Genomic DNA, 69,027 nt, shown 5'->3' with positions numbered 1-69,027 from the left:
GGCAAGGCCCTTCCCTTCCGAGCCCCTTTCATCTCAGTAAAGGTGACCACACAGCTCCTCTGCGGGTTGTGGGATTTCCTGAGGGGACGTGCAGAAGGGCTTTGGAGAAAGGGCTGAAGAACAGGAGTTTGGTTGCTTGTTTACTGTTCCTGGGGCTTGACCTGCTGAGAAAGGCTCTAGAAAGAGAACCTTCAGGGGAACTTTACATCCCCCGTGGTAGTAGGGATTAAACCCAGGGCTGTTCTACCTCTGAGCTATACCCCTATCCCTATTTTATTTTTTGTTTTGAAATGGTCTCACTGAGTTTCAGCTGAGGGCCTTACTAAATTGTTGAAGCTGGCCTCGAACCTGTGGTCCTCCTGTCTCAGCCTCCCAAGCACTAGGATTACAGGCATGCATCGCCAGGTCTGGCTCCTGCCCTTTTTATTTTTTGTTTTCCGACAGGGTCTTGCTGAGTTTCCCAGGCTGGCCCCAAACTTGAGATGCCCCTGCCTCCGCCTCCTAATTGCCTGGGATCACGGGCGTGCGCCAAGTTCCTGGCTCAGTTCAGGGATTGAACCTAGGGGGGCTTTACCGCTGAGCTACACCCAAGCCCTTTTTGTTTCATGTGGAGACAGTGTCTCCCTAAGCTGCCCAGGCTGGCCTCAGCCCTGTGGTCCCCAGCCTCCTGAGCGGCTGTGATTACAGGTGTGCAGCACCGCCCTCTGCTCTCTGACGGTTCTCACCGCAGCTGTGAGGCCCACTTCTGCCTAGACCCAGGCTGCAGTCTGCCGAGTTGAGCTTGCCTCCAGCCTGCTTCCTGAACACACACCACGCTTCTTGGAGCTGGGAGCTGCAACGTCCTCAGGACGTTACATGGTCAGCTTGTCATCTGTATCTGCTCAAATGCCACCTCCTCAGAGGGACTCTCCTGACCACCCATCTGAGACAGCACACAGTAGGGGCTTGATAGTTCATTGTCTTCTGTTTGCTTGGTTGCTTGCTGTTGTGGTACTAGCAATGGAACCCAGGGGCATTCTGCCTCGGAGCTATACCCTCAGCCCTTCTTATTTTTAGTTTTTTTTCCTTTTTCTGTGTGTGTGTGTGTGTGTGTGTGTGTGTATTACTAGGAATTGAACCCAGGGGCATTCTATCTCTAAGCTATACCCCTAGCTCTATTATTTATTTATTTATTTATTTATTTATTTATTTATTTATTTTGCGGTACTGGGGATGTAACCCAGGCACATTCTACCTCCAAGCTACACCCCCAGCCCTATGTTTTATTTTTTATTTTGAAACAGGGTCTCACTGAGTTGCAAAGGGCCTCACTACATAGCTGAAGCTGTCCTCGAACTGTGATCCTCCTGTCTCAGCCTCCCGAATGCTGGGATTACAAGCATGTGCCACCACGCCCGGCTTATTCTTTATTTGAAACGGTCTCACTAGGTTGTGGGAGGCTAAGTAGCTGAGGCGGGCCAACCTGTGATCCTCCCGTCTCAGCCTCTCAGGTACTGGGATTGCAAGCATGTGCCAGCACACTCGGGTTATTCTTTATTTTTGAAACAGGGTCTCACTAAATTGCGAAGGGGCCTCACTAAGTAGCTGAGGCTGACCACAAACCTGAGATTCTTCTGTCTCAGCCTCCCAAGTACTGGGATTGTGTGTACCACCACGCTGGTCTTTCTTTCTTTCTTCCTTTCTTTCTTTCTCTCTTTTGTGGTACTGGGGGTGGAACCAAGGGCTTTTCTACCTCCGGGCTACACTCCCAGACCTATTTTATACTTTATTTGGAAACAGGGTCTCAGTAAGTTGCTGAGAGCCTCATTAAGTAGCTGAGGCTGGCTTCGAAACTGTGCGATCCTCCTGTCTCAGTCTCCCAAACGCTGGAATTACAAGCACGCGCATTATTCTTTATTTTGAAACAGGGTCTTACTGAGTTGCAGAGAGCCTCACTAAGTAGCTGAGGCTGGCTTCACACCAGCAATCCTCCTGTCTCAGCCTCCCCAGTACTGTGATTACAAGCATGCACCACCATGCCCGGCTTTTTTATCTTTTGAAACAGGACCTCACTAAATTGCTGAGGCTAGCCTGGAACTTGTGGTACTGGGATTATAGGTGTGTGCCACTCCACTATGCCTGGCTGTTACCTCATTTTTGAAGAAATGGATGTCAATCCCTGTGCTGGTGTTCTAAAATATAGACTTCATTTGGTCCTCACACTAACCCTTGAGCTGGGTGTGGTCACACACACTTGTAATCCCAGTACCACAGGTTCCAGGCTAGCCTCAGCAACTTAGTGAGGTTAAGACAGGAGAATTCCAGGTTTGTGGCCAGCCTCAGCAATTTAGCAAGGTCCTCAGCAACTTAATTAGACCCTGTTTCAAAATAAAATAGAGGTGGGGGTCTAACTCAGGTAGAAAGCCCCTGGGCTCAATACCTAGTAGCACATACACGTACCGTACACACATGCACGCACTCACACACACGTCACTCCTGACTGTAGGATCCACTTCTTCGAGTTCAGGCAGTCTCCTGGGATCACAGCTGGCCGTCAGGGAGCCCATCCTGGGACACGGTTCTTGCGCTCTCCCCAGTAGTTCAGGGAAAGCCCACTTTGCCCTCTGCCTGATAAAGTGGTCTGAGGGTGTAGCGCAGTGGTAGGGCACTTGCTTAGCATGCGCAGTGAGGCTCTGGTTTTGCTCCTCAACACTAAAAGAGAAAAAATGGTCCCTGAGGGTAGAGCAGTGCCTGGGCCCATGGGCTCCAAAGGCAGGCAGTCCCTGAGAGCTCGCTTCCTTGCTTAGCCTTCCACCCTGCTGGCTCTGTTGGATGGGAGAGCAGCACACCTGCTTCACAGCAGGGCCATAGGAGGCTTGGTAAAGGGCAGTGGCGGCTGGGTGTGGTCTCTCATGCTTATAATCCCAGTACTTGGGAAACTGAGGCAAGAAGATCACAGGTTTGAGGCCGGTGCACAGTAATTTAGTGAGACACGTTCAAAAACAAAAAATAAAGCCGGTATGATGGCATACACTTGGAATCCCAGCATTTGAGAGGCTGAGACAGGAGGATCGCGGTTTATGGGCAGCCTCAGCTACTTAGTGAGGGACTTTGCAACTCAGTGAGACCCTGTTTCAAAGTAAAGAATAAAAAATAGGAGCCGGGCGTGGTGGCGCATGCTTGTAATCCCAGCGCTTGAGAGGCTGAGACAGGAGGATCACACAGGTTCGAAGCCAGCCTCAGCTACTTAGTGAGGCTCTCAGCAACTTAGTGAGACCCTGTTTCCAAATAAAGTATAAAACAGGTCTGGGAGTATAGCCCAGAGGTAGAAAAACCCTTGGGTTCCACCCTCAGTACCACACAGACAGACAGACAGACAGACACACACACACACACATAATAATAATAATAATAATAATAATAATAATAATAATAATAAGTGTATGGGACTGGGGTTTAAAAAAATTTTTTAGGACGGGCGTGGTAGCACACGCTTGTAATCGCTTGGGAGGTGGAGATAGGAGGATCGCGCAAGTTTGAAGCCAGCCACGCTGGCTTAAGAGACCCTGTTTCCAAATAAAAAATATATAAAAAATAGGTCTGGGAGTGTAGCCCGGAGGTAGAGGGGCTTCCAGGAGCCCCAGTAACACACACACACACACACACACACACACAAACAAAAAAAAAAAATTTAAATAATGCCCCTTGGTTCCATCCCCTGTACTGGGAAAAAAAAAAAAAAGTGTACTGGTACACACCTGTGATCCCTGTACTTGGAATGCTGAGACAGGATCCCAGGTTCAAGACCAGCCTCAGCAACTTAGTGAGAGTCTTGGCAACCTGGTCAGACCCTGTTTCAGTACAAAAAAATAAAAAGGGCTGGGGTATAACTTGGAGGTAGAATACCCCTGGGTTCAAGTCCCAGTACCACAAATAAGTAAATTAAAAATAAGCCAGGCATAATGGCACATGCCTGCAATACCAGTACTTGGGAAGCTAAGGCAGGAGGATCGCAGGTTCAAGGCTAGTGGGCTGTAACCTATACCCTAATAGGGTATATTAAAATAAAAAATAAAGCCAGGCGTGGTAGTGCACGCTTGTAATTCCAGCATTTGGGAGGCTGAAACAGAAGGATCATGGTTCATGAACAGCCTCCGCTATTTATTGAGCCCTTTTGCAACTCAGGAAGACCCTGTTTCAAAATAAAGAAGAAAAAATAGGGCTGGAGTTGTGGCTTGGAGGTAGAATGCCCCTGGGTTCCATCCCCAGTACCACAAAAAAAAAAAAAAAAAAGTATAAAACAATAAGGTCAGGTGTGTAATTCCAGTACTTAGGAGGCTGAGACAGAAGGATCACAGGTTCAAGGACAGCCTCAGCAATTTTGTGAGGCTCTCAGTAACCTAACAAGATCATTTCTCTAAATAAAAATAAATAAATAGGGCTAGGGGTATAGCTTAGAGGTAGAATGCCTCTGGGTTCAACCTCCAGTACCAAAAAATTAAAACTAAGAGCCGGTCATGGTGGCACACACCTGTAATCCCAGTACTTGAGAGGTTGAGACAGGAAGATTGGAGGTTCAAGGCCTGTTTCAAAAATTAAAAAATAAAAAGAACTTGGGGGAGGGGAAACTCAGAAGTAGACCCCCTCAGGGAGGTTTGATCCCCAGTACCAAGAATAAAAATGAAATAATAAAAATGGGTTGGGGATATAGCTCAGTGGTAAAATGCCCTTGGGTTTAATCACCAGTACCACAAAACAAAAAGTAATAACAGTAATGATAAGTAAAATAAAATGGTACATGGTTAGTGCTTACTAGTGCGCTGTGAAAATTTAAGAGAAGGAAGTTGGTATCTGCCAGGAAGGCCCGGAGACCTCTAGAATCACCATGGACAGAGTCAAGGCAGAGCTCTTATTTCGTACACACCCAGAGTGGGAGGATTTCTACGCTCACAGCTCCTCAGGCCAATGGAGCAGAAGTTGTAGGGCGTAAATACCTGTGTTCCACAGGCCAAGCCCCCAGAGCCCCAGGGAGCCCGGGCTTCTCCAGGAGGTCTGCTGGCTGCGGCAGTGTGGGGAAGGAGCGCCTAAGCCGGCAGGCCACAGGCCACAGCACCAGTCCCTGTCCTTTTCTCGTGTATGTGTGTGTGGGGGGGGTGAGTGGGACTGGGGATTGGACCCAGGGGTGTTCTACCTCTCAGCTACACCTCCAGCCCTAAATTGCTAAGAGACTGGCCTCAAACCATCAATCCTCCTGTCTAACCTCCTAAATATTGAGATTACAGGTATTTGCCACCACCACATCCGGCCATTCCAGCGGGTTTGTTTGTTTGTTTGTTTGTTTTGTGTGTGTGTGTGTGTGATGCAGGTAATTGAATCTGGGGGCATTCTACCTTGAACTACACCTCTAGCCAGATTTTATTTCTTATTTGGAAACGGGGTCTCACTAGGTTGCTGAGAGCCTCACTAAATTGCTGAGGCTGGCTTCGACCCTGCGATCCTCCTGTCTCAGCCCCTCGAGTACTGGGATTATAGGTGTGTGCCAGCACGCCCAGCTTTCCATCCCACTGTTGTCTAACTCACAAGCTCACCAGCCTCCTCCAGGCCAGTGGCCTCCCAGACCTCCTCAGGGTGTGTGTCAAGGCACCTGCCGAATTCGGCAGCAGGTGGCTGGGCGCCAGGCCTCCCTCAGTCTCCTGCCTGCCCCCTTCGCAGGTGACCTCAGCAGTCAGTGTGCAAATGAGTATGTTTATACCCATAGGTCCTGTGTGGAGAGGCCACAGCCTCCTACCCATCCATTCAGCAAACACTTGCTGTGCTGGAATTCACTAAGCCCTGTGGATACAGACCTGAACTTTTGACTAGATTTCCATCTTGTATGTACTCTATAGTCAAGGAAACTATAATTAAGTTACAATTATAAATATGTCCAGTCTGCTTTAGATGCCCCGCACGCCAACCCTGTGAGGTCAGCACACTTAGCACATTCTCCTTTTTACTTTTTTATTTTTTTGTGGGACTGAGGATTGAATTCAGGGGCTTTCTACCTCTGAGCTAGACCGCCAGCCTATTTATTTTTATTTTGAAACAGGATCTCACTGGGCTGAGATTCTCATGCTGAGGCTGTCCTCAAACATGAACTCCTCCTGTCTCAGCCTCCAAAGTACTGGAGTTACAAGTGTACGCCACCATGCCTGGCTCTGGCTTCATTTTTATTATTTATTTATTTATTTTTGGTACTGGGAATGGAATCCAGGGGAATTATACCTCTGAACTACACCCCGAGCCCTATTTTATTCTTTATTTGGAGACAGAGTCTCACTGACTTGTGGAGGGCCTCACAAGTACCTGAGGCTGGCCACAAACCTGCAATCCTATCTCAGCCTGCTGAGTACTGGGATTACAAGCATGTGCCACCATGCCCAGTTTCTCTCTCTCTCTCTCTCCTCCTCTCTCTCTCTCTCCCTCTCTCTCTCTCTCTCCCATTCATTTCTTTCTGTGGTGCTGGGGATTGAACCCAGGGGGATTCTACCTCTGAGGTACACCCCCAGCCCGATTTTTTATTCTTTATTTGGAAACAGGGTCTCACTAAGTTGCAGAAGTCCTCACTAAGTAGCTGAGGTTGGTTCACCATAATCCTGTCTCAGCCTCCCAAGTACTGGGATTATAAGGGTGCATCACCACACCCAGCTTCCGGTTTCTTTTTTTCTTTTCTTTTCTTTTTTTTTTTTTTTTTTTCCTGTACTGGGGATGGAACCCAAGGGTGTTCTACACCTCAGCCCTATTTTTATTCTTTATTTTATACTTTTTGGTGGTACAGTGGGTGAAATCCAGGGGCTTTTCTACCTTCAGGATATACTCCCAGACCTATTTTACACTTTATTTGGAAACAGCGTTTCACTGAGTTGCAAAGGGCCTCACTAAGTAGCTAAGTCTGTCCATGAACTGCTATCCTCCTATCTCAGCCTCCCAAATGCTGAGATTACAAGCCTGTGCCACCACACCCAGCCTCCATTTCATTTTCTTTCTTTTTTATTTTTTTCTTTGCGGGTCTGGGGATGGAACCCAGAGGCATTTGCCCTCCGAGCTACACCCCCTGCCCAATATTTTATTCTTTATTTTGAAACTGGGTCTCACTGAGTAGCAGAGGGCCTCACTAAGTAGCTGAGGCTGTCCGAGAACTGTGATCCTCCTGTCTCAGACTCCCAAATGCTGGGATTACAAGTGTGCCCCACCGCGCCCGACTTCCATTTCTTTTTTTTTTTTTTTTTTTTTAGTGTTACTGGGGGTGGAACCCAGAGGCTTTCTACCTCCGGGCTATACTCCCAGACCCATTTTATATTTTATTTGGAAACAGGGTCTCACTAAGTTGCTGAGAGCTTCACTCAGTAGCTGAGGCTGGCTTCGAACCTGTGCGATCCTCCTGTCTCCGCCTCCCAAGCGCGGGGATTACAAGCGTGCGCCACCACGCCCAGCTCCATTTCATTTTTAATATACAAGAAACAGTGCCCAGTACAGTGGCATATCTATAAATCCCAGCAACCCGGGAGGCTGAGATGGGAGGATCTCTAGATCCACCCCCGTATAGATAATTTAGCAAGATCCTGTCTCGACAACAACGAAACAGATTTTGGATCCGGATCAAAAAGTTTAGTAAGGGCCTCTGAATCCATGCCATGGGATGTTCACAAGTTCTTGTGGATCAGAAAGAATGCACAATAACCCCTAAATAAAGCCGAGTAGGGTGCCCTCCCTCCAGTCTGCAGAAGCTAGTTTTTTTTTGCTGTTTTTTGCATTATTGGGGATGGAACCCAGGGGCATTCTACCTCTGAGCTACATCCCCAGCCCTAGTTTTTTATTCTTTATTTTGAAACAGGGTCTCACTGAGTTGCAAAGGGCCTCAGTAAGTGGCTGAGGCTGTCCGTGAACCGGAATTCTCCCATCTTCCCTGACTCCCAAATGCTGGAATGACAAGTGTGTGCTACCACCCCTGGCTAGGAGCTGGGGTTTGTTTTTGTACTGGAGATTGAGTTGCAGGGCATACTACCTCTGAGCTAGACCTCCCTAGCCCTTTTTACTCTTTGGTGGTACTCAAGATTGAACCCAGGGGCGCTTGAGCCTAGCCCTGTCTTTTTTGAAATAGGGTCTCAAGTTGTTGAGGCTTCATTTGAACCTGAGAACCTCCTATCTCAGCCTCCCACGTACTGAGATTATAGTTACTGAAGGCTGTAAAATGGTTGAGTGGAAGGAAGGGGCTGTCAAAACTTGACTCTGGTGGAACTCAAACCCATAACCGTTTTGTGTGTGTGGGTGTGGTACCGGGGACGGAACCCAAGTGAGTTCTACCTTTGAGCCACACCCCAATCCTCTTTTATTTTTTAGTTTTAACAGGGTTTCACAAGGTCGCGGAGAGTCTCGCTACATGGTCGAAGCTGTCCTCGAGTCTTCGATCTTCCTTCCTCAGCCTCCCAAGTACTGGGATTGCAAGCATGCGCCACCACACCCCAGTGCGGCACGGGGCTGGCTCTTCTATCTGAACGTACCCTTTTGGCGTCCCTCTAGGTGTGGCTCTGCGCCCTTGTTAAATTCCCGGGGCCTGGCCTCGGCCTTGGGATTTTCGGCCAATTGTGGGTCGGGGGACTGCACGCACCTGGGGACTAGGGGAGGAGAACGGCAGGCGCTCTCTCGGGTTTTCTGGGGCGGGGCACTGGGTGGGATGGGGTGGTCTCGGCGGCGCGGACTACAACTCCCAGCGTGCCGCGCGGCAGCGGGCTCGCGGCTGCGCCGGGCTGCGCTATGTGGACTACAACACCCAGCGGGCTCCGCGGCGGTGCCGCCCCCGGCCGTGGCGTGCGCTGGGCCGAGCGGACCGGGAGGCGCCGGGCGCCTGGCGCTGGGCTGGGCTGCGCTGGGCTGGGCTGCGCTGGGCTGGGCTGGGTTGGACTGAGCAGGGAGCTGCGGGCGGGCTCAGAGGCTCGCCGGCCTCCGGGACTGCGCGGGAGGCGGTGCTGCGGCCGGCGCAGCCCGTTCTGGTTGTGGGAGGCGGGCGGGCCCTGCCAGGCGACGAGCCGGCGGAGCGCGGCTGAGTCTCGGCTGTGTGCGCCCAGGGGCGGCCGATGCCCCCCGCGCTCCACGCTCCGCTGCCGCAACCGGGCCGCATCTGGACGGGGCACCGCGCGGCGGGGCCGACGCCGGGTGAGCTCAGGCGGGGCTGGTGGGCTCCCGGGGGGAGCGCGGCGGTGGGTAAGGAGACTGCGGTGCGGGCCTGGGGTGAGGGGCGCGCCCTGCTGCTCCGGCTCCCGCCGGCCGCTCTGCCGCCCGCCTGTCGAGGGGTGAGGTCGTCCCGAGGACCCGGGACGGGGCCCAGGGGAGTGGGCACCCCCTCCCCTCCTTGTCTCAGCTCCCAGCTTTACTGGAAAGATTCCTAGCCTCTGCACCAGAGGGTCTTGGAAGACCGGGGTTCTGAGGACCTTGGAGAACCCGTCATCGGGGTTGGGGGCGTTGGTTTTGTTCCCCTGCCCCCACCTCTGGGTTCTGCTTTTCTTCGGAAGAGGAGGTGTTTAAGGGCTCCTGTGCTCCAGGCCATGCCCCCAGCCTAGCGCGGAGGGTCTCAGGCTTTCGCACACTTGACCTTCAGCTCCTCCTAAGAAGAGGAAACCCCTAAGAAGAACCGAGCCCCTTCAGTAGTCCCTTTGAGCAAGTCCACAAAGAGCCAGGTATAGTCCCAGAATCCTAATTTCAGCCCAGCCCTTGCCGCACAGTCAGCCATTCCCCCATCCTAAGCCCGTGTCTTCAAAAATTCATCAGATCGTGTAAGGGTGAGTGGTTGGGGGGGACTTCTAGACCCTCTTCCTCTCCCCACCTGGGCGGTCACCTCTTGGGCACCTCAGGGGTTCTAACCTGTTTGCTGGGTCGCCCTCTACCGACCAGTCGAGGTAGGATGCTTCGTGAAGCACACAGGCAGGGACTGAGGGCTCCATTCCTAGGAAGCTGTTTCGGGTGTTGCGGCTTGGCCTGGTCATGGCCAGAATCGCCCTGGGTCTCAGGGTGGGGAGTTGAGCTGCAGGTGCTTAATGCCCCAAGGCATATGGGATGTACCGCAGTGGACTGCCCTGTTTGGGCTGGAAAAGTTCTGAGAACAGATTTCACAATCCCATTGCATAGAGCTGGAGGCTGAGGCCTGAAGTGGGAAAGGGACTTGCCCAAGGTCACTTGGACAGTGGTTATCCAAAATAGGACTAGAGACTAGAATGGCCTCCTGCTTCTTAACTTCAAGAACTCTCGCCGGGCGTGGTGGCGCACGCTTGTAATCCCCGCGCTTGGGAGGCAGAGACAGGAGGATGGCGCAGGTTCGAAGCCAGCCATGCTGGCTTAAGAGACCCTGTTTCCAAATAAAGTATAAAATAGGTCTGGGAGTGTAGCCCGGAGGTAGAAGGGTTTCCAGGAACCCCAGTACCACCAAAAGAGAGAGAGAAAAAAGAACTCAGCCTGGTGTGGTGGCGCGCAACGCGCTTGGGAGGTGGAGACAAGAGGATCGCGCAGGTTCGAAGCCAGACGAGCTGGCTTAAGTGACCCTATTCCCAAATTTAAAAAAATATATAAAATAGGTCTGGGAGTGTAGCCCGGAGGTAGAAGGGCTTCCAGGAACCCCAGAACCACCAAAAAAAAAAAAAAAAGAAAAGAAAAAGAACTCTCCTCCAAGGCCCTTCCAGCCTACCATAGGACCTGAGCTTCAAAAGGGCCCTGCCCTCAGCCACCCCACTTAGGGTAGCTAGCCTCACCACAGGTTGGCCTTTGGGATAACAGTGGAGTGGCTGCTGGAAGATGGGGGCCTGGGGGCATAGATGTTTGGGTCCCCTGACCACCTTGTGCCTGCAGGCCACAATGCTGCTCGGGGCAAGTCTGGTGGGGCTGCTGCTATTCTCCAAGCTGGTGCTGAAACTGCCCTGGACTCAGGTGGGGTTCTCCCTGCTCCTGCTCTACTTGGGGTCTGGCGGCTGGCGCTTCGTCCGGATCTTTGTCAAGACCATCAGGCGCGATATCTTGTGAGTACCTGATCCAGTCCTTCCTGGGGTCTCAGCCATGTTGGACTCCTGGTCCCCAGACTTCCCAGATCAGACCCCATAGTCCCTACCAGCACAGGACACCTGGGCCCCAAGGAGCCTCTCTCCTCCACCCCCTTCACCTGACAGGAGTACCTGGTACTTCCATCTCCGAGGTCAAAGTCTTTTCCAAGTGAGGCTCCTTGACCTTTGACACACACTGACCCCAGGTATGTTGAGGAGACATCTGCAAGCTGTCCTGAGGACACTGGTTTACTTGAAGTGAAGAGGGCCCCAGTGGGAAAGGACCTGTCCTCGGGTTGGCACGAGCCTGAGAGGGTACAAAGGGCACTGAGTTCTGGAGCAGGGCTCCGAGGTAGACATCTGGGAGAACCTGCTCCCCGTTGCTCCATGCCAGGTCCTGGGCTGGCTCTGAGGCCCAGAGAGAAACAAAGCAGATCTAGCCTGCCAAGCTTAGGTTCCTTAAACTGGCAGCGCCTTGTGGGCAGAGACCCTGGCAGTCTTGCTTACTCCTGTGGCCCAGCACAGTGAGCCCCGCCTAGAACAGACGGCTCAGCATTTGTCAGTCTGGGCTGATTCTAAACGGAGCTGTGGAGTGGCCTGCAGGAAGGGTGGCAGCTGGAGCTGTGGGAGTGCCGAGGAGGACAGATGGCCTCGGCCAGGGGCTCGGGGAACCCAGAGGCCCCTGCAGGAAAGGAGCTGTACTCAGAGGTGCCTTGAAGCTGGTGGAAGGGGGGAGACCAACCCCCAGGCACAGAATCAGCAAAGGCACGGGGGCTGGAGAGTTTCTTTGGCACGATGGTGCATGCTTATAATCCTAGTACTTAGGAGATTGAGACAGGAGGATTGTGGGCCTGAGCAATTTAGCAAGAACCTCAACAACTGAACAAGCTCCTGTTTCAAATAAAAAAGGGCAGCCGGGCCTGGTGGCGCACGCTTGTAATCCCAGCATTTGGGAGGCTGAGACCGGAGGATCGCGGTTTGTGGACAGCCTCAGCTACTTAGTGAGGCCCTCTACAACTCAGTAAGACCCGGTTTCAAAATAAAGGATAAAAAATAGGGCAGGGGGTGTAGCTCGGAGGTCGAATGCCCCTGGGTTCCATCCCCAGACCCGCACACACACAAAAAGGCAGCTGGGCTTGGTAATGCATGCTTGTAATCCCAGTACTTGGGAGGCTGTGAGAGGAGGATTGCAGGTTGGATGACATCTTCGGCAAGTACTGAGACTCTCATCAATCTAGTGAGACCCTGTTTCAAAATAAAATAGGGCTGAGAGTACAGCTTGGAGGTAGAATGTCCCTGGGTTCAGTTCCCAGTACCAAAAAAAAATTTTTTTTAATAAAAAATGCTGGGTGTTGCTGGGCATGGTGGCGCACACTTGTAATCCCCATGCTTGGGAGGCAGAGGCAGGTTTGAAGCCAGCTTTGCTGGCTTAAGAGACCCTGTTTCCAAATTTTAAAAAAATATATAAAATAGGTCTGGGAGTGTATCCCAGAGGTAGAAGGGTTCCATCTCCAAACACACACACACACACACACACACACACACACACAAAGATACTGGGTGTAGTGGCACATGCTTGTAATCCCAATACTTGGGAGACTGAGACAGGAGGATTACAGATTCGCAGCCAGCCTCAGCTACTTTGTTAGGTCCTCTGCAGTTTAATGAGATCCTGCTTCAAAATAAAGAATAAAAAATTGGGCCGGGTGTGGTGGGACTTGCTTGTAACCCCAGCATTTGGGAGGCTGAGACAGGAGGATCACGGTTGGAGGACAGCCTCGGCTACCTAGTGAGGTCCTTTGCAACTCAGTGATACCCTGTTTTGAAATAAAGAATAAAAAAAAGAGCTGGGGGTATAGCTCAGAGGTGGAATATTCTGTGTTTAATTCCTAGTACCACACACACACACACACACACACACACACATACACACAAATAAGTAAAAAGGGCTGGGGGTGTAGCTCAGAGGTGGAATACTCTGTGTTTAATTCCTAGTACCACACACACACACACACACACACACACACACACACACACAAATAAGTAAAAAGGGCTGGGGGTGTAGCTCAGAGGTGGAATACTCTGTGTTTAATTCCTAGTACCACACACACACACACACACACACACACACACACAAGTAAAAAGGGTTGGGGGTGTAGCTCAGAGGTGGAATACTCTGTGTTTAATTCCTAGTAAAACACACACACACACACACACACACACACACACACACACACACACACACACAAAGTAAAAAGGGCTGGGGGTGTAGCTCAAAGGTAGAGCTTTTCCAGATTAGATCCTGAGTACTCTCCCACACACAAAACAAAGGCTGGAGTACTCAGAGGATTCAAGGGTCAGAGGGTGGGGAGGGGAGGCAGGAAGGGGAGTGGGTAGGTGATTCCACAGTACTAAACTCCCTAGTGCTCAGCAGACCTGGGGGATGAGGTGGTGAACAAGACAGCCTTCCCCCTTTGACTCACCTGTTTCCTGAGCCCAGGTGGCATTGGCGGTGGGGCAGTGCATATGGGCTTTGGGAGGCCCTGGAGGGAGAGTCTGGACCACTAGCTGGGGCCCTGGAAGCCTTCGGGCAGAGCGGCAGGCTCGGAGGGGAGCAGGAGTTGAACTGCACCCAGAAAGGCCTGCGGTTAGGCCACACTCCACCTTTTGTTTGTTTTGTGTGTGGTACTGGGAATGGAACCCAGGGACATTCTACCCCTGAGCCACACACCCCCCCAGCCCAATTTTATTTTTTATTTTGAAACAGGATCTTGCTAAGTTGCTGAGAGCCTTGCTACGTTGTTGCCGAGTCCTCTAACCTGTAATCCTCCTGTCTCAGCTTCCTTTTCCTGGAATTACTGGTGCAGAGATTCTTTTTGTTTTTTGTTTGTGTTCATGGTGCTGGAGATTGAACCCCAGGGTCATTCTGTCCCTGAGCTACACCCTCAGCCCTTTTTACTTTTCTATTTTGAAATAGCATCTCACTAAGTTGCTGAGATTGGCCCGGAGCCCATGATCTTTCGCTCTCGGCACCCGAGTGCTGGGGCTGCAGCTGTGCACTCACACTCCGCCTTCGAAGCCCTCTGTAAACTGCGGCGGTATGAGAGGCTCCGCTTCTTCCTCCTCTGTCAGGAAAGAGTGTCGCTGTGAGGCTGTCGTGAGAGGGTGTGGCTGATGGCCCCGGGCACCCAGGAGGAACTGGCACGTGAAGCTGGGCTTGTGGGCAGCAGCCTGGGCTGGGGTATTTCCCAGCCCTGCCAGCCCTCCTCGCGCAGGCTCACGGTGCTCTGGCTTGCTTCCCACAGTGGCGGCCTGGTGCTCCTGAGGGTGAAGGCGAAGGTTCGGCGGTACCTGCGGGAGCGGCGGACGGTGCCTGTGCTGTTTGCCTCTACGGTGCAGCGCCACCCCAACAAGACGGCCCTGATCTTCGAGGGCACAGACACCCACTGGACCTTCCGCCAGCTGGATGACTACTCCAGCAGCGTGGCCAACTTCCTGCAGGCCCGGGGCCTGGCCTCAGGCGACGTGGCCGCCCTCTTCATGGAAAACCGAAATGAGTTTGTGGGCCTGTGGCTGGGCATGGCCAAGCTGGGCGTGGAGGCGGCGCTCATCAACACCAACCTCCGGCGCGACGCCCTGCGCCACTGCCTCTCCACCTCCAAGGCCCGCGCCCTCATCTTTGGTAGCGAGATGGCCCCAGGTGAGCTCCGGGGGCTCCACAGACCGCTCCCTTCCAGCTCTGGGGGAGGTGGCAGTGTGGGTCCGTGCTTAAGGGCATGGCCCCTGCCAGGGAAGCTGGAGATTTGGAGTGATTGGCAGCTTCTCTGAGCCCCGGTTTCCCCACCGGTGGCACCTGCCTACTGCTGATCTTAAGCACTGCTGATCCTGAAACACTAGCTAAGTGGCGGGTGCTGCTGGCCCCGGGCATGATGGCAGCCTCCTTGTGACTAATTGGGTCTCACGTGCCTCGCTCCTACGGTAGGGGCAGGACTCCACTTCCCGCTCTCCTTGGGGCGATCGCCTTTTATTTGCTGCCGTGGTGGGTGCCAAGCATGCTGAACTTGGTGTTCACAAGAGCGGCTCTGATCTTCACAGACCAGGGAGGGAGGGCTCGGCATCTTGGCATATGGATGAGAAGACAAACTCGGAGGGAGGAAGTGGGGAGCTCACTCAAGGTGGCAGTTGTAAGTGGCAGGGCTGTTTTTTTGGTTTTTTGGGGGTGTGTATGTGTGTGTACCCCAAGAGGATCAAACCCAGAGCCTTCAGCATGCGAGGCAAGTGCCGTGACACTAACCACACAGAGCGCCTGCTGGGCTCTGCCGGAAGATGCCCAACCCTTTTTTACTTTATCTTGAGACAGGATCTAAGTTGCACAGGCCGACCTCCAACTGGTGCTCCTCCGGCCTCAGCCACCTGGGTACTTGGGGTTCCAGGTGTGTGCCACTACGCCTGACGTGATTAGGGTCTGGTCTCAGGTTTGACCAGAGTGCTTGCTCTTTCTCCCTGTACTGCTGTGGTTATGAAATAGTGGACAGGAATATTATTAACATGTTTCAGGGAACTGGGCACAATGGCACATTCCTAGAATCCCAGTACTTGGGAGACTGAGACAAGGGGATGGTATGTTTAAGGCCATCGTGTAGAAGGCTAGACCCTGTTTCATTTTATTTTATCATTATTTTTTTTTATGGTACTGGGGATGGAACCCCAGGGGCATTCTACCTCCGAGCTATACCTCCAGCTCTATTTTTTATTCTTTATTTTGAAACTGGGTCTCACTAAGTTGCAAAGGGCCTCATTAACTTGTAGCTGAGGCTGTCCTCGAACCATGGTCCTCCTGTGTCAGCCTCCCAAATTCTGGGATTACAAGCATTCGCTACCACTCCCGGCAGACCCTGTTTCAAAAGTAATAAAGAAGCCAGGCAGAGTGGCACATTCCTGTAATCCTCATACTTAGGAGGCTGAAACAGGAGGATTGCCGGTTTGCGGCCAGATTGAGCAAGTAGTGAAACTCTCATCAACCCTGTTACAAGATCAAGAAATAAAAGCCGAATCCGTGCGTGGTGGCGCACGCTTGTAATCCCAGCATTCAGGAGGCGGAGAAGGAGGATCGCAGACAGCCTCAGCTACTTAGACCCTCCACAATTTAGTGAGACCCTGTTTCAAAATAAAGAATAAAAAATAGGGCTGGAGGTGTAGTTCGGGGTAGAATGCCCCCGGGTTCAACTTCTGATACCACAGTAATAATGATAGTAATATGATAACAGCGCTGAGCACTGTGATGCACGCCTGTTGTAGTCCCAGTACTCGGAGGCTGAGACAGGAGGATCTCAAGTTCAACACCAGCCTCAGCAACTTAGTGAGACCTATTTCAGAATACAAACTAAGCCGGGCTTGGTGGCGCACGCTTGTAATCCTAGCATTTGGGAGAATGAGACAGAAGGATTGAGGTTCAGGGACAGCCTCAGCTACTTAGTGAGGCCCTCCGCAACTCAGTGAGACCCTGTTTCCAAATAAAGAATAAAAAATAGGGCTGGGGGTATAGCTCTGAGGTAGAATGCCCCTGGGTTCCATCCCCAGTACTGCAAAAAATAAAAAAATAAAAAATAAAATAGGCAGCTGGGCATGGTAGCACAGGCCTGTAATCCTAGTACTTGGGAGGCTGAAACAGGAGGATCATAGGTTTAAGGACAGCCTAAGCAAGTAGTAGGACTATCCAGCCTAGCAAGACCCTGTTTCAAAATAAAAATTAGCCAGGCGTGGTGGCGCATGCTTTTAATCCCAGCATTTGGGAGGCTGAGACAGGAGGATTGCGGTTCGCAGACAGCCTCAGCTACTTAGGCCTTCTGCAATTTAGTGAAACTCTGTTTCAAAATAAAGAAAAAAAAATAGCACTGGGGGTGTAGCTCGGAGGTAGAATGCCTTTGGTTTCAATCCCCAGTACCAGAAAAAAAAAAAAAAATTGTGGTGGATATACCTGTGAGCCATATCCCTGGGTTCACCCCCAGATCCACACAAAAAAGGTGACCAGAGGAGCTCAGTGGTACAGCGTTCGGTGTGTCCACGGCCGTAGGTTGTGCTGAGTGGATCAGTACTGCCCATGGCCAGGGTGCCCAAGGATCTGGGGAGCCTGCAAGAAGGTTCCCACCCAGAGGGAATGGGAGCCTCTGACCCCCACTCCCATCCTCCAGCTGGTCCCCTGCAGAGTGGCACAGCACATTGGCTAAGAGCTCAGTCTTGTCGAGAGGTAGTCTTCCCTCCCATTCTCAGTACCTTGGTTTTCTCCTCTGTAAAACAGGCTACAGTTGCTACCTGCCCCCTCGGGCCAAGGAGCGGAGGATGCTCAGAGGAATCCGAGGCGTAGTTAGCCAGCAGCTCAGGGGAGCTGTGCTCTTACGGGCAGCTCAGGGGCTTCTTCCGCTTCCTCCCACACCAGCCAGTCTCCCTGGCAACAGCGGCCCTGGCACGAGCAGAGGTCCTGGGAACCCAGGGCTTCCTGGCCTGCCTGCAGACCTGCCTATCTCTCCCACAGCTGTCTGTGAGATACATGCCAGCCTGGACTCCACGCTCAGCCTCTTCTGTTCTGGCTCCTGGGAGCCCAGCACGGTGCCTGCTGGCACAGAGCACCTGGACCCTCTGCTGGAAGATGCCCCCAAGCACCTGCCCAGCCGCCCTGACAAGGGCTTCACAGGTGGGCCCCACCCCATGGAGGGCCCTACGATGGGCCAGGGATAGAGCACTGGGGCTCCTCAGGGCTTCCTTATGCCTTGTATGGGCACTGTCACCTCCCTTTGTCGGTCTGGAAAATGGGGAAGGAAACCCCGGGCCATCCTGGGGTCACCACGAAGGTGAAATTTGCTGAGGTGTATAAAAGTGCTAGGTTCAAGCTGGCTGGTGCATGCCTGTAATCCCAGTACTTGGGAGGCTGAGACAAGAGAATCACAGTTTGTGGACAGCCTCAGCTATCTAGTGAGGCTGTTTGCGATTCAGTGAGACTTTGTTTCAAAATAAAGAATAAAAAATAGGGCTGGGGGTGTAGCCCAGAGGTAGAAGGCCCTGGGTTCCATCCCCAGTACTGCAAAAAAAAAAAAAAAAAAAAAAAAAAGTGCTAGGCTCAAGAATCCAAAATCCAGTTCTGTGATTTGGGGAGCAGCCTTCACTGGTGCCTGACTTGCAGAATCGTGTGTGCCCCTGGGATCTGTGTTGACGGCACTTTTCCCACGTTGAGGCCCTGTCCAGTGCAGGATGCCCAGCTGTGATCCTCTAGACACTGGCTGCCTTCCCCACCCCTCCTCCAGGCCTCCCTGACCTCCCCTCTCCTCTACGCCCAGCCTACCTGGTCCGTGCCTCTTCATACTTCCCTATTCCCAGCCTACCTGGTCCGTGCCTCTTCATACTTCCCTATTCCCTAGGCCGCCTGGCCTGAGGTGTTGCCTGGGGGCTCCAGCCAGGCCGGCAAGCCATAGCCGAGCTCTTCTGGCCTTGTTGCTCTCCTGTGTGACCACAGATTCCCAGCTGCTTTCAGAGCCTTGGCTGCCACAGCCATAAAATCGGGCACAGCAATGGAGGCTGCTTTGTGGGTTGACTTTAAGGGCTGAAAAGAATACAGTGTGCCACGTCCTGAGGCCAGGGCCTCCTCAGCGTCCTTACTGCTGTGACCGCAGTACCAGTGCGGACTCCATAGAGGAGGGATGGTGTGTCGGGCTCTCAGTTCAGAGGTTCGGTCCATAGGACCAGCTCTGAAGGAAGCAAATAGAACGAAGGTATGTGGAGGGTTGCTTCTCTCACGTCGTGGAGGGCGGGGGCAGCGAGAAAAAACCTGCCTCACCCCACCTGCATGTTGCCACCAGTCAGTCCATTCAAATTGATAATCCATCATGGATTTATCTGCTGATGAGATTAGAACGCTCATGTTTTAGTCATTTCATCTCTAAGTATCTTGGCATTGCCAGTCCTTGACCTTTTCCAAGGAACATTCTTTTTTTTGGGGGGGGTAGTACTGGGAGTGGAACCTAAAGGTTTTCTACCTCCGGGCTATACTCCCAGACCTATTTTATGCTTTATTTGGAAACGGTCTCACTAAGTTGCTGAGAGCCTCACTCAGTAGCTGAGGCTGGCTTCGAACCCGTGCGATCCTCCTGCCTCAGCCTCCCCAGCGCGGGGATTACAAGCGTGTGCCACCAGGCCTGGCTCCAAGGGACATTCTGTATGCACACTGTGACAGCAGAGCCCAGCGAGGCCGTGGTCCTTGTCGTTACTCACCTCTCCTCTCCTAGCTCCTGAGTACTTGAGCAAGCTGCTTGAGGGCAGGGCCTGTGGCTGGTCCACCCTGGTGCCCTCACGCTGCTCAGAGCTGGCACACGGCAGCCAGCCGGGTTGCTTGGCCTGTGCACTTACCTAGTGGAATGCTGACATCCCAAGCCTTCAGCCTGGCAGGGCTGCGCCTCCTGTAGGAACTGTGACTTGATGGTCCCCAACCAGAGTTTCAGGGCAGGGTGAATAGATGGTCAGCAGTGCTGGCTCCCATTTCCTGCAGCTAGGACGTGGGCAGGCATCCCCTCCTGGAAGGCCCTGGTGCCTGGCCAGGTGGTGCTGCCAGGAGTCGTGGGGTCTGTGTTTCCGTCCTCCCCACGTTTGCCACTCTGCATTGTCCTAAGTGTCCCGCCCAGCTAGGACCTCTGAGGGGGAAGAGGTGTGCCGAGGGGGTGCGGGATGCACCCGCGGCACCGCCTGCCTCGCGCGGCCCAGCCCTGTGCTGTTGCCTCAGCCACCCTTCTCTTCTTCAGATACGCTCTTCTATATCTACACGTCGGGCACCACAGGGCTACCCAAAGCCGCCATCGTGGTGCACAGCAGGTAGGGCAGGCGCCCAGGCTGGGGCGGGCTCGGCGGGGCCGGGCAGCCTCCTCCCGACATCCCGGGCCCACCAAGCCCTCGGTCCTCCGCCCCTCCAGGTACTACCGCATGGCTGCCCTGGTCTACTACGGATTCCGCATGCGGTCTGACGACGTCGTCTATGATTGCCTCCCTCTCTACCACTCTGCAGGTAACCCTGGGCTCCCTCTGCTTCCGGCACCCCGAGTCCTTGGGAGCCCCACCTTTCCCGTCAGGCAGCATGCTGCAATAGAATAAATGTGTGCACATCCAGGCGTGGCCGCCACTTCACCTCAGCCTGGTCCGTGGAGGGCCAGCACACCAGCCTCGGGCGGGGGCAGAGTCCCGAGGGCATCTGGGCCGGCTGGCGTATCCCGGTTGCTTTCCACGGATGTGTGTGCGCAGCTTTGCTGCTCACTCACCGGGGCATAATGGGAGTATGGCGTGGTGTGTGTGGTTGGAGCAGGTGCACCACGGGAGCCAGCTCATGCTCGTGGCCGTGGGGGGGCAGGAGCGTGAGTGCAGCAGGTGCCAGCGGCGCCAGTGCAGGGGCCTAGGGCGGCTCTGGAGGTGGCTGGTGTGAGGCGCGGAAGCCAGGCAGAGGAGCTTGGTCCTGCATGGCTGAAGGGCAGCTTCATGGGGTTGGGGGTGACTCCAGAGTCCCCTGGGGCTGCTTAAGGAGTGTGCGCGTGATCCCATGGGCAGGGGGGAGCTGTGGAAGGCATCTGAATAGAGAAGAGAATTGATTGGTTAGTGGGGCTAAGACAGGGCCCGGAAGGAGCCTGGGAAGAAGCCCTGGGCGATGGGTCTCCGTCCCCTTGACCTCCAAGGCCTCTGCCCTCAGGGAACATTGTGGGGATTGGGCAGTGCCTGCTCCATGGCATGACGGTGGTGATTCGGAAGAAGTTCTCGGCCTCTCGGTTCTGGGATGATTGTGTCAAGTACAAGTGCACGGTAAGTGAGGGGGGAGAGTAAGAAGTCCCTGTCCCCTCGCCACGCTCCCACCAGCCATGCTTTGGGACATCCGCTGTGCAGCTCAGCTGGCTCAGAAGGGCTCACGGGGGCAATGTTCCCATTGTTCAGATGGGAAGACTGAGCCCCAGAGAGACAGGGATCACAGAGCAGCTCTGCGGAGGGGAGGGCCTGAGAGACCAGGGACAGTGAAGTAAGGCAGTCCAGGAGCCCAGGCTCACACGGAGTACCCCCAGATCGTGCAGTACATCGGCGAGCTGTGCCGCTACCTCCTGAACCAGCCGACGCGGGAGGCGGAGAACCAGCACCAGGTGCGCATGGCACTAGGCAACGGCCTCCGGCAGTCCATCTGGACCAGCTTCTCCAGCCGCTTCCACATCCCCCAGGTGGCTGAGTTCTACGGGGCCACTGAGTGCAACTGCAGCCTGGGCAACTTTGACAGCCAGGTGCGCTGAGGTTGGGGTGGGTCACGGCACGGGGCCGGTTCCGTCGTGAGAGCGTGGGAGCTGGAGTCACCCCTCGCCCCCACTGTCTATTTTGGGAGACATGGTAGAAGAGCCCTGGCCCAAGTCTTGGCCTTTGCAGGTGGGTGCCTGCGGCTTCAACAGCCGTATCCTGTCCTTCGTGTACCCCATCCGGCTGGTACGAGTCAACGAGGACACCATGGAGCTGATCCGGGGGCCCGATGGCGTCTGCATTCCCTGCCGGCCAGGTCTGCCCCAGGCGGGAATTGGGGGCCAGAGGGGTTTTGGCCTGGGAGAGAGGCCGGCCAGTGTGGGTAGAGGGGAGCCTGTTCTGACCGGGGCCGGCCGTCAGCTCTGCTTGTAGGGCAGCAAGCTATTCATTTCTTTGTCCATTCATCCATCACCCCACCATTCCATTCATTTTCATGTTGACCTGGAGACGCAGAGTCCTGGACGCCTAGGACGATTCCGCCTCCGCCCCTTAGAGTCAGGCTCTAGGTGTTTGAGCCCGCTGCTCTGTGAACGGCTGATGGCCACCCGCCTCGCCGGGATGGCCTGGAAGCTCAGCTCTTTGAGTGGAGCCAGGACCTGAGCAGGCCCCAGGTGGCTTGTCAGGGTGTCTGTCCAGTAGGGTCTGGGCCCCATTTGCTGTGTATTTGCTCATCTTCTGATTGGTTCAGTGGACTACATCACGGAGGGCCCAGGTGTGTCAGACCAGCCAAGATGAGCTCCAGGCTGGAGGTGAAATTAAGTGAACATGCTTCTCCTGCAGTACACCCCTGCTCCCAGAAATGCGGCACTTCTGTGGCAAGCAGTATAAACCAAGTCAGGTTAAAATGCTGAGAACCAGCCAGGCATGGTGGCGCACGCTTGTAAACCCAGCATTTGGGAGGCTGAGACTAGAGTATCGTGGTTTGCAGACAGCCTCAGCTACTTAGTGAGGCCCTCTGCAACTCAGTGAGACCCTGTTTCAAAATAAAGAATAAAAACTAGGGCTGGAGGTGTAGCTTGGAGGTAGAATGCCCTGGGATTCATCCTCAGTACCAAAAAAAAAAAAAAAAAAAAAAAATGCTGAGAGCCAGGCCCAGTGATCTATACATCGAATCCTAGTGACTCCAGGCCGGGCGTGGTGGTGCATGCTTGTAATCCCTGCACTTGAGAGGCAGAGACAGGAGGATCGCGCAGGTTCGAAGCCAGCCTCACTGGCTTAAGAGATCCTGTTTCCAAAAATAAAAAAATATAAAATAGGTCTGGGAGTGTAGCCCGAAGGTAGAAGGGCTTCCAGGAACCCTAGTACCACCAAAAAAAAAAAAAAGAATAAAGAATTGGGCAGGGGGTGTAGCTTGGAGGTCAAATGCCTCTGGGTTCCATCCCCAGACCCACAAAAAAGAAAATTGGGCTGGGAGTGCAACTTGGAGGTAGAATGTCTCTAGGTTCAATCCCCAGCACCACACACACAAAAAGGACTGGGGTTGTAGCTCAGTAGAGAGCTTGCCTTGCATCCAGGAGGCTTTGGATTCGACCCCCAGTACAAAAAAAAAAAAAAAAAAGCAGGGCTCATTGGATGGGGAGGACAGGCGCTGGTGGAAGGGGCCATCTAGGACAAACCTGCCTGCTTCCCATCCCCAGGCCAGCCAGGCCAGCTGGTAGGGCGCATTATCCAGCAGGACCCGCTTCGCCGCTTCGATGGCTACCTGAACCAGGGTGCCAATAACAAGAAGATTGCTCAGGATGTCTTCAAGAAGGGGGACCAGGCCTACCTCACCGGTGGGTTCCAACCTTTTGCCACTGCTTCCAGAGGGGCAGGGAGGGGCGAGGGGACCTCCTGCCATCATCAGAAACACCTTCCCAGGCCTGCCCCTGTTCCAGCCCCTATGGTAAAACATATCCTTGGGCTCCAGTGAGGACTGCCCAGGTCCTGCTCACCCAGGCCCTCCTTAGGTGATGTGCTGGTGATGGACGAGCTGGGCTACCTGTACTTCCGAGACCGGACAGGGGACACCTTCCGCTGGAAAGGCGAGAACGTATCCACCACTGAGGTGGAAGGCACGCTCAGCCGGCTGCTGGACATGGCTGACGTGGCGGTGTATGGCGTCGAGGTGCCAGGTAGATGAGAGGAAGGTGTTTGTTGGGAGGAGCCAGCACGGGGCATTGCCAGCTATTCACTGTCCACTCTCCATCCTCAGGAACCGAGGGCCGAGCTGGAATGGCTGCTGTGGCTAACCCCACTGGCAGCTGTGACCTAGAACGCTTTGCACAGGCCTTGGAAAAGGAGTTACCCCTTTATGCCCGGCCCATCTTCCTGCGCTTCCTGCCTGAACTGCACAAAACAGGTCTGTACCTCACCTCGCAGCCCCTAGGCCTGGGCCGGTCAGGTTCCCGGGGGCAGTCACCTGGCCTTTGCCCACAGCCTTGCAGGTACTTGGTGAGCTGCCCTCCCGGAGGAGGTGTGTGGACAGTGGTTGACAGAGCCTGGCACTGGGCTAGGCCATGGGGAAACAAATTCTGATCAGACCTTTGCTCTTGGAGCCGGTAGATCTGGGAAAGAGGCAGCTGTAGAACAAGCAAGCTCAAAGATTGGGAATGGATGGACCCCATCAAGTAGGCAGCAAGGTGAACGACGAGGTCTTTGGACAACTGGAAGGCTCACCTGTGGAGGTGACATTTAGCTGAGACCTGGATGAAAAGGACTTTCTCAAAGCTGGGTGTGGTAGCGCACGCTTGTAATCCCAGCATTTGGGAGGCTGAGACAGGAGGATCATGGTTTGTGGCCAGCCTCAGCTACTTAGTTGAGGCCCTTTGCAACTCAATGAGACCCTGTTTCAAAATAAAGAATAAAAGCCGGGCGTGGTGGCGCACGCTTGTAATCCCAGCATTTGGGAGGCTGAGACTGGAGGATCGTGGTTCGCGGACAGCCTCAGCTTCTTAGTGAGGCCCACTGCAACTCAGTGAGACCCAGTTTCAAAATAAAGAATAAAAAATAGGGCAGGGGGTGGGGTGTGGCCCTGAGGTTGAATGCCCCTGAGTCCCATCCCCAGACCCACAAAAAAAAAAAAAAAAGGATAAAAAATTGGGCTGAGGGGTGTAGCTCTGAGGTACCCCTGGGCTCCATCCCCAGTACTTCAAAAATAGGACTTTCTAAGGGTGGGCTGTTCCTGTGATGAGAACAGTACGTTTGAAGTCCTCACGACAAGAGGGCCTTAGCGTTGGAGGAATGAAAGGCGAAACCTAAAGCCAGAGGCTTCAAGGGGTGGCAGTGGGGTAAGGAGGGTCAGAGAAGCCCGCAGGCCGAGCCCAGGGCCTTGCGGCCCAGGGTATGAGTTTGGACTCTCCCGGAGTAGCAGGAAGCTAAAGAAGTATTGAAACAAAGCGGTAAGCTGGTCAGTTGGAGTTCCAGAGTTCTCCGGCTGCCGGGCAGAATGGGAAGGACTGCTGGCAGTGCCCAGGGAGGCAGAGGGAGGGCGTGAAGGCAGCGCTGTCAGAGCTGCCCCAGCAAGGCAGGGCCATCTCAGAGTTCCCTGCTGGGCAGGAAGTGTGGAGGCTCAGGCCCAGACCCCCTGTCCTCGCCGCCCCTTCCAGCCTGTGGCTCAGACCCCCTGGCTGCCCATCCTGGGCCACACCTGCCTGGCCATCTTTGCGGCTCATTGTGTCAGCCCCTCCCCCCCCCGCCAACGGCAGGCCTCCCCTGGCATGGGGGAAAAGACATGGTCCAGGCACCCAGACCCCAAGGAGCGCCTGAAGCAGTGGGAAGGGCCCAGGCCTTGGTGTGGCCCACAAGGGCACACGGCTGCCTTGAGCTGCTTGCTCTGAGACTTCTGTCCAGGGGAGGCGGGGAGACTCAGACCTGGGGCTCCAGGCACTTTGCTGCAGAACACCGCTCCAGAGCTCCCGCCACTTGCTCTCCTCAGTCCTGCGGGTCAGCGGGTTGGGCGAGGCTCAGCTGCGGGGCTCTTCTGTTGGCCTTGCCTGGCCCAGAGAGCCGCCATCACTGAGTGACTCCACCGCGGCAGGACAGTCTAAAAGTGCTTGCTTCTCAAACAGTGTGTTGCTACGAACAGTCCCATGGTGTTCAGCCTGCCCTCCAACCTGAGATCCTCCTGTTGTAACCTCCCAAGTACAGGGATTACAGGCATGGGCTACCATGCCCAGCTGGTTAATTTAAAGTGAAATAGCTGCCGGGTGTGGGGCATGGTGGGGGGTGGTGCACGCGCTTGTATCTCTGCGCTTGGGAGGCGGAGACAGGAGGATCGCGCAGATTTGAAGCCAGCCTCGCTGGTTTAAGAGACCCTGTTTCCAAGTAAAAATATAAAAATAGGTGTCTGGGAGTGTAGCCCAGAGGTAGAAGGGTTTCGAGGAACCCCAGTACCACCCCCCAAAAAAAATAATAAGAATAAATAAATTGAAATAGCTGCCTAGGACTAAAGACTACCCCACTGGACAGTGCTGCTTCTGCTACATGTGATTTCTCAGCCTTCTGAAAGCAGATCTGCGCTCCAGGGCCTGCAGGAGGCGGGTGGGAGCCGCCAGGCCCCTTGAGGCCTGGACCAGAGCCCCCATGTAAGTTCTGCCACATTGTGCTGGTCAAAGCAAACAAGGCCAGTCCAGACTTGGGGAGGGAGACTGAAAAAGACTCCACCAGCTCCTGCGCTTTTTTTTTTTTTTTTTTTTTTTTTTTTTGCGGGTCTGGGGGTGGAACCCAGGGGCATTCAACCTCCAAGCTACACCCCTGCCCTATTTTTTCTTCTTTATTTTGAAACCGGGTCTCACTGAGTTGCAGAGGGCCTCACTAAGTAGCTGAGGCAGTCCACGAACCACGATCCTCCAGTCTCAGCCTCCCGAATGCTGGGATTACAAGCGTGTGCCACCACGCCTGGCTTAGCTCCTATGCTTTTTGGTTTTTTTTTTGGTGGCACTGGGAGTGGAACCCAGGGGCTTTCTACCTCCGAGCTATACTCCCAGACCTATTTTATATTTTATTTGGAAACAGGGTCTCACTAAGCTGCTGAGAGCCTCACTAAGTAGCTGAGGCTGGCTTCGAACCTGCGTGATCCTCCTGTCTCAGCCTCCCGAATGCTGGGATTACAAGCCTGCGCCACCACGCCCGGCTTCCTGTGCTTTCTGAGCCTTCTTCCTCATTCCCCAGGAACCTACAAGTTCCAGAAGACAGATCTGCGGAAGGAGGGCTTTGACCCAGCTATTGTGAAAGACCCGCTGTTCTACCTGGAGGCCCGGAAGGGCCGCTACGTCCCGCTGGACCCAGAGGCCTATGCCCGCATCCAGGCAGGCGAGGAGAAGCTGTGACCCGCCCCCCACATCCATCCAAGGGCCAGTGGATGCTGGGCCCAAAGCCCCAGCTCCCACCACAGAGGGGTCCTGGGCTGTGCCAGACCAAAGCAAGCAGGGCCCACACCTCCGCCCCGAGGTGCTGCCCCCCTCCAGAACTGCCCGATGCCTCACTGCCAGCTTCCCCGCAGGCTTTCTGTGAAAGCTGCATGTCCAAGTTGTCCGCTGGGCCCAGGGAGAAGACTGGTAGGGGCCCTCAGGATGACGTTTTGGGTCAGGCAGGGCAGGGAGAGGCAAAGGGGTCACCAAGCTGCTTCCTAGGTGCAGGGAGTTTGGAAATGGGACCAAGGCAGAATCCTCCAGGCTGACTCAGGAAGCAAACAGTGGGCAGGGACAATAGTGGCCATTGATTGGGCAGCCGGGGAGGATACTGCCCCAGTGCTGGCCATGTGCCATTCAGCCCTGCCCACATCTAGGGGTACAGGAGGAGGACCTGGTGTGAACCCCCACCCCCCACCTACAGCAGGAGGTCAAGATAGCACCCCTTGTCTCTACCCCCTTCCCCCATGCTTGTTGGGGGAAGGGAAGGGTGTCCCTCAGAGCTGTGTGGCCTTATCCTCAGTCCTGGCCTGGATATGCAGGGGAGGAGGACTGGCGGGAGCGGGCTCAGGGCCAATAAACTGCATTGACTCCTCCTCGCCTGAGTGCATGCCACCTGAGCACCCCGCCCCGCCGCTGGGCCTCCCCATCCATGCACGATGCACCCACACTAGGCAGGTAAGATGCTGCAGCCACTGCCCCAGGTTCTGGCTTGGATGAAGCCCCAGGTTCTTGGCGGTTCCCACCAAGCCTAGCAAAGAATTTAGTTAGCAGTGTCAGCTTCAAAGTCCAGACCAGTGTGAAGTTGTGGCCTTGGGCAAGTAACGTGGTCTCCTGTGAAAGAGTAGGATTCAGAAGCTAAGAGAGAACCTACTGGTTCATGCCTGTAAACATAGTACTTGAGAAGCTGAGACAATTGCAGGTTCACACCCAACCTCAGCAACTTAGAGAAACCCTATTTCAAAATAAGTAAAATTGAGCTGGGTGTAGTGGTGCAGGCCTGTAATCCCGGTACTTTGGGAGGCCGAGACAGGAGGATGGCAGGCTCAAGGACAGCTCAGCAAGTAGTGAGATTCATCAACCTAGCAAGGCCCCGTTTGAAAGTGAAAATAGAGCTGAGAGTGTCACTTGGAGGTAGAATGCCCCTGGATTCCATCCCCAGTACCACAAAAAATATAAATGAAAAAAGTAAGCCGAGCGTGGTGGCACACACTTGTAATCCCAGCATTCGGGAGGCTGAGACCAGAGGATCGCAGTTTGTGGACAGCCTCAGCTACTTAGTGAACCCTCTGCAACTTAGACCCTGTTTCAAAATAAATAAAAAGCCGGGCGTGGTGGCACACACTTGTAATCCCCGCACCTAGGAGGCTGAGACAGGAGGATCACACAGATTTGAAGCCAGCCTCAGCTACTTAGGCTCTCGGCAACTTATTGAGACCCTGTTTCCAAATAAAATAGAAAATAGGTCTGGGAGTATAGCCCAGAGTTAGAAAGCCTCTTGGTTCCGCTCCCAGTACCACCAAAAAACAAATAAATAATAGAGCTGGAGGTGTAGCTCGGAGGTTGAATGCCCCTGGGTTCCATCCCCAGACCTGCAAATAAGTAAATAAGAAATAGGGCTGGGGGTGTAACTCTGGCAGAATGACCCTGGTTTCAATCCTCGAAACAAAAAACAAAAAGGCCAAAAGAGGGCATTACGAGGAAGGATGTTTAAGAGTCTAAAAGAGCTGGGCATGGTGGCACATGCTTGTAATCCCAGCTTTTGGGAGACTGAGAAGGATTGCAGTTCATGGCCAGCCTCAGCTACTTAAGTGAAGCCCTTGGCAACTCAGTGAGACCCTGTTTCCAAATAAAGAATAAAAAACAGGGCTGGGGGTGTAGCTTGGAGGTAGAATGCCCCTGGGTTCCATCCCAGTACCACAAGAGTCTCAGAAATCCTCAGCAGGGCTGGGTTATTCCCAGGCCCTGACTCCACTTCCTACCTGGGGTGTGTTTTCCCAGTTGTTCGGAGCGGGAAGGATCCTCTTTGTGACTGCCAAAGAGCCAGAGCGAGGCCAACCAGCCTGCCCAGGCAGCTCTGGAGCAGTCTTTAAGTTTTATTTTTTTTTGTACTACTGCTTGAACCCCAGTGCCTCATGCATGCTAGGCAAGCGTGCCCCCCTCCTCCATTTTTAAAATTTTGAGACAGGACCTCACTAAGTTACCCGGGCTGGCCTTATTTGTAATCTTGGTGCCTCAGGCTCCCAGAGCAGTCTCTATAGAGCTGCGCTGAACAGCAGGATGAAGGGTGCTGGAAGTGGAGAAGGTCCTAGCACAGCCAGGGCAGTGGGTGGCACATGCCCCTGGGGCATCTCCAGTACTGACATTTTCCTGGAGTCTGTGAGGTTAGCCTTACAAGTGGGCTGTTCATGGAAAGACCCTGACCTTGGCCAAAGCCTCGGGAGTAGCTGGGAGCTGGAATGCAAAGCCGGGCTGTGTCCTTCCCGCTGAGCTGCTCTGCCTGGCAGGAGCGGGGGAGCCAGAAGTTCCATTCCATGCATGCCTGTGGAGCCAGCTGGGCCACACCCTGGGCCAGCAGCTGACAGTGGCCAGGCTGAGAAACCCTTAGTGCCTCTTGAGTGGCCTTTCCAAGACTGGAGGCTGGTGCCTCTCTGTGGGTTAACAGGAGTACCGCTGGAGCATGGACCCCTACTCAGCGACGCTAAGGGGCTTGGGGGTGGAAAGCATGGCTGTCATGCCAAATGTGGCCAGCAGAGGGCGCACAGAGCTTAGAGATTCACTCCAGGCCCTTAGCGTGGCCAAGGAAAGTTGGGAGGAGCTGTGCCTCCCCGTCACCGAGGCAGGGACCTGACTCAGGAGACCCTGTGGCCGTCTTGTCCTCTGAGGCCCTTCAGTCAGGCTCCCATATGAACATGGTTGGCAGAGCAGTGGTGGCCGCGGTTCAGAACTGTGGCTTGAGTCAGTCAGGCCTGCACTCGAATCCCAGCTCCAGCCTTGCCAGGCTCAGCCTCAGCAGCCCCTCCTGTGAGTGGAGTCAGGGAGCCCAGGTGTGAAAGTGCGATGAAGACAGGTGTGCGAGGAAGCCTCGTGGCCAGGGGCCTGTGCTGTTGAATCTGCTCAATTTGCACAGTAGTTTAAGGAAGAAAAAAGACACGTCCATCCGTTAAGACTGCAGATGAGGCTGTTTCCCAGTTCCACACCTGATCCCCACGCACGCTCCATGGAGACAGTGGACCTGTATCTTGTCATCCCCAAAGCAAGGCCCTTGAGTCATCTCCATGGGTGCAGTCGTTGCTCAGTACAGCTTGTGGGGACCAGAGCGTGGTGGTTCACACCTGTAATCCCAGTGCTTGGGGGGCTGAGACGGGACTATAGATTCCAGGATAGGCTCCGCGATGTAGGGAGACTCAGCAACCTAGTGAGATCCTGTTTCAAAACAAAAACATAAAAGGACTGGGGGAGAGTAGCTTGGAAGTAGAAGCTACCTTGGATGCCCCGTATTCAATTTCCAGTAACACACACACACACACACGTGCGCACACACGCACACAAGAAAACATTCTTGTGAAGTTAATTAAAAATAGCAGTTCCTGACATTATCTAGTGCTTCAGTTTACAGAGTTCTGTGCCAGTCCATCTAGGAGCAGATCCTACAGGTTGCACTGGGCAGGAAGATGGAAACCCAGGCTGGATTTGCCCTGGGGAGCCCCGAGTCTGCAGGGTGGGAGAGTCTGGCCAGAAAAGAAGCCAAGATTGTAAGCTCTAACCAAGTGCCCTAGGGCAAGGAAGGCTTGCTTTCTTTTCTTTCCCTTCCCCTCCCTTCCTTCCTTCCTTCCTTCCTTCCTTTCTTTCTTTCGTGGTACTAGGATTGGGAAACCAGAGGCTTTCTACCTCCGGGCTACACTTCCAGACCTATATTTGGAAATAGGGCCTCACTAAGTAGCTGAGGCTGGCTTCCAATCTGTGCGATCCTCCTGTCTCAGCCTCCCAAGCAAGGGGATTACAAGCGTGCTCCACCACGCCCGGCTCAAGGAGGGGGTTTCAAGTAAGGACTTTAGGCAGATATCCAAACTTGCAGGTGAGAGCAAGTTGGTGAGCTTCTTATAATCCCAGTACTTGGGAAGCTGCAACAGAAGGGTCATAGGTTTGAGGCCAGCCTCAGCAACTTTGCAAGACTGTTTCAAAATAAAAAGTTTAAATGGAGCTAGGGGTGTAGCTCAGGTAGAACAGCCCTGGATTCAATCTCTAGTACAAAAAAAAAAAAAGGACAGTGAGGCTGCAGGGTTGAGGGAGGCGTTAAAAATTGAGGCATGATATGAGATGTGAATCCTACTTCAAGCTACTTCCCCAGACCAATTTTTTTTTTTTTAATACTGGGGGTGAAACCCAGGGGCATTCTACCTCTGAGCTATACCCCCAGCCCTATTTTTTCTTCTTTATTTTGAAACAAGGGCTCACTAAGTTGCAGAGGACCTCACTAAGTAGCTGAGGCTGTCTGTGAACCCACCATCCTGTCTCAGCCTCCCGAATATTGGGATGACAAGCATGTGCCACCATGCCCAGCTTCTTTTATTATTATTTTTGGTGATAGTAGGGATTGGGCCCAGGGGTGCTCTACCATCGCACTACACCCCTGGCCCTATTTCATTTTTATTTTGCAACGTTTGTCAAGTTGCTGAGGCTGGCCTTGAACCTGGGTCTCTAAATCTCAGCCTCCCAAGTGCAGGGATTACAGTGAGCGCCTCACGGGCCCCACCCTGGGGCACTTCCTACTCGCCTTAGCACAAGGCCTCCAGTGCATGATCTCAGATCCTCCTAATGTAAAACAAGTAGATTTTTATCCCCATTCTGCAGACGAAGAATCTGAGGCTGAGAGGTAATCTCTCCAAAGACCAAAAGAGCCCGTGAATGACACGCTGGAAGAAAAGTCTCCTTCCCTGAGCCTTGTTCCCATCTGCGCCCCGCTGGCTGCACCCTGGAAGGGCGCCTCCAGCATCCCCGGAGGTCCCTGCCCTCTGGACAGGCAAGTGGCTGCCCAGGCCAGTGTGTGGCTATCACTTTCAATTCCTGGGAAGAAGGTTAAATACCTCTGAGGGGCCCTTTGAGGCGGCAGCAGCCAGGGAGGAGGCGACCAAGTGACTTTCAAAGGGGCCTGAATGAGAGGCCAGCCCCTCCCCTGAAGAGGGGCCCTGCTTCCTCCTGGCCTAATGATATTCTGGGCTCAGCCCATAGCTTTGGCGGCAGTTTAACCCGAGCTCGGGAGGATTTCTTTCTCACTGATCTCAGCTTGACACCCAATTAGCACAAGAATGGGAGGAGGAAGCCTGCGAGCTTCGACTCCCAGCCTCGCGGGGGCGCGAGGGGAGCGGTGGGAAGACAAAGGGCAGCGGGCGGGGGTGCCCGAGCCCTCGCCTCCCCCACCAGGCGGGCCATTGTCTCCCTCTGAGGTTCAGAGGATGGAGGCCTGTGCCTGGGCTGGAGAGCCCGCCGGAGGGAAGGACGGGAGGGGCCCAGCCTGTTCTGCGGGCATCCTAGGCAGGCATGCAGTGGGGACTGCAAGCCCAGGCCGTGAGGGCCACTGAGTGGGGACGGCATCCTGAGGGCGCCATCCTGGTCTGAGCCGGACACGCGAGGGTCCTTGGACAAGCCACTCATTCTGATCTGTTTTCTCCTGTGAAAAAGGAGTCCCTGTGAGGAGTAATGCTTGTAAAGCATCTGGCAGGTGCAAAACAGTGTTGAATAAATACCTTTGAATTAATACAATGTTAAATTCATATTGTTACTGGCTTGCCCAGAGGTGAACTCTGTCTCTGAACAGCCAAAACCAGCGGGGTGACCAACTACCAAGTGGCTTTTTCTTTTTTTTTTTTTTTTTTTGGTGGTACTGGGGGTGGAACCCAGGGGCTTTCTACCTCCAGGCTATACTCCCAGACCTTTTTTATATTTTATTTGGAAACAGGGTCTCACTAAATTGCTGAGAGCCTCACTAAGTAGCTGAGGCTGGCTCCTCCCGGTCTCAGACTCCCAAGCGCAGGGATTACAAGTGTGTGCCACCACGCCCGGAGGCTTTTTTTTTTTTTTTTTTTGTACTGGGTATTGAACTCAAGGGCATTCTATCTCTGAGAACCACACCCAAGCCCTTCTTAAATTTTACTGTGGTGGTGGAGATGGAACCCAGGGATGTTCTACTTTTGAGCTACAACCCAGCCCTAATTGTATTATTTTATTGGGAAACAGGGTCTCACTAAATTGCTGAGGCTGGCCTCAAACCCAAGACCCTCTGGTCTCAGCCTCCCAAGTACTTGGATTACAGGTTGCTATACCTCGCCCAGATATCACGGTGATTACAAGAAAAAGGAGGAGCCAGGTGTAGTGGTACACACAAGCTAACCCAGTACTTGGGGGGTAAGACAGGAAGGTCACAAATTAAAAGCTACACTGGGAGTGTAGCTCAGAAGTAGAATGCCCTGGGGTTGAATCCTCAGCACCACAAAAAAGAAAAGAAAAAGAGTTGAGAAGTACAATGAAGCTAAGGCCAGGGCCAGGAAGACCAGGGAGGCAGGTGTGAGAGGGTGGTGTTGAATTGGGAGTGTAAAAATGTGGGAGAATCTGGGGTTGCAATATCAGATTAGAAATGAGACTAGCCAGGCGTGGTAGCACAGGATTGTAATCCCAGCATTTGGGAGGCAGAGAGAGGAGGATCCAGGCTCACGGACACCCTCAGCTACTACTTAGTGAGGCCCTTTGCAACTCAGTGAGACCCTGTTTCAAAATAAAGATTAAAGGCTGGGGGGTCAGCTCAGAGGTAGAATGCCCTTGGGTTCAATTCCCCGTAACACACACACACACACACACACACACACACACACACACACACACACACAGGCATCATACCACACACCTGTGATCTCTGTACTTAGGCTGAGACAGGATCGCAGATTCAAGAAGCTCAGCAATAGAGTGAGACTCAGAGCGACAAGCGAGACCCTTCTTCAAAACAAAAATAAAATAAAAAGAGGTGGAGATGTAGCTCGGAGGTAGAATTCTACTAGGTTCAATCTTCAATACCACACACAAAGATGTTATGGCCAGGTGTGGTGGCACATACTTGTAATCCCAACATCTGCGGGCAGAGACCAGAGTATCAGTTACCAGGCAGTCTCAGCTACTTTGTGAGGCCCTTCGCAACTCAGTAAGACCCTATTTCTGTTTTTAAAAATTATTTATTTTTGTGGTTCTGGGGATGGAACCAGGGGCATCTGACCTCTGAGCTACACCCCCTGCCCTTTATTGTGAAATAGGGTCTCACTAAATTGCAGAGAGCCTCACTAAGTAGCTGAGGCTGTCTGTGAACCGCGATCCTCCCTTCTCAGCCTCCTGAATGCTGGGATTACAGGTGTGCACCACCATGCCCGGCTTTTATTTTTATTTTTGAAACAGGGTTTTTCTGGGTTGATGAGAGTCTCACTACTTGCTGCAACTGTTCTCGAACCTGTGATCCTGCTGTCTTAGCCTCCCAAGTACTGGGATTACAGGTGTGCACTACCACACTCAGCTCTTCCTGTTCTTGAAATGCCTATAACTTAATATACTTTCCTTTTGAAATTTTACATTTACTGGTATGATGAGTATGTTTATTTGATTACGGCTTGTCTCCCCACTAGACTACAAGTGCCCTAAAGACACCAGGCAGGCTGGGTGTCGGTAGAGTCCTTGCCTAGTAAAAGGAAAGCCCTGGGTTCGTTGACCAGTACGGGAAAGAAAAAGGAAAAGACATCGTACCCGGGCATGGTAGCACAAGCTAACAATCCCAGGACTTGGGAGGTTGAGACAGAAAGATTGATTGCAGGTTCAAGAACAGGCATCAGCAACTTAGTGAGGTTTTCATTAACCTTGAGAGACCCTTTTTCAAAATAAAATAAAATAGAGCCGGGTGTGGTGGCACAACGGCTTGTAACCCCAGCGCTTGGGAGGTTGGGACAGGAGGATTGTGCAGGTTTGAAGCCAGCCTCAGCTACTTAATGAGGCTCTCAGCAACTTAGCGGGACCCTGTTTCCAAATAAAAATAGGTCTGGAAGTATAGCCTAGAGGTAGAAAGCCTCCGTGTTTCATTCCCAGTACTACAAAAAATAAAAAATAAAATAAAAATAGGGCGTGGTGGCGCACGTTTGTAATCCCAGCATTCGGGAGGTTGAGTCCGGAGGATCGAGGTTTCCGGACAGCCTCAGCTACTTAGTAAGGCCCTCCGCAACTCAGAGACCCTGTTTCAAAATAAAGAATGAAAAATTGGGCAGGGGGTGTAGCTCAGAGGGCGAATGCCTCTGGGTTCCATCCCCAGACCCGCTTTTTTGCTACACCCCCTGCCCAATTCTTTTTATTTATTTTTATTTTATTTATTTATTTATTTTGGTGGTACTGGGGATGGAACTCAGGGGCCTTCTACCTCCGGGCTACACTCCCAGACCTATTTTATTTATATTTTACTTGGAAACGGTCTCTTAGGCCAGCTGAGACTGGCTTCGAACCTGCTAGATCCTGTCTCAGCCTCCCAAGCACGGGGATTACAAAGCGTGCGCCACCACGCCCGGCTCTGCCCAATTCTTTTGTTTTGAAACAGGGAATGAAATAAAATAGGACTGGGGGATGCTATGAGTTCGGAGCTAGAATGCCGAGTTCAATCCCCGGTACCAAAATGAAAAGACAACGTGCCTACATCCTTTGCTACTGCAGCCATAACAGCAAATAAGAGGATACCTGGCACACGGACATGCAATAAATAACTTTGAGTGGCTTCCAGATCAGTATCGAAAGGAGTGGTTGGACAGCGAGTTCGTAGCTCAGGGGAGACTTCTGGGTCGGAAAATAAAGATTTGGGGGTCATATAATTGAAAAGCGAATGGGATCTACCAAGCCGTGGGTCTGCTGAAGACAGATTAGGAACTAACGGAAGACAAACAGTAGTGTCGCTCACAATCACGTCGGAAAGATGCGAGGAGCTCTCCTCCGCCTAGCTGTGCTCTGCTACAACTCGCTTCCCAACCTGCGTCTCAGAGCCCCAACCCGAAAGGCGGGGGAGAGGCACTCACGAAGCCAACAGCGCCCTTGACCTTCCCTCGCCCGCCCCTTCCTGCGGCCTTCCGCCAATAACCGGGGAGGATGGAGCCTTGGGCACCGCCTCTTCCGCCTGCGGCTCCGGGTGGGACCGGAAGTGGGTGGGTGCGCCGGAAGTTCAGGGGAGTTTCCTGCAAACTCGGCTTCCCCAACATGGCAGCGCCCTTGTCAGTGGAGGTGGAGTTCGGGTGAGTAACAGAGCTGGGGCGCCCTCGAGATAGACTGAAGTCGTCCAGCTCGAAACTCCTCTCCTGCCTTGGGGGCTGACACGGTCGAGTTGCCGAGGCCGTCGGCGCGCGCCTTGAGCTCTGCCACCCGCCTCGACTCAGGGCAGCTCGGTCTCCCTGGGCGACGAGGCCGTATGTCTGAGAATAGAGGCGCACGCACGGGCGGGGAGGCGCGCTCTGGGTACTGCGCGGTGCTCAGTACCCTGTGGGGCTCAAATAACGCGACGGTTGGCAATCGGCCTCTCTACGTTCTTTAGCAATCTCGATTCGGACCAGGCCCATCTATTTGGCATCTGGCCTCCTAGAACATAGTAGGAACACCCATCAGCCACTGATTTCTTTTTTCGGCCAACAGTTTTCCGCTTACATAGTTCTTGAGGCCTTTTTTCTTGTGGTATGTGTGACCAAGACCGAACTCTCTTCTCCTTCCGAGATTTGAGGGCCTTAAGCAGATACGAGCTTCTTTCAGGATAGTAAACCTGCTGAGTGCTTCTGTAGGTCTTGAGTCCGGTGGAGATACGGGATGAGTAACTGGGAGGGACCAACACTGGCAGTATGGTCTGCACAGGATACAACAAAACACAGGACTTGGGACACGTACCAGTAACTGAAGAAGCACAGAACAGGGAGGAGATCTCAGGCCACTGGCTTGTCCCTCCAACAAACAGAAGGTTTGTTCATAGTGTCAAAACTGAGAAAACTCAGAGTCTAGAGAGACAGCAAAGGAGACTGAGGCACTGAAAGATGAGTCGGTATCATTCCCAGAATCACATAGAAAAACTGGGACTGAGTGTGTGTCTGTGTGTGAGTGAGTGAGTGACCGAGAGAGAAACAAGCCAAGGTCTATATTGAAAGGAAAAGTCTGGGGTAGGAATCTAAAACCTCTGTCTAAATGTCTTTCCTCTCATTGGACACTCCCGATTCCTTTCATGTTTTCCCTTCATTGGGTAGTTCATTCACCAGTCATTTATTGAGTGCCTACCATGTGCCAGGCAGTGGGCCAGACACAGAGGATACAAAGATAAATGGCACTCTGTCCATGCCCTACAGTGTTCAGCATTTCTGTCCCTTAGAAGGGGGTAGTCTCATGAATGTTAAGTGCATTTTAATTGAGGATATTGTCTGGCTGCCTGGATCCAATTAGAACTACATTGGTCTGGCCCCCTGGCTATTTTACCTCATTGACACTTGGTCCAGCTGTACCCCCAAAGCCTGGGCATTCTAGGAGAAACTGCAGAGCTGGAAAGGGAGACACTTCAGACTGCAGAGTTGGTTTATCCATGGTCAACGAGCCTTTCATTCTTCCTGAATCAGACCTGGTGTTAGTTCACCAGAGAGGTCATCTCTCTGCCAGGCGCCGTGCTGGCAACAGTGGGGAAGTCATGAGTTAGATAAGGCCCTTGCCCTCCAGAGTTTACAGACCAACATCATTGCCCCTTTTTCCTCCTCCAGCCTCCTTTACCTCCAAGAGCCATAGTGAGTCCCAGCAAAGCAGGAAAACCTTCCTCAACCCATCTGTCCACTTCCACCCACACCACAGTGTTCCGTGAGAATGGCATCTTCATGGGAAACAAGGATGCCCCAGATGCATGCCAAATCCAGGGCCCTTCTCCCTTTCCTGGCATGTTTTTACCTCTGACCTTTTATTTCCTACATCTATTAGCAGACATGCTTCACGCTGCACCTGAGCAGATTTGCAAAGAAACTGCATGGCCATCATTCTTTCCTTGTTTCCCTGAGGGGAACCATCCCCACTGATCCAGGAAGAGCTTGAGACCGCTAACCCTTGAGCACATGCAGTCCTCATGTGCTCGCCCCACCGGCTCTTCCATGGGCCTTCTTGAAAGCCTCTCAGACCTTTCTTTATCCACTCCCCATCTTTCATCTTGCCTTCTGAGCTGTTCTTGCAGAGTATCTTCTAAGGACTCAAAGTGTATAATACAGATATGTTTGGGGGTCCCGTCAGTCCAGACTCTAAAGACCCCGATGTGAGATTTCTTTGTCTTCTTTTCTTTCTTCCCGAGTTGGGGAGGTACGGGCAAAAGGAAGTCACACCATTGATGTCAGAGAAGTAAGGAGAATGAATATTTCATTCGTTGGCAAATATTTGTTGAGTGCCAGCTCTATGCCAGGCCTTGTTTTAGGCAGAGGTTGTATTCTAGCAGATAAAAGGGAAATAAATATAGGTAAATGGTTTAAACATATGACAAAGCTGGGTATGGTGGTGTGTGCTTGTAATCTCAGCACTTAGGAGGCTGAGACAGGAGGACTTGCAGGTTCACAGCCAGCCTAAGGTACTTAGTGAGGCTTGTTTCAAAATAAAGAATAAAAAATAGGTTTGGGGGTGTAGTTTGGAGGTACAATCCCCCTGGTTCAATCTCCAGTACTGTAAAAGAAAGAAAAAAAAAGGATGATGAGCGAGGCATGGTGGTACAGGCCTGTAATCCCAGTACCTGGGAGGCTGAGACAAGAGGATCATGTAATGCCGAGGACAGTCTCAGCAACTTTGGGAGACTGTCAGCAACCTAGCAAGACCCTGTTTCAGAACAAAAAATAAAAAGGGCTGGGGGTATAGCTCGGAGGTAGAATGACCCAGGTATTCCCAATAATACACACACACACACACACGATAAAGATGAACTGGGAAACGATGAAGGCGGTTTTGGGAATGTCTATACCTGTCATTGGTATCAATTAACACCTACCAGGAGTGGAGATAGAGGTTATCTTAGTTGAGTTTGGATAGTAAATCCCATAAGACATAAGAGAGCCTTGGGTCTCTGGGGCCCAAACAGGCCCCTTGTCTGTCTCCCTGAATCCCTGTAGAGGCTTTTAGCCTATACCTTCCCCCACTCCAGATGTGCTGATAGAAATGCCAGCCCCTCCCCTTGGGGCCCAGCAAACCCAGCAGTGACAGGTCACTCTCTGAGCCAGACTGCTTCTCCCTTCATCCATTTGTAAAAAGAAAAACAGGCTGTCTCCGAGCCTGGCACCACCAGGTTTGGCCACTCTTGGTTGTTTGCTTGGGTCCCAGTGCCTCCAGTTCCCACCCGTCTTCTCTGACCCCCAGCTCCTGAGCCCCTTGCCTTCTCCCTCCCCCATCCCAGCTGCCACATGTGCCAACCCCTGCCCAGGAGAAAATGGGGCTCTTGGAAGGAGATAAATGGAGGCTCTGTGCGGCTCGCAGCTGAAATGGCCCTGCGCGCAGCCACAGATGGGCCTCCGCTCCCCTCCACATCTCTGCATCAACAAAGCATGATCTTGTTCGGATGACAGTCACCCACGTGTACCCCATGACAATGCTGTCCTTGCCTTTGCCTCCCAATGGGCTGCCTCAGGACATCTCTGTTTTCTGAAATTGGGAAAGGGTGGGAGGCGTCGCACCTGTCAAAAGCCCACTAAAACCTCCTCAGTTCAGACGCACGGGAGGTCTGCGATGGGAACCAGGAGACTCAGGGAGAAGCGGTGCAGGGCACCGAGGAGACCTGCTGCCCACGTCAGGAGTCCTGGCCCCTGGACCTGGCTCCGGGTAGCTCTGCTGCACGGGCCTTCCCTAGGCCAAGCGCTGGGACTCCAAAGTGAACCCAGCTCTCCCTCAGGGAAAACCGGTTAAATTCCCCTTCTCCATCCAGTGGAGTTAATAGTGTCTACCTCCCCCTTGCCTTGCCTGGCTTACCCTGAGAGTGAAATGGGGCATTCTACCTCCGAGCCATACCCCCCAGCCCTAATTTTTATACTTTATTCTGAAACAGGGTCTCACTAATTTCTGGAGGGCCTCACTAAGTAGCTGAGGCTGCCCACCAACCTGTGATCCTCCTGTCTCAGCCCTCCCAGTACTGGGATGACAAGTGTGCGCCGCCACGCCCGGCTCTAGGAACTTCTTATAAATGGCAAAGGGATATGAACAATGGTTTCTGAAGTCCTTGCTAAGCCCAGTAGACTTTCAGCCTCTAGTGCTGTGATGTGCCCACCAGACAGTAGCAGGGAACAAGAACAGGGGCATTTCTAGTCCTTACCTAGCTTGAGGAAACGTCAAGATGCACAGGATCTCCAGAGTGTTGTCTTTGTTTTGTTTTGAAGATTTAAAGAAGTTTATTAAAAAGATGGAAATACAGAAGACAGTTACACCTCATGTGACCGAAGGGTAACATGAGGGGGTGCTTCGAATGAAATCACTGTTGTTTTGTTTTTTTGTGGTGCTGAGAATTGAACCCAGCCGCATTCTACCTCTGAACTACATCCCCAGAATGATTTTATTTCTTTTTTGGAAACTGGGTCTCAATAGGTTGCTTTTGGAGCTGCTGGCCCCAAGATGGAGATCAGGCTCCACCCCTGCCAGACAGCAAGACCCTGAGCATGTGAGTCAGTCTTTTCAAGCCTTAATCTTTCCATCTTCAAAAATGCTGAGAAAGCCGGGCGCGTGGCGCACGCTTGTCATCCCAGCATTTAGGAGGCTGAAACTGGAGAATCGTGGTTCACCGAAAGCCTCGGCTACTTAGTGAGGCCCTCCGCAACTAGTGAGACCCTGTTTCAAAATAAAGAATAAAAATAGGGCAGGGGTGTCGTTCGGAGGCCAAATGTCCCTGGGTTCCATCCCCAGAACCACACACACACACAAAAGTGCTGAGAAGCCGGGTACAGCGGCACCTGCCTATAATCCCACCACTTGGGAGGCTGAGACAGGAGGATCACAGGTACAAGGCCAACTTCAGAAAGTCAGTGAGACTCTCAGTATCTTAGCAAGACTTTTTCTCAAAGTAAAAGGGCCGGGAGTGGAGCTGAGAGGCGGAATGCCCCTGGATTCACTCCTTAGGACCAAGAAAACAAGCCAGGCGTGGTGGCACACACTTGTAATCCTAGTACTTTGGAGGCTGAGACAGGAGGGTCACAGGTTTGAGGACAACCTCAGAAACTTAGACCTTGTTTCAAAATGAAAAATAAAAGCCAGGCGTGGTGGCACATGCTGGTAATCCCAGTACTTGGGAGGCAGAGACACGAGGATCGCGCAGGTTCAAAGCCAGCCTCAGCTTAGTGAGGCTCTCAGCAGCTTAGTGAGACCCTGTTTCCAAATAAAATATAAAATAGGTCTGGGAGTGTAGCCTGGAGGTAGAAAGCTCCTGGATTCCATTCCAGTACTACAAAGAAATAAATCGATTAATAAATAAAAAGTAAAAAAATGAAAAATAAAGCCAGGCATGGTGGCACACACTTGTAATCCCAGTGTTTGGGAGGCTGAGACAAGAGGATCACAGGTTCAAGACCAGCCTCAGCCACTTAGTGAATAAGGCTAAATAGGGCTAAAATAAATAGGGCTAGGGGTATAACTCAGAGGTAGAACACAACTGGGTTCAATCCCTGGTACCACACACACACAAAAAAAAAAAAAAAAAAAAGGGAGAAAAGAAAAAAGCAGAAGACTAAAACCAAGCATTCGAGTGCTTAATTATTAGTAAAAATTCTTTGCATCATGCTTGCCACATCAGGAAACAACTTTTGAGAGTCAGTCACTGGTACCCGACGCGCTGGCACCAGCGGCATTGCTGACCTTTGGTCTCTCTGTCTTGGGCTTCTTCTGCCGGACCTGTCTCTGTTCTCGGGTTCAGCCATGTCCGGTTCGCAGGCACTCACCTGGCTGTCTTTCTCTGGCCTTCCTTTGCAGAGGCGGTGCGGAGCTCCTGTTTGATGGTGTTAAAAAACATCAAGTCACCTTGCCTGGGCAGGAGGAGCCCTGTGAGTATTGGCTTTCGAAGCCCATCTCTGGGGGTCTCTGAGTAGGGTCACTCAACCCCGTTCCCAGGGGAGTGGGTGGGAGGAAGGAAGAGTGTCACCGCCGTACAGCCAGCGGCACCAGAGGGAGCGGTAGCTTAGTGTTCACCTGAAGGTTCTGTTCCCACACCACCTAGAACCTCAGGCCAGTGACCTCACTTTTCTGAGCTCAGTTGTTCCTTGCTATGGAAGGGGGGTGGTAATCTGCCTTTCAGGTATGTTACAAGGAGGAATCAAGTTATACTTTGTTTCTGTTACCATAATAGAGCAAAGGGAGGTTCCAGTGGTCACCTGCTCTGAGAATGGAGCATGCGCAGTAGGCCCCCATACTCTCCGGGGGATCTGGATTAGAGAAAGAGTATCCGGCCAGAGAGGCTGGGGGAGGGAGGTTGACTAAAGGAGATAGTGGGTCTTTTTACATTTGTTTATTCAAATACATGTTAATCTTTCTTGAACAAAAATATATTGAAAGCCAGGCGTGGTGGTGCTCGCTGGTAATCCCAGCATTCTGGAGGCTGAGACTGGAGGATCGCGGTTCGCAGACAGCCTCGGCTACTTAGTGAGGCCCTCTGCAACTTAGTGAGACCCTGTTTCAAAATAAAGAATAAAAAAATAGGGCAGGAGGTGTAGCTCGGAGGTCAAATGCCCCTGGGTTCCATCCCCCCGACCCACAAAAAATATATATGTATATATCGAGTGGGGCTGGGTGTGGTGGCGCATGTTTGTAATCCCAGCATTCGGGAGGCAGAGCCTGGAGGATCATGGTTTGCAGGATTATAGTTCGCGGACAGCCTCAGCTACTTAGTGAGGCCCTTCACAACTCAGTGAGACCCTATTTCAAAAAATAAAAAGACAGCCTGGCGTGGTGGCGCATGCTTGTGATCCCAGCATTCGGGAGGCTCAGAGGCCAGCCGGAAGATCGCGGTCAGTCTCAGCTACTTAGTGAGGCCCTCCGAAAATTAGTGAGACCCTGTTTCAAGATAAAGAATAAAAAATAGGGCAGGGGCTATAGTTCGGAGGTCAAATCCCCCTGGGTTCCATCCCCACACCCAAAAGTAAAAATAAATAAATAAATAAATAATAAGACTAAAAATTAGGGCTGAGCGTTTAGCTCAGTGGTACAATGCCCCTGGGGTCCTATCCCCAGAACCGCAAAAAATAAGATAAAATATATATTTGTTAGCCGGGTGTAGTGGCCCATGCTTGCTTGTAATCCAGCATTCTGGATAGTCCAGAGGACCGAGGTTCAAGGTCAGCCTCAGCTACTCTACTTAGTGAGGCACTCCGTAGCTTAGTGAGACTTAGTGAGACCCTGTTTCAAAAAATAAAGAATAAGCCGGGCGTGGTGACGCACGCTTGTAATCCCCGCGCTTGGGAGGCAGAGACTGGAGGATCGCGCAGGTTCAAAGCCAATCGCACAGGCTGGCTTAGGAGACCCTGTTTCCAAATAAAAATGTAAAAATAGGTCTGGGAGTGTAGCCCGGAGGTAGAGGGGCTTCCAGGAACTCCAGTACCACCAAAAAAAAAAAAAAAGAAAGAATAAAAATAGGAGCTGGGCGTGGTGGCGCACGCTTATAATCCCTGTGCTTGGGAGGCTGAGACAGGAGGATCGCGGAGGTTCAAAGCCAGCCTCAGCTACTTAGTGAGGCTCTAAGCAACTTACACCCTGTTTCCAAATAAAATATAAAAAATGGGTCTGGGAGTATAGCCCAGAGGTAGAAAGCCTCTGGGTTCCACTTCCAGTACCACCAAAAAAAAAAAAAAAAAAGAATAAAAATAGGGCAGGGGCTGTAGCTCGGTGGTCAAATGCCCCTGGGTTCTATCCTCAGACCCGCAAAATTAATTAATTAATTATTAATTATACGTTGAGTGCCTCCTGGGTGACTCACCACATGTAGTCATTGAGGAAACAGTCATGAATAAGAGGAATCGGCCCTGCCTTCAAAGGGGAAGGTTTGCGGTCATGGTGGCACATGCCTGGAATCCCAGTACTTTGGAGGCTGAGACAGGAGAATGGAGGATCTCAGGTTTGCAGCCAGCCTCAGCAACATATAGTGAGGCCCTCCACAATTCAGCAAGATACTGTTTCAAGATAAAATAGGACTGAGGGTGTAGCTCAGAAGTCCAGTGCCCCTGGGTTCAATGCCAGTACCACAGCAAAGAAGAGAAGAAAGAAAAACAGATGGGAAGGTTCTACAGTGTTCCTCAAAGGTCTAGCTGCGTGACAGCAGTACAGTCTCTTAGAAGCAGGACTGGGTTGGGCGTCTGTTGAGGACGTGTACAGCCCTTAGAGTGGGTCCTGGTAAGAGCTTGGGCTCCACCTCTGGCTGAGATGTTTCTGGGGGAGAGGAATCAGTCATGTGATTGACTCCTGTGACGCTCTTGTAATCCCAGAACTTGGGGTAGAGGGAGATGGGAAGGCAGGGCAAGGAAGTACTTGAGTTGGACCGTAGGAAACGTCAAGTAGCCGGGCTGGTGAGCCGCGCTTGTAATCCCAGTATTTGGGAGTCTGAGACAGGATTGCAGGTTTGAGGATGGCCTTAGCAAGTAGTACGACTCTCATAGACCTAGTAAGACCCTGCTTCAAAGATAAATAGGGCTGAGCATGTAGCCCACTGGTAGAATGTTTGCCAAGTGTGCTTAAGGTCCCAGGTTTTATCCCCAGCACTGCAAAATAAATAAATAAATACAAAGTGTGAGCGGGCGTGAAGGCCAGGACTCTGGCTCCTGGACCTTCGGTGCCCGTGGTATGGGGTAGATGAAAGGGCAGGCGTCTGTCTACCTGGGATGAAAGGAAGGGACGGTAGGATGTCCCTGTCGCTCAGTCTTAGGCCCTTGGCTGTGGGTCTCTACTCCTGGTTTTCATTGGTGCCCAGAGACACAGGTCACACTGCGGCCACAGAGCTGGTTGGCACCTGGCAGGCCTTACATAGATGCTCATGAAGCCAGGGGAGGGCAGGGGCCTGGCGCTGCTGGGCAGTTTCTACCCTCGCCCGGAACCCATGCCCAGATCTGTCATCTGGCAGCCTTCCCAGCCCAGGGGCTGCCACTTGGCCCAGCAGGTCTCGGAGGCTCCAGCTGAAATAGCAACAGCCAGAAGATTGTGGGTTGTGATGACAAGTGTCACAAACAAGGGGACCTGTGGGTCCTGGGCCAGGGAGAGCTTCCAACTCCGCCAGAGAGAGGGAGAAGGAGAGGGGAAGCGGAGGGACTGCAAGAGAGAAGCCCCGGCAGTGCTCAGGCCCACGCTGGTGACTTCTGCGGGTCTGTCTAAAACAGAAGGGCTGACTCTGTTCTTTATTGACCTCATTATCTGTGTGACAACTGCAGTTTGGGAAAGTTGCTTCCAGATCTGAATATAAGTGTGTGTGTGTGTGTGTGTGTGTGAGAGAGAGAGAGAGACAGACAGACAGACAGACAGACAGACAGGGTAAAATCTGGGGCATTCTACCTCCAGCGACACCATATGCCCCTATTTTTTATTTTGAAACAGAGTCTCACTAGGTTGATGAGAGTCTCAACTACTTGCTGAGGCTGTCCTTGAACCTGCGATCCTCCTGTCTCAGCCTCCCAAGTGCTGGGATTACAGAGGAGTGCCGCTGCCCCTGCTCATATCTAAGTATCTAGCGCTGTGCAGTATTGTGTGCCGATCTAGCCTAGCGGGAGGTTGCATGATTGTGTTTGGGGGGCATCTTGCTGGGACAGCCACCTGGGTTGGTGGGAATTGGCAGGGTAGTAGGCACCACTCCGCTCTAGCCATTTTGGCTGCAGGGAGCTGGCTTTTCTGGCTCTAGGCTGTCCTCAGCTCCGGGCTCCAGCCCCAAGCCAAGAGGAGAGGAGCCTGCCGCCTCACCTTTCCCTGCTCCCCTGCCTCCGCGGCCATCTTACCCCTCCTCCTCCTCTGCCCACATTAAGGGTGGCCAAGGGAGAGGAGGAGTCGAGCCGCGGCTCCTGGGCGCTTTAAACTGCTTAGCATGCATTTCACAGCCTCTCTGGGGCCAGCTGTTCCTTTCTCTGCTCTTGGGCCTGTTTGCTGATCCCCTCCCCACCTCCCTCCACTCCCCCACCCCTCCCAGTCCCTGTGCAAAATTGCTTTTGAAAAGATCCACTTTCTGCTTAATTAAACAATGAGGAGCGTCCCCTCACACATCTGTAAACCTCCTTCTGAGGCCAGTTTAGCCCACAAACTGCCCCATTCTTCCCCCATTCATTTGTAAATGGAGCCCGTGAGGTTCCCTCCACCCTACTCTCTTTCATTCCCCCAGGCCAGAGCTTTCTTCTCTCTTTCAACTCAGGCCTGGGGTGGGCTCCCACAGGAGCCCTGCCCTGAGCCTGGTGGACACGATGGGGACCAGGCCCGATGGGGACAAGGCCCTTTTAACCTGCTGCGGGAAAGATCAGTGTCTCTTGAATGTGGAGGCAGTCGTGAGGACCAGGGGACGTGTGTGTTTGCTGGCCGGGGAGCGGTGGGAAGGCTGGACCACAGCTGCTCCCAGCTGAGGTTCGGTGTCAGATGGGACCCCGAGGTGGTTGCCTTTCAGCTTCAGGAGGCTGTCGATGCACTTGAGGGCATTGCCATGTCGAGCGGCCAGGGTCCCCTGGATGATGACAAGGACACGTCCCCTGGGACAAGGGATTCTAGGAGGGACTTTTTAGGTACACTCCAACTGGCAGGCCATGGTGCCCCTGCGGCAGCCCTGAGCACCAGGACCCAGCAGCCATCGTGTGGACGAGCGTGTCGCGTGTGTGACGCTGCTGGCCTGCCGCTGTGACTGTGTCTCGATCCCCACTGTAGCCGTCAGCATGGGCGGCACCATGACATCCTACCCAGGCCATGCAGCCCACAGCCGCGCCCTTGGGCCCTGGAGTTGGAACTGTGAGCCAGTGCCACAGAGCAAGAGTGCTCCTCTCCAGGTGGGCAGCCGGCCCTCAAGGACTCCCAGACCCCCTCCCTGTCTGGGTGTGGGCAGCCTGGCCACCAGCACACAAGCCTCTGTTGATCCTTCCTCCCCAGTTGTCCTGGGAATGACGACCAACCACGGGCATCCTGTGGGTCTCACGTCTAAAGTGGAAGGACTACTTGGGAGACAGGCAGGAGGATCACCTGAGCCTGGGGGTTCAGCACTTCTAGAACTAGCTGGGGCCACAGGAGGAAACTTGCTAAATTGCTGAGGCTGGCCTTGAACCTGTGCTCCTCCTCTCCCCTCCCAAATACTGAGATTACAGACAAGAACCACCACACTGAGCCCTCATCACCCTTAATCCTCCCTTCCTGTTTCTGATGAGAAGATACTTGATCCCACAGAGAACCTCAGCTAGCCCTAGCACCCCCTGATTAATGATTGACTGTACCCCACTCTCTAAAGATGGAATGCCAGGCTGTAACAGTATTGGGAATGGCTTAGGAAGATTTGAGAAAGCTCTGATTATTAATAGATATATTTCAGAAATAATTGTGTCCAAATGGCAGACCTGGAGAGAGAAAGACTTGGTTTGGTCAGGAAGCAAACAGCTATGGAAACTTAGATTGACTTAGCTGAAAGTAATTAGCAAGTCATAGGACAGGGGAGCTAGGACTTTCTCTGTCTAAAGACAGATCTACATAATAATTAGATAATCTAGCAAGGATGGGAGGAGGAGGCCGACCTGACCTATGATCATGACCTTCAGGAAAAGAGACCTAGGCGAAAGGACACCTGGGCTCCACCTTGGCAGGGAAATAAGGGGAGGAACCTTACAGGGTTTTTACTAAGTCAAAATATGTGAACAAGATGGAGTTCATGTGTACAAAAAAGCCGGGTCCACATGTTGTATCTTTGGTGAATTCGCTCGAATCGCCGCCCCTGTGCCATTTCTGAATGGCAGGGGGCTTTAACAGTCTTCTGTATTTCTATCTTTTTAATAAACTTCTTTAAATCTTCAGCAAGAGTCCAGGCTAATGTGCATTTGCCCTTAGCTCAGGACAAGAACCCGCAGTTTTTTTCTGTTTTTCTGTTTTGTTGTGGTTTGAGGGAAATTGTGTACGGAACCCTAACAGGGGTCCCTGGGGACAGTTTCCCCAAAACCATAACATATTCCCAAACCGTAACACAGGCCACTGGACAAACATGTGGAAACCCAAGACATCAGAGTGTGCAGAGAAGACAGGTTCTCCCCCAGAAGCTGAAATAAGAAATAAGCACAACATTGATGCGCTACACCTGGTGCCAGGACTGTGTGTGAAGCATCTTTTATTTAATTATTTATTTTGAACAGTGCTGAGTTTTGAACCCAGGGGTATACTATACCCCCAGGCCCCCCTTTTTTTTTTTTTTCAGTACTTGGGGGGAACCCAGAGACATGCTACCTCCAAGCTACACCCTAGCCCTATTTTTCATTCTTTATTTTGAAACAGGGTCTCACTGAGTTATAAAGGGCCTCACTAGCTGAGGCTGACCATGAACCACTGCAGTCCTCCTGTCTCAGTCTCCCAAACGCTGGGATTACCAGCATGCAGGTTCAAGGCCAGCCTAGGCAATTTGGAGACACTCTCAGCAATTTAGGAAGACCCTTCTTTTGTGTGTGTGTGTGTGTGTGTGTGTGTGTGTATGTGTGTGTGGGTGGGTCTGGGGATGGAACCCAGAGGCATTTGACCTCCAAGCTCTACCCCCTGCCCTATTTTTTATTTTTTATTTTGAAACAGGGTCTCACTGACTTACAAAAGGCCTCACTAAGTAGCTGAGGCTGTCTGCTAACCACGATCCTCTGGTCTCAGCCTCCTGAATGCTGGGATTTCAAGTGTGCGTCACCATGCCCATGCTCGGCTAGCAAGACCCTTCTTCAAAAACAAAAAAAAGAGTTGGGCGTGGTGGCACACACTTGTAATCCCCATACTTGGGAGGCTGAGACAGGTAAATTGTAGCCTCAGCTACTTAGTGAGGCCTTCTACAACTCAGACCCTGCTTCAAAATAAAGAATAATAAAAGCCGGGCGTGGTGGCGCACGCTTGTAATCCCCGCGCTTGGGAGGCTGAGACAGGAGGATCGCACGGGTTCGAAGCCAGCCTCAGCTACTTAGTGAGGCTCTCAGCAACTTAGTGAGACCCTTTTTTCAAATAAAATATAAAAAAGGTCTGGGAGTATAGCCCAGAGGTAGAAAGCCTCTGGGTTCCACCCCCAGTACCACCAAAAAAAAAAAAAAAAGAATAAAATAGAGCTGGGTGTGGTGGCGCACTCTTGTTATTCCAGCATTCCGGAGGCTAAAACATGAGGATCACACTTCAAGGATAAGACTCAGCTATCCTGAGGCCCTTTGTAGCTCAGTGAGACCCTGTTTCAAAATAAAGAATAAGGCCGGGCATGGTGGCGCATGCTTGTAATCCCCGCGCTTGGGAGGCAGAGACAGGAGGATCGCGCAGGTTCAAAGCCAGCCGCGCTGGTGTAAGAGACCCTGTTTCAAAAAATATAAAATAGGTCTGGGAGTGTAGCCCGGAGGTAGAAAGGCTTCCAGGAACCCCAGTACCACCAAAAAAAAAAAAAAAAGTAAATAAAAAAAGAAAGAATAAAAAATAGAGCTGGGGGTGTAGCTCAGGGGTAGAATGCCCCTGGGTTCCATCCCCAGTACCACAAAAAAAATAAATAAATAAATAAATAAATAAATAAATAAATAAATAAATAAATGGAAGCTAGGTGAGGCTGAGACAGAAGGATCACAAGTACTCAGCCAGCCTCAGCTACTTAGTGAGGCCCTCTGCAACTTAGTGAGACCCTGTTTCAAAATGAATAAAAAAAAAGGACTGCGATATAGCTTGAAGGTAGACTGCCCCTGGGTTCAAGAAAAAAAAAACTCCTAGAAGCCCCTTCCCAAAGTTCCATAATAGGAAGTAGTAGAATCCAACTCAGCGCCAGGACTGCCCAGTCCCAGCCCGCTCCCTTCACCTGATCTTCTCTTCCCCCGCTCTGCCGTTGTCCACAAGGCCCGGAAGCATTTTAGGGTTCTGAGTGCCACAGTGCTGAGCCCGTGGTTCCCCCTGTCTTATAGTAGGAACGGGACGGGGCTGCCATGTGTTTGGGCCCGATCTCGCTTTGGACGTCAAGGCCGAGAAACACGGGACCGTGGGCTGGGACTGGGGCGCACATGCTTAGTTCACGCCGCAGGGTTTCCTGAGGAAGAGAAGCCCCGTCGAGCGCAGGGCGCCTTTCAGGGCCCTCTGCTGTCGGCTTCTCTCCTGCTCTCTTCTGCTACCTTGAACTTTTCAGTTCCGCCCTGCCTTAGGTGTCCCACGTGCTCTTCCTTGTATCCAGAACGCTCCCCACTCCGTTCCACTCATCCTCCCAAAGGCCTTCCCTGGTCCTAGACAAAAGAGATCGTGTTTATCAAGACTAAGTAAATGATGTCCACCTCCCCTGGGGCCTCCTGGCGCCACGGCGTAGGCTCTGTTTCCATCTTTGCACCTGGCACGTAGTAGTTGCTCAATAAATGTCTTGTCTTGTGGATGGATGCATGGGCCCCCAGGAGGGTGACAGCCACATCAGGAGATCAGAGTGGGAAGGTGGAGGTGAGATTCCCCAGCCCCCATCTATCCCAGCGCCATCCCCAGGCCACCAGCCCCTGACTCTGCTTAACCCTTCCTCCTCCCCTGGGCGCCTTTGGAAGCAGACCATCTGGCTTGGAGCCTATTTGCATATTGTCTGGGCCTCCACAAGCTGAGCAAGATGTCCCTGGGGGTGTGTTTCAGGCCAGGACGAGTGGCCCTTGCAGCCTGAGAAGGGAGCCATGAGTCCCACCTCTCCCCACCCCCAAATCCAGGCATGGGGGAACAATACTGGTGGTGATGTGGTAGCCTCACCATGGTAACAGACTATCAAAAATGTGGGCAGGCCTGGGGTGGGGGCAGGCAGAGGAGGGAGGGAGTGACCTCAGCAAACAGGAGCATCATGATAAATGAGCCAGTGCCGGGCAGCAGACTCGCCCCCAGCCCACGCCTCCGGGACCCCATGATGGTCCATCACGTGGGCGACCCCAACCTGACCAGTAGCCCTTCCCCCACGCCAGGCCCATCCAGCCTGGAGCCAGCGGGCTCCAGAGGAGGGAGCCAGGACTGTTCCCAGCTGGTCCTGGTTCTGCACCGACTGTGGAGGTGCAGCCTGAGGTCCTCTCCCCGCCTCCGCGCACGCAGGAGCACAGCCCCGCCTGCCAAGGCGGCTGATGGATGTGTCGGCCCTGGCGGCTCTATTGAGCGGCAGCTACAAGATGTATGGGCTGGCGGCCCACCAGACAGCGCCAAGATGGAGGCCAAGGGGAAGCTCTGGACCTTGGCCTCCGAGAGGAGCCCGCCAGGAGTCCACGTGGACTGCAGAGAGCGGGAGGCAGCCCTCCTCCACACACCCCTGCTCAAGGGACCATGAGGATGCCAGTCTGCTTCCATGAAAAGGAGGAATTAGCCGGGCGTGGTGGCGCACGCTTGTAATCCCCGCGCTTGGGAGGCAGACAGGAGGATTGCGCAGGTTCGAAGCCAGCCGCGTGCACTGGCTTAGGAGACCCTGTTTCCAAATATAAAATGTAAAAATAGGTCTGGGAGTATAGCCCGGAGGTAGAAGGGCTTCCAGGAACCCCAATACCACCCAAAAAAAAAAAAAAGGAGGAATTAGCCGGGTGTGGTGGCGCACGCTTGTAATCCCAGCATTCAGGAGGATCACAGGTTTGCTGCCAGCCTCAGCAACTTAGTGAGACCCTGTTTCAAACTAAAAAAGAATAAAATAGGGCTGGGGCTGTAGCCCGTAGGTAGAATGCCTTGGAATCCCTCCTCAGCACCACACATACCTCAGTGTGTGGACCCTGCCTGTGGCTGTGTGTTCCCCTGGTGAATGGGAGCCAGGGACAGTGGTGCCCAGCAAAGAGGACTAGTCCACACAGGCTGCAGCCTTCCTGTCTGGGGTAAGGGTGGCGTGCAGACCAGAGAGTGCTCGAGCCCTGCGCGAGGCGGCAGTGTGTATGCTGTGCGTGGACTCTGGACTCTAGGCAGGACATCCCAGGGCTCTACTCCAGCTCAGCCCCTGACCTTTGTCTCAGGCATGGTCCCACACAGCAGAACCCTTTGAGACACCGACTCTGGACAGCAGTGGTTAGCCCCAAACCTGGCTACCCTGGGGATGGCTGTCTCCCTAGGACCTTCCTCGTGGGGTCATCTTGGAGAGGGCAGGACCTCCAGCAGCCTTGCTGGTCTGTTTGAGCAGTAGCTAGTAGAGCCAGATCCCAGCATGCTATGGCTGGCAGCCCTGCTTCTGGAGAGGTGACCCAGGGAACAGGTGCTTCTGAGCCTCCTTGTGTTATACAAGGGGACTGGTGGCTGCCCCAGATCAGGATCACCAGACCACAGGGATGTCCAGCTGAGCTGAGAGGCCCTTTGACCCTGACCCTCTTTCCTCTTCAAGGTGGCTTCCCGGCCCACAGAGCCCTGGAAGGCAGGGTAATGGGGCAGTGATTTGTCAGTGTCCCTGCTGCTGAAAGATTCTTCTCTCACTCTGCTAGAGGAAATTAACTGATGCTATCGCCTCAGCTATTGTTTTTCTCCCCTCACAAAGGGAAATATATGCAGACCCCTTCAGAAGCAGTGCCTAGTCTGCCCCATCTGGGACTGGCTGGAGAGATAAAGGCGAGGGGCTCTTCAGGGCCCTCAGCAGCCTGGCTGGGGCGGTCTCGAGCCAGCTTCTAGGACTTGTGGGTGGGCCTTTGTCCTTCAGCCCTTTAGATGTGACAGTTCCTCCCGTTGTCTGCCTTGAGTTTCTGGCTAGAGGTAAAGGCCAGTGCCTCTTGAAGCCTTCAATAGTGCCAGAGGCTACTCTCTGAAGACCTCACTGGAGGCCACTGGCCTCCCAATTCATTTCCTATCCTGAGAACCCTCAAGTTCTTGGCCATCAGGGCCTGGTATAAATGACCCTATGAGGCCCATGTATACTTCCTGGGGGCCAGGAATCACCTGGGTTTGACCTTAGTTCTGTGCTTTCTCTCCAGGGGACATCCGGAACCTCCTCGTCTGGATCAAGAAGAATTTGCTAAAAGAGCGGCCAGAGCTGTTCATCCAGGGAGACAGCGTGTGAGTCCTTCCCCTTCCCTGGAGAGGGCGGGGGTGCAGGATGCCTGAGCCCCTGTGCTCAGCCTCAGTCTCCCCTGGGTCCTCTTCTCCCATTTGTTCACCGACTCTCCTCTGAGGAAAGAGCTGTCCGTCTGTCTGGGGTCTGTTTTCAGTGTTAAAAGATCAAATGAAAGGAGCTTAATGGATTTCTCCAAAATACTCTGCCCACGCTGTCTGGTTGGCACAGGCTTGCTCGGAACCTTGGGCAGGTTACTTTGCTTCTCAAGGCCTCATTTGCTCTCCATACAAAGCAATAATTAAGACAGGGTGCCAGGCCGGGCGTGGTGGCACACGCTTGTAATCCCCGCGCTTGGGAGGCGGAGACAGGAGGATCTGGGTTCACAACCAGCCTCAGCAACTTAGTGAGGCCCTCCACAACTTAGTGAGACCCTATTTCAAAATAAAGAATATTGGGAGGCTGAGACCGGAGGATCGCAGTTCGCAGACAGCCTCAGCTACTAAGTGAGGCCCTCTGCAACTCAGTGAGACCCGGTTTCAAAATAAAAAATAAAAAAAAACAGGGCAGGGGGTGTAGCTCGGAGGTCGAATGCCCCTGAGTTCCATCCCTAGACCTGCCAAAAATAAAAAATAAAAAATAAAAAATAAAGAATAAAAACGAGGGCAGGGAGTATAGCTTAGAGGTAGAATGCCCCTGGGTTCAAACCCCAGTACTGCAAAAAAAAAAAAAGAAAAAAGAAAAGAAAGAGTGCCGACCAAGGTGTATGTCATCTCTCAGCTGTCTAGGACAGTGCTATCCATGAAACTTCCTGTGACCTCGGGAAAGTTGTGGATCTGTGCTGTCCAGTGTGGTCGTTGCTACCACATGGGGCGGCTGAGTCCTTGCAGTGGGGGTAGCCTGGCTGAGGAACTAACTATTCCATGTATCTATCGTAATATAAATGGCGACACGTGGTCAGTAGGTACCGTGTGGGAAAGCACAGGTGTGGGCTTCCAGAGGTCATTGACTGTGGGCACACACTCGCCCTCTAACCATGGACACCCTGTAAAAGCCCAGAGCTTCCCGATCTGTCCCGGGCCCAGCCTAACGCAGCTTCCTGGCAAAGGACTAGGCTCCACGTGCCAAGAAGCCACTTTATTTCTTAAGCAAGGACAACCTCGTGCATAAAGGCGGTGGGCAGCACGGTCGTGGAGCTCCTTCGTCTGCCTCAAAGCCTAGGCCTCCCTCACAGCAGGCCTGGGAGGGGGGCTCCACCCAGCCTCTGGTGCACCAGTCCCAGAGGCCACCTGCAAGGACAGCAGTGCCCCTTGGGCCTCTGCCAGCAGGAGCCCGCCTAAGCTGCCAATCCAGGGCCGCTCTTGAGATTCAGGTATGCGCTACCACTGACAGCCACCCGGCCCAGAGGAGCCGGGCAGCCTCCGGTCCAGCAAGGGCAAGCGATAGACCTAGAAGCTGGGCTTTTTCCTTCCAGGGCCTAGGATGCTAAGATGAGAGCCCAGGAAAGGTGTGCTGCTCCTGCGTTACCCTGGCATGGTGTTGCAAGCAAGCCCTTCTCCCATATCTCATGACATCCCCCAGCAGATCGTGTGGAGCAGGCATTATAATTTGTCCATTTTGAAATGAATTTGATGTGCAGCCGGGTGGGTGGCGCAAGCATATAATCCCATCTACTCAGTGGCTGAGGCGGGAGGGTCACAGATTCCAGGCCAGCCTCAGGTACTTAGTGAGACCCTATTTAAAAAAAAAAGCCAAGGCTGGGTGTGGTGGCGCACGCCTGTGATCCCCGCGCTTGGGAGGCTGAGCCAGGAGGATCGCGCAGGTTCGAAGCCAGCCTCAGCTACTGAGTGAGGCTCTCAGCAACTTAGTGAGACCCTGTTTCCAAAAAAGTATAAAATAGGTCTGGGAGTGTAGCCTTGAGATAGAAAAGCCCCTGGGTTCCACCCCCCAGTACCACACAAACACACACACAAAAAAACAGGCATGGTGACATACACCTATAATTCCAGTACTTGAGAGCCTGAGACAGCAGGATTGCAGGTTCAAGGACAGCCTCAGCAAATAGTAAGACTTAGCAACCTAGAGAGACTTTTTTTTCTTTTTCTTTTTTTTCTTTTTCTTTTTTTTTTTTTTTTTTTGCAGTACTGGGGATGTAACCCAGGGGCATTCTACCTACGAGGAGCTACACCCTACACTGATTTTTTTATTCTTTACTTTGAAACAGGGTTTCACTAAGTTGTGAAGGGCCTTACTAAGCATCTGAGGCTGGCCTTGAACCTAGATCCTCCTGTCTCAGCCTCCCAAATGCTGGGATTACAAGCATGTACCACCACACCCAGCTCTCTCCCTGTTTAAAAAAAAAAAATAGAGCTGGGGCTGTAGTTCAGCCCCCTGGTTCCATCCCCAGTACCAAAAATAAAAAATAAAAGCGGCTGGGGTGTAGGTGAGTACTGGAGCAATTGCCTAGCATGAGCGAACCTTTAGGTTCAATCCACAGTACTGTAAAAAAAGAAAAAGAAAACCAAAAGCCAAAAAAGCCACTGAAGTGTAGAGAAGCAGACGACTTGCCTTCGCCTGAGGGTCCGGTGGTCGCGCCGGGCACCCAGTTTCCACCTGGCCCCAGGCCTGCCTGTCTGACCTGGTTTTCTCTATGTGGAGACTGTGGCCTCCACTTCCTGGGAAAGCTTTACAGAACCGCAGGAGGAAGGGCTCCCTCTACACTGTCCTGCACCCCAGGGGCTCGGAGCCACCTGCCTGTGCGCCCTGCTACTCACCACTGTCTTTCCCGCAGGCGACCAGGGATTCTGGTGCTGATTAACGATGCCGACTGGGAGCTGCTGGTCAGTACCCCCTCCCCCAGCCCTGCCCTGGCTGCTTCCAGGGAGGCCTGAGGCCTCACAGTGGGCCAGAAGAGCAGTAGATTATCTCTGTCCCACTCTAGCCCCCCGCCCCCACTGAGAACCTAGGCTGCAGCCGAGGGGGTGAGACGGGGCAGCTGAAGGGCGCTGGGCCCTCCTAGAGATTTGCAGGGTGCTGGGTTTCCTAGTGAGGTGTGTCTGTCCCAGGGCAGCCAGCTCTTCCCCTTCCCTTCCCAACACGGGCACTGTGCCCTGATGCTCCCTGCTCCTCTCTCCTTTCCCAGGGAGAGCTGGACTACCAGCTGCAGGACCAGGACAGCGTCCTCTTCATCTCCACGTTGCATGGCGGCTGAGAGCCCCTCTTCCTGGGAGCCCTTGCTGGGGGAGAATGGAGCAGTCAGACGTCCCGTGCCCCCAGCTTCCAGGTCTCCTGTACCCCTTGGCCGCCTTCTTCCCCGCTCCATCCCCTGAGTTCCCTCTAGGCAGGGAAAAGAGGCCAGGTGCTAAAAATGAGCCTTTCTCCAGCACGTGAGCGAGGGAGGGCAGGGCGGGCGCCTGAGCACAGCACTGGTGGGGGAGGGCTCCCCGCCGGTGTGTCAGGGTCGGGGGCTCGTGGCCAGCTGACCCAGCCGCCCTCACTCTTGTGCCTCAGTCTAGGCCTGGAGTGACTGCTGAGGCCTTGAGCTCCTGGGCCATCTTCCTGGGAAAGATGAATGGACCTTACTCACTGATGGAAAGCCCTCCCTATCCAAACACTGGGGCCTCTCTGCCTCAGTTTCCCCATCTGGACTGCAGAGGGCTCTGCCTGTCCCCCACTGACACCATTATGGAGCCCCAGCTGGGGTCCCCTATTCAGTGCTGACTCCCCACCCACCCAGCAGCTGCTCTCCCAGCCCCACCCCTCCTCCTACTCCCCCACCCCCAGCCCTTGACCCTGGCTGGCCTCCCCCCGACACAGGCCACCAGATGGGCTCCCGAGACCCTCGCCAGGCGGCCTCCAGCTCATTCTTCTGAGGCTGGAGATGAGGAAGCAGCCTAACAGGGCCAGCCAACAGAGGCCCTGGGGTTCAGTGTGCCTCGGTTTCCCCCTGTACAACAACTGAATATTTATAGTATCTGAAAACTGAGAAGATACTTGGCACAAATGTAGACTCTCTCCCTTCCTGCCTCCCGAGGAGGGGGTGGAGGCAGCACCTGGGAGGCAATGGCTGCCCCTCCTCCCCATCCCTTCTGGAAGTCTGGGGGCCTCTATGCTTGCAACAGCTGGCTCTGGGCAAATAAATCAGCTTCTTCCTTAGAAACGGATGGCACCTCTTCCCCCCTAGCATGACTTCTGATACAGCCTCTTCATCCTCCTCCACCCAGAGCTCTCAGGACTCCCCTTCACCCAGAAGCCCTACCCTGCACGAGAAGGGTGTGCCTGGCAGCTCATGCTGGCCAGCCTCAGTCCCAGGACCCATCCCCGCCGTCCTGTGCATGGCCAGGCTTTGTCCACCAGCTATAGCCAGCAGCCCAGTGCCCAGAGTGGGCTTGGCAAAGATGAGACTGCTGAGCCCCCGTTTCCTGTCCATGATACGGCAAAAGAGCTTTGTCTGCTGAATTAGGGCACTAATATCATCCCACCCAGAATATTGCTTTTCATTAAATGTCAGTAATTCGATGCTGAATTTCTTACTCTGTGTAGGTGAAGTGCCGAGTGTCCCAGCATTGTTGGGGGGTGGGGTTACGCATCATTCTCTTAGAGGACAGATGACCCCTGGCTGGTAGGCTTCCCCCCAGCCCTGCCACGGTGGAGGTCCTCTGGCACATGTGGGTGGGAGCGGCCATGTTGGGGTTACAGGATGGGGCCAGGGTGGGTGCAGACTGAAGCTAGTGTTGGGGATGAGTGCTGTCCAGAGAAGCCGTGTGGCCAGCCCTCCCCAGGCGCTGAGGTCGAGGTCTCCATGTTAAGGAAGAGAGCAAGGGACTTGCAAAGGCCCCACAGCCCCATTTGAGAGGGTCAGTCAGCCTGTCCCAATTCTGTATCCTGGAGGTCCCCCTCCCCGCACCCCTGAGCTGCAGGGTTGGCCACTTGCCTGGACCAGGTTCCTTTCTCTGCCTTCAGTGGGGGGGAATGAAAGATGCAGGATATCACTGCCCCACCACACCCCCCACCACCACTCAGCAGAGAACAGGCCAGGAAACCTGGGTTCTCCCCACAGCGGGGGTGCCAGAGCCAGGTGGAAATCGGACAGGGCCATTTCAGGTCATTTTTAGCCTGGAGCCATAAGGGGTCAGAGACAGGCGACAACTGATCCCAACCCAGCCACTCCGGATGGCCCTCCCATGAGAGTCCTGGCCCCAGCTTTTGAGGAAATAAACGAATAAATAAACCTCACTATCTCCGAAGATTTTTCTTTAATGAAAGGGGTTCGTTGGTCCAAGTCCTGTTTCCAAAGCAGACGCGGTTGCTCTGCTGGAGCGCATCGTCCGGAGCCCCTCCAGCCCCAGCAGCCTGGAGGAGGCACAGCCCACATCGGTGGGTCTGGAGGGGCTTGTGGGAGGGGTTGGTTGGTTTGGGGTTTAGGGACTGATTTAGGATTTTGTTTGTTTGGAGGTCTGGAGATAGGTTAGAACAAATTCAAAACGAGTTACGGAGCGCATTCCGCCGACATCTGCTTTCGCCCCCGACTTCCTGCGGGTCTGGCCGAGGGCGGGCTCCCCAGACCGCGATTGGGTCTTGCCGCAGCATGCCAGCTTCGATCGGGCCGAAATTTGAAAGAGGGAAACCCGACGCGATCTACTGGAGGACCCCGCCAGGCGGGACCAGTCACCCGCGGCGGAGGAGGAGAGAGGACGAGGAGGATGGCGGCGCGGGTGGCAGCGATCGCGGCCCTCCTGGGCGCGCAGGGCTGGGCCAGCCAGCTGCCCCCCGGGGTCTCGCCTTTGCGGAGGGAGCTCCGTCCTTGGAGCCCCCGCCCTGTAGCGCCCGGAGCTCAGCCACAGATGTCCAGCCACAATTCTCGGTTGGCCGCAGACTCGTACAAGAATTGCGTTTGGACAATCAGTGGCGAAGCCCCTGAGTTCAAGGCCCGGTCTCCGGACCGGGAGATCTCCGGAGCTGCCCTTCGGCCCATCCGCGGTAAGGTGGACGAGCTGGCACGCGGATCCCGACCCGGCGCGGGGATCCCCATCGCCCCTGGCGTGTTTCCTTCGATCGCGGCCGGGGTCCCTAGAGTAACCTGCGTCGGGTCTCTGGCCGCCCCGGGTTGGGGGAATCTCCTCTGTCAGGCCCGGGGAACCCCGGCCCCCCTCTCCCCGCCCCCAGCCGGGGCTCGCGGGAAAGCCCGAAAGCTGGGGCCCGAGCCGGGCGCTGCTGGAGTCTCGGGCCCCTGCCCCCGCCCAGCCCCGCACGCACCGGCTCGGGCGCTCTCCGCTTCCCGGTGGCTGAGTCGCGGCGGGGGCGCCGGCGGTGTCCCGGGCGGCCGGGAGCTCAGGAATGCGCCGCCGGGTCACCTGCAGCGCCCGGGGAGCCGGACTGGGAGCCGGCGTGCTGGCGAGGCGCAGGGCTGAACCCGAGCGGGCGCCTCTGGCGGCTCGGGGCCGGGGCGGGCTTTTAGTGGGCCGCTCCAACAATACGGGCCTGGCGCGGAGAAAGGGGCTCGGCTGCAATTGGTACTGGATTTGAATAACGCCACGGGGCCATCAATGGTCATTGTGTCGGCGGGTAATGAATCTCCGCTGTCTCTCGGGCTGGCCAGGCAGCTGCAACCTGCGCTCAGGCAGCTCTTAAAGACATAGCGTGCCCCTCCCTGGGGGCCGCCCCCCCTGCACCAGCCGGACCCCTCGCCCTGCACTCCCCAGGCCCCGCCTGCTCCCTCCGGCCTGACCCCTTCGCCCATCGCCCCCTCCCTCCTGGGCCAGGCACCCACGTCCCGGGCCTGCTCTCCGTGACCTGACTCAGGCGCTGGCCTTGGTGGAGCTCCCCAAGAGAGTCCAGGGTTCCCCCCAGAATCTTTTCGGCCCCAATCCCTGCCTCTTAGCTACATCCAGAACTGCAGCCTCTGGTACCCTCCTTCCTCAAGCGCCTGTCTAGAGGTTAATGGGGAGTCTGAGGGGAGCAGTCTGGAGGTCAGAGGGGCTACCCTTAGAAGGCACTGTTGAGGAGTGAAAGAGGAGGGGTACAGTCCCAGCCACAGTCGGTGGATGTCATCTCCAAAGACCGCACCCCAAATCTCCAGAGATCCGGAGGCCTCCCCAAAGGACAAGGGTTTGGCTCCCAACACCACCACCCCCCCGCAGACTCCTGGGTACCTAGACTCCAGCAACAGGGGTGGGGAAGCAGGTGGAAGAAGGGGTGTGGAATCCATTAACGGTGTCTCTTCATTGTCCCTTCCATTCACAGCCCACCCCTCCAGGGGGTCGGGGCCTCTGGGGAAGGTCTGACCCAGCCCTTCCCCTGCCCTGGCCAAGTTTAGCACAGAGAAGGTTCTCAGTCTGCTGAAGAGCTACCCAGCTTCTCATCCTCAGAGCCCAGCCTGTCTCCCCGTGACTATCCCACCCTGGAGGGGAGAGTGTGGCCTCCCAGGGTCACCACAGGGTTCCCAGCGCCCCTGCCTCTGCGCGTGCGCGCCCCGTAGCCCTGCTCTGGGCAGTTCCTACCCTCAGCACCCTGGCCAGCCACTTGCCCTGCTGACTTGTGATTACTGGCTTGTGTGATTCTGCTCACTGGGACAGGAAGGGGGTCCTGCCAATCTTTGTGCCTCCAAGGCCCAGGACAGCACCCTCCCCCAACCAGTCAGTAGATGTCAGTGTGCGTTTGCATGCAGGGCCCCGTAGCATGAAAATGAACCACACAGACTTGGAGTTTCTACAAAGTTGATAAAATACAGCTTCTGGATTTTATAGAGAGGGAATCTTGCCAATCAGATCTCAACTGCAGGAATTCTTGGCTTGATAGTAACAGTAAAGGTCTTATGTGCCAAGTACTAAGCACTTTAAAGTTAGTACTGTAGCCGGGCATGGTGGCATAAACTTGTAATCCCAGGACTTTGGAGGCAGAGAAAGGATCCCAGGATCATGGGCAGCCTCAGCTACTTCGTGAAGCCCTCGCAACTTAGTGAGTAGTGAGACTCTGTTTCAAAATAAAGAATAAAAGTAGGGCTGGGGGTGTAGCTCGGAGGTAGAATGGCCCCAGATTCAATCTCCAATACAAAAAAAAAAAAAAAAAAAAAAAAGGTAGTGCCCTGCCAGGCACAGTGGTTCATGCCTATAATCCCAGTTCTTGGGAGGTGAAGACAGGAGGATTGCAGATTCAAAGCCAGCCTCAGTCTCAGCAATTTAGCAAGTCCCTGTTTAAAAGGAAAAGAAAAAAAAAAAAATGAGCCGGGCATGGTGGTGCACGCTTGTAATTCCAGAGCTTGGGAGGCTGAGACAGGAGGATCGCACAGGTTCGAAGCCAGCCTCAGCTACTTAGTGAGGCTCTCAGCAACTTAGTGAGACCCTGTTTCCAAATAAATTGTAAAATAGGGCTGGGGTGTAGCCCTGAGGTAGAAAGCCCCTGGGTTCCACCTCCAGTACCACCAAAAAAAAAAAAAAAAAGTGAGGGACTGGAGTATAGCTTGGAGGTAGAATGCCTTTTAAGTTCAATCTCCCCCCAAAAAAGTGGGGCCCAGGAGACATTCTGTCCATATTCAGAATCTATCTAGTCTCATCCGAATCTGGTTTGAACTCAGCCAGGTAGAACCAGCAAGGGATATCTCAGCAGGGTGGCAAGCTCCCAGGTCATTGCTGCACTCTTAAGAGGAAGGATTTCCTGCCTGCCCCTGACCATGTCGATATTATTTTTTTGTTTGTTTTTGGAGGCTGGGGATCAAACCCAGGGCCTCTCAAATGCTTGGCAAAGTTGAGTGCGGGCGATGCTTGGGAGTACTTGGGAGGCTGAGACAGGGAAATCTCAAGTTCTTGGCCGGCCTCGGCTACTTAGAGAGGCCCTCCGCAATTAGTGAGAACCCTATCTCAAAAGAAAGAATAAGCCGGGCGTGGTGGCGCACGCTTGTAATCCCAGCATTCGGGAGGCTGAGACCGGAGGATCGCGGTTTGCAGACAGCCTCAGCTACTTAGTGAGGCCCTCTGCAACTCAGTGAGACCCTGTTTCAAAATAAAGAATAAAAAATAGGGCAGGGGGTGTAGCTTGGAGGTAGAATGCCCCATCCCTAGTACCATAAAAATAAAGAGAAAAAAAGAAAGAAAGAAAATAAAGAATAAAAAGTCGGGCATGGTGACACAGGTTTGTAATCCCAGCATTTAGGAGGCTGAGACCAGAGGGTCATGGTTCGCAGACAGCCTCAGCTACTACTTAGTGAGAGTCTCTGCAACTCAGTGAGACCCTGTTTCAAAAAATAAAGAAAAAAAAATAGGGCTGGGGGTATAGCTCAGAGGTAGAATGGCCCTGGGATCCATCCCAGTACCACAAAAAAAGAAAGAAAGAAAGAAAGAATAAAAACTAGGGCTAGGGGTGTAGCTTGGAGGTAAAATGCCCCTGGGTTCCATTCCCAGTACCCCCCCCAAAAAAAAATAGGACTAGGAGATAGAATACCCCTGGGTTTAATCCCAGTACAAAAAGAAAGAGGGCTGAGGATGTAGTTCAGTGATACAGTAAGCCAGCCGCCGGGCACATGCTTGTAATCCCAGCATTCAGGAGGCTGAGATGGGAGGATCGCAGTTTGTGGGCAGCCTCAGCTACTTAGTGAGGCCCTTTGCAACTCAGTGAGACCCTGTTTCAAAATAAAGAATAATAAATAGGGCTGGGGGTGTAGCTCGGAGGTAGAATGGCCCTGAGTTCCGTCCTCAGTAATACACACACACACACACACACACACACACACACACACACGTGATAGAGCAATCCCGGTTAGAAAGAAAAGGGAAAAAGAGTGTTGCAAAGGGAAGGGATTTGGTTTGGCCGCCAAGAGGGAAAGGGAAGTTCCAGGGACCGCGGAGGGCGACCTGCAGGGCCCTGCAGGACATTGGGAGGATTTGCGACCTTTATCCTAAGCCCTGTGGGGATCCTGAAAGGTCTGACAAGTTCAGATTTACATTTTGAAAGGTTTGCTGGGGCCCTAAGTGTAGAGTCTGGGGACTAGACAGGGAAGTTGGATGCCGCCTTTGAGGGCCCCGCAGGTGAGGGCGGGTCCCTGCTCCTGACATCTGGGTGACCCGCACTGAGCAGCAGGGAGTTAATTGGACACTTGTTGTCCACACTGGCGACTGAGGAGAAGACATGAGCACAGTGATGTCACCTTCCAGAGGAGCCCATCCAGTGGACAGGTAGACAGACACACGGACACCCAGCCAACCCCATGGAAGGAACAGAGCTGGTAGACACTCAGGAGCCGGCAAAGTTCTCTGAGGCTGTAGAAGGCAGACATCATTCCAACAGGGCAGGTGCAGGGAAACTTCTGGAAGAGTCAACATTGCCTCCGGCTTTGGAGCTGTTGAATTCCCGTAGACTGAACTTATGAAGAGCCCCTGTGAAATGGGCTCAGTATGCCTCTCCACCGGTCCATCCTGCCTCCCTAGAGATGGCTGCAGTGTGCAGAGGGTCCTGACACACTTGCTGTTCGCTCGCAGCAAAGAAGGTCTTATTGTTATCTTACAAGCACACACACACACACACACACACACACACACACACACACACACACACACAAAATCAGAAGCTGGGTATAGTGGCTCACACTTGTAATCCCAGTACTTGGGAGGCTGAGACAGAAGGATCACAGGTTTGTAGCCAGCCTCAACTACTTAGGCTCTTCACAACTTAATGAGAACCTTGTTTCAAAATAAAAAATAAGGCTGGGAGCCGGGCGTGGTGGCACACGCTTGTAATCCCCGTGTTTGGGAGGCTGAGACAGGAGGATCGCACAGGTTCAAAGCCAGGCTTAAGATATAAATAAAATATAAAATAAATCCAAATAAATAAATTTATAAAATAAATATAAAATAAAATATTAAAAAAATCCAAATAAAATATAAAATAATTCTGGGAGTGTAGCCCAGAGGTAGAAGTCCCCTGGGTTCCATCCCCAGTACCACTATATATATATATATATATATATATGTATGTATGTATGTATGTATATATATGGCTGGAGGTGTAGCTTGGAGGTAGAACATACCTGGGTTCAATCCCTAGTACCATAAAAAAAAAAGGGACAGAAAGAAAGGGTCAGCCTCGCTCCCGCTAGTGCTCTTCCTCCCCTCACCCCAGGACTGGCATTTTACCAAGGGTTTGACCAAACTGGTGCCCAGCACAAAGGAGCTGCGCAGTAAACATCTCCTGAATGGATGACAGATGAAGGCGTGAATGGAGGCTTTATTGACATAATACTTATATGAATGAGTAGTCAGACAGATCGATGGACAGAAAAGCAGACTTTGGGACGATTGAATGAAAGATGAATAAGAATGGCCCAAAGAAACACTGGACAGTGGGTTTATGAGCATTTGTAGAAAATCAGCTGAGGCTCTTGGTGGAACTGGAGGTGTGGGTGTGGGTGGGGCGTGCTGAGGGGGGCTTCCATCCAACTGGGACCTCCATTCTGTGCTTTGAAGGCAGACCCAGGACCCCAGCATGACGCAAGTGCCCAGGGAGCAGCAGGCATGAGGCTGGACTCTGTGTGGGTATTTCCAGCCTGGAGGCCTGTCCCTGAGTGCCCCTGTCAATCAAGGTCGCCATGACCTGGCCGGGCAGCCCGGGATATAGGAGAGAGCCTCGATGCGATCCAGTGGGCCTCCTCTGACCGGCGTCTGCCCACTTTGGGATCCCGTTGCCCCACATGGGTGTAGAGAGTTCTCTCTCTGAGTGTATTCGGCTCTTAACCAGGCTTGCCTTGGAAAATGAACTGACCAGTTGGACGTGGTGGCACACACCTGCAAGCCAGTGCTTGAGACAGGAGGATCCGGATTGCAGGTTTGAGGACAGCCTCAGAAAGTAGGGAGATTCGTTTCAATATAAAAACAAACGAGACCTCGTTTCAACATAAAAATAAACCAGGCATGGTGTTGCATGCTTGTAGTCCCGGAATTTGGGAGGCTGAGAAAGGAGGATCCGTTTGCAGCTAGCCTCAGCTACTGAGTAAGGCCCTCCACAACTTGCTGAGACCCTGTTCCAAAATAAAGATTAAAAATAAAGCTGGGCGTGGTGGCGCACGCCTGTAATCCCAGCATTCGGGAGGCTGAGACAGGAGGATCGCGGTTCACGGACAGCCTCAGCTACTTAGTGAGGCCCTCTGCAACTCAGTGAGACCCGGTTTCAAAATAAAGAAAAAAAAATAGGGCAGGGGGTGTAGCTCAGAGGTCAAATGCCCCTGGGTTCCATCCCCAGACCCGCAAAAAAAATAAAATAAAATAAAAATAAATAAAATAAGCTGGGAGGTATAACATGAAAGTAGAGTGCTCCTGGTTCAGCCCTCAGTTCTGAAATAAATAATGAAATAGCCATTGCCGGATGGGCGCAGAGCTATACATCCATAATGCCAGCTACTCAGGAGGCTGAGGTAGGAGAATTGCAAGTTTGAAGCAAGCCTGGGCAATTCCGTGAAACTGTCTCAAGGTATTCTTTTTTTCTTTTTTGTGGTACTAGAGATTGAACCCAGGGGCGGTGTACATTTTTTTTTTTTGGTATTACTGGATAAAAACCAAGAGCCTTCTACCTCCAGGCTATTCCCCCAGACCAATTTTATTTCTTTATTTCTTTTTATTTTTTTATTTGTGGTATTAGGAGTGGAACCCAGGGGGTTCTTTCTGCCTCCAAGAAACACCCCCAGCCTATTTTTTATTCTTTATTTGAAACAGGCTCTCACCGAGTTGCAGAGGGCCTCACTAAGTAGCTGAGGCTGTCCTCAAACCACGATCCTCCCGTCTCAGCCTCCCGGATGCTGGGATTACAAGCGTGCGCCACCAGGCCCGGCTTATTTCATTTTTGGAAACGGCTTTGCTAAGTTGCTGAAAGCCTCGCTATATTGCTGAGTGTGGCTTTGAGCCTGCAATCCTTCTGTCTGTGCTTCTCAAGTATGGGATTACAAGCGTTTGCCACCACACCTAGCTGGCAATCTATATTTGAACTACACCCCCAGCCCTTTTTTTTTAATTTTAAAACATGGTCTTTCTAAGTTATAGAGGTCCTTATTAAGTTGCTGAGGCTGGTCTTAACCTGGAATCCTCCAGTCTCAGCCTCTTGAGTGCCCGGCTAAATAAAAAAAGTAATAGCTTATTATTATTATTGCGTGTGTGTGTGTGTGTGTGTGTGTGTGCGCGTGCGTGCTGAGAATTACATCCGGGGCATTTTACCTGTGAGCTACACTCTCAGCCCAATTTTTAATTTCTTACTTGGAAACAAGGTCTCACTAGGTTGCTGAGCGCCTCAGTAAGTTGCTGTTGCTGACTTTGAACCTGTGATCTTCCTCTCTCTGCCTCCCAAGTAAAAATGTTTTTATTTTGTTTTGTTTTTGCGGTACTGAGGTTGGAGTACCCCTAACCCTATATTTTATTCCTTATTTTTGGTACTGGGGATTGAACCCAGGGGCATTCTACCTCTGAGTTAAACCCAACTCCTTTTCTCCATCCGGTACTGGGGATGGAACCCAGGGGCATTCTACCTCCAAGCTACACCCCCAGTCCTATTTTTTATTCTTTATTTTGAAACAGGGTCTCACTGAGTTGCAAAGGGCCTCACTAAGTAGCTAAAGCTGTCCATGAACCATGATCCTCCTTTCTCAGCCTCCCATATGCTGGGATTACAAGCGTGCGCCACCACGCCCGGCTCCAGCCTCTGCTTCTTAGTAAAGCCGTCTGCAGCTTAGTGAGACCCTGCTTCACAATAAACAATAAAAAATTGGGATGAGAGTGTAGGTTGAAGGTATAATGGGTTCAATCCCCAGCACCACCAAAATATAAAAAATAAAAATAAAGTTGAGCCAGGCATGATGGTGCATGCTTGTAATCCCAGTACTTGGGAGCTGAGACAGGAGGATGGCAGGTTCACGGCCAGCCTCAGCTACTTAGTGAGGCCCTCTGCAACTTACTGAGATCCTGTTTCAAAATAAAGAATAAAAAAATAGGGCTAGGGCCAGGCATGGTGGTGCACACTTGTAATTCCAGTACTTGAAGGCCGAGACAGGAAGATCGCTATTCTCTTTCCCCAGTACCACAAAAATAAATAAATAAAAATAAAAAATAAAGAATAAAAAATAGGGCCGAGCTGTAACTCAGAGGTAGAATGCCCCTGGGTTCCATCCCCAGTATCGCAAAAGAACAGTGGCCCAGGTCAGCGGCCCCCGTGGTCATCCTGCCCTGTAGCGATCTTCGCTGCAAGGGCCCCTGTCTGAAGTGCCATCCTTCCCCACTGTCTTGGCTCTTCATCAGATTGGGAGCCCCATGAGGAAGGACAGGGATCACTCTGTTCCTAGTAACTGAAATGATGCCTGGCCCTTGGAAAGTATCACGTTGAAAGCCAGCTGGGTGTGATGCCACAGGCCTGTAATCCCAGTACCTGAGAGGCTGAGACAGGAAGATGGCAGCGTATAGAACCGCTTCAGCAATTCAGCAAGGTCCTCAGCAACTTTGTGAGACCCTGTTTCAAACTAAACAATAAAATAGGGCTGGGAGTGTAGCTTAAAGGTGGAAAGCCCTCAGGTCCAACCTTCAGCGCTAGTATGTCCGTATCATCACCACGCATGTCTGTAACCCCAGTATTTCCCAGTACTTAGGAGGCTGAGACAAGAGGATGACAGGTTCAAGGCCAGACACAATTATCAATTTAGGGAGACACTTTCTTTCTTTCTCTCTTTCTCTATTTCTTTTTCTTTCTTTCTTTCTTTCTTTCTTTATTTATTTATTTATTTATTTATTTATTTATTGTGTGTGTGGTACTGGGAATGGAACCCAGCAGCATTTTAACTCCAAGCTACACCCCCAGCCCTACTTTTTTTTTTTTTTTTTTTTTTTTGGTGGTACTGGGGTTCCTGGAAGCCCTTCTACCTCCGGGCTACACTCCCAAACCTATTTTTTACATTTTCATTTTGGAAACAGGGTCTCCTAAACCAGCGCGCGCGGCTGGCTTCGAACCTGCGTGATCCTCCTGTCTCCGCCTCCCAAGCGCGGGGATTACAAGCGTGCGCCACCACGCCCGGCTTATTCTTTATTTTGAAACAGGGTCTCACTGAGTTGCAAAGGGCCTCATTAAATAGCTGAGGCTGTCCATGAACCCCAATCCTCCTGTCTCAGCCTCCCGAATGCTGGGATTACAAGCGTGCGCCACCATGCCCAGCTTCTCTATTTTCAAATAATAAATAAAATAAGGCAGAGGGTGTAGCTCAGAGGTAAAATGCCCTTGAATTAAATCCCAGCATCACACACATACATACACTCACACACACACATACACGCTTACACACATAAAATTAATAATAATAATAATAATAATAATAATAATAATAAGCTGGGCATGGTGGTGCATGCTTGTAATCCCAGTACTTGGGAGGCTGAGACAGGAGGATTGTGCAATTTTAAAGCCAGCCTCAGCTACTTAGTGAAGCCCTCAGCAACTTAGTGAGACCTTGTTTCAAAATAAAGAGTTAAAAAAAAGGCTGGGGATGTAGCTCGGAAGTTCTCAGCCAGCCTCAACAATTTGGTAAGATCCTTCTCAACTTATTGAGACCCTGTTTCAAAGTAAAGAATAAGCCAGGTATGGTGACACACACTTGTAATCCCAGCATTTGGGAGGCTGAGACAAGAGGATCGCAGCTTGCAGACAGCCTCAGCTACCAAGTGAGGCTCTCCGCAACTCAGTGAGACCTGGTTTCAAAATAAAGAATAAAAAAAAAAAAAAAAATAGGGCAGGTGGTATAGCTCAGAGGTTGAATACCCTGGGTTCCATCCTCAGACCTACAATAAATAAATAAATAAGTTAAAAATAGGACTGGGGATGTAGCTCGGAGGTAGAATGCCCCTGGGTTCCATTCCCAGTACTGGAAAAAAAAAAAAAGAAAGAATAAACTAGGACGAGAGGGGTGGTTCAGAGGTAGAACGCTCTGGGATAGGTCTGGGGCATAGCTCTGAGATAGAATGCCCCTGGAAACAATCCCTAGTACCACAAAAAACACTAAGTGCCAACTTTTATTGAATGCCAGGGTCGAGGAATAAGGAGGTGGCTGTGTGGTCAGTGGAATCCAGCTCCCAGCTGCGCTGTGTCAAGCACTAGGCACAGAGCTACACATTTC

General features: G+C 52.7%; 2 protein-coding genes across 2 annotated transcripts; both read left to right on the top strand.

The window, feature by feature from the left end:
* Positions 1–10,860: 10,860 nt before the first annotated feature.
* Positions 10,861–26,653, top strand: SLC27A4 (solute carrier family 27 member 4; the record flags this gene model as incomplete). Its single annotated transcript, XM_080709663.1, has 12 exons — positions 10,861–11,021; positions 14,348–14,742; positions 17,575–17,733; positions 19,829–19,898; positions 19,997–20,088; positions 20,761–20,870; positions 21,125–21,334; positions 21,474–21,600; positions 22,982–23,119; positions 23,294–23,458; positions 23,539–23,685; positions 26,496–26,653. The coding sequence occupies 12 exons, from the start codon at positions 10,861–10,863 to the stop codon at positions 26,651–26,653; spliced, it is 1,932 nt and encodes a 643-aa protein (XP_080565789.1).
* A 9,345-nt stretch (positions 26,654–35,998) lies between these two features.
* On the top strand, positions 35,999–56,118 carry URM1 (ubiquitin related modifier 1; the record flags this gene model as incomplete). Its single annotated transcript, XM_080709505.1, has 5 exons — positions 35,999–36,033; positions 41,732–41,802; positions 52,831–52,912; positions 55,699–55,747; positions 56,050–56,118. The coding sequence occupies 5 exons, from the start codon at positions 35,999–36,001 to the stop codon at positions 56,116–56,118; spliced, it is 306 nt and encodes a 101-aa protein (XP_080565631.1).
* Positions 56,119–69,027: the final 12,909 nt, after the last annotated feature.

This window comes from Muscardinus avellanarius, assembly GCF_963383645.1.
Source record: "Muscardinus avellanarius genome assembly, chromosome: 13".
NCBI lineage: Eukaryota > Metazoa > Chordata > Mammalia > Rodentia > Gliridae > Muscardinus > Muscardinus avellanarius.
This window is presented reverse-complemented; position numbering and strand designations above follow the sequence as displayed.